Source organism: Aegilops tauschii, chromosome 4, assembly GCF_002575655.3.
Source record: "Aegilops tauschii subsp. strangulata cultivar AL8/78 chromosome 4, Aet v6.0, whole genome shotgun sequence".
Taxonomy (NCBI): domain Eukaryota; kingdom Viridiplantae; phylum Streptophyta; class Magnoliopsida; order Poales; family Poaceae; genus Aegilops; species Aegilops tauschii.
Genome location: NC_053038.3, coordinates 464386581 through 464458669, shown reverse-complemented (window position 1 = coordinate 464458669; position 72089 = coordinate 464386581). Strand labels below are relative to the sequence as shown.

The window sequence follows — 72089 nt, the reverse complement described above, 5'->3', positions numbered from 1 at the left end:
GTTAGGCTTGACTGCGAGGTCTGTTTGGTATTCGGCCCAAACTATCAACATCCCTACATCAATTGGATAGGAGTAGCGACAGATGTTGCCTAGACAGTGGCTTTAGTCTTACTGTTGTATGACTTTGTAAGGTCTTGTGTGAATAATTAATAAAGTGGCTGCATGCATTTTCCAGATGCAGACGCCGGGGGTCCTCCTCCTTTTCTAAAAAAAGCAGATGCTGTCAATATAAAGGAAACCAGATTGGTCGAGAACCAGATCGGTCACTGAGAACCGAGGACGAAACCGCAGCCCTTGCATTCAGGCCCAAGCAGAAGCTAGCCTTGGCAGCTGAGGAGCTATCCGAGCTATGATCGAGAGTCGATAAACACAACGTCCCAGCTAAAGCCTTGTGTGCCACTCCACGCACGACGGGAGCCTTATCTGCTCGTCAGCGTCCGAGCTAAAGCCTTATTTGCCTGTCAGCGTCCACCGGCCCCAGGAAGGTTGGGTTGCTCGCCCGAGACGGGCACGCTGCCTCGGTCGCGCCTGCCAGCCATGTGCTAACTTTGAGTCATGTGTTTTTTAGAAGTTACATTTATTTTTTTACACATTGTGCATAAAGAGATATTTGAAAGAAATCACTACAAATACGACAAAACAAGAAAATCTACATCACATACTTTAGCAAAATAATTTGTGATACTCTTATGAATAGAGTGTATATATCTCTGAACAAATGCTTAAAATATCTTGGTAGAGATCTCTAAGTGTATGCTCTCACAGATATCGTGATAGCGGTTTATATTTTATGATTAATTTTACATAAATATGACAAAATATTTTCAAGGTTCTTGTCACCAACCATTAGCATGCTCTCTTATTCATGAACACTGAACTGGGCTAGGAGAAAATCGAGCACGCCATGACAAACTCAAAACTAAAAAAGAGAGGAAAACACACATTGGGTACATATGGAATGAGAAGTTTCTTTCGGATCCCTTATCCTTGCTTGGTGGAAGGATTAGGCCGCCTTCAAATCTTCAGCTTGAACACAAGTTCCTGAGTTCAATCCAACAAGTTGGCACAATCTCGGAACCAGAACTTGCGATTCAGTCAAAGAGACAACACTTGAAATCAAAATCATCAGCTACGAGCAATCCAGATTGAGCAGATGCTGTCAATATAAAGGAAACCCAGATGGTCGAGAACCAGATCGGTCGCTGAGAACTGAGGACGAAACCGCAGCCCTTGCATTGAGGCCCGAGCAGAAGCTATCCTTGGCGGCTGAGGACCTATCCGAGATATGATCGAGAGTCGATAAAGACAACGTCCCAGCTAAAGCCTTGTGTGCCACTCCACGCGCGACCGGAGCCTTATCTGCCTGTCAGCGTCCAAGCTAAAGCCTTATCTGCCTGTTAGCGTCCACCGGCCCGGGCAGGTTGGGTTGCTCGCCCGAGATGTGCACGCGCTGCCTCAGTCGCGCCAGCCAGCCATGTGCTAGCTTTGAGTCATGTGTTTTTTAGAAGTTACATTTGTTTTTTTACACATTGTGCATAAAGAGATATTTGAAAGAAATCACTACAAATACGACAAAATAAGAAAAATCTACATCACATGCTTTAGCAAAATAATTTGTGATACTCTTATGAATAGAGTGTATATATCTCTGAACAAATGCTTAAAATATCTTGGTAGAGATCTCTAAAGTGTATGTTCTCACAGATATCGTGATATCGGTTTATATTTTATGATTAAGTTTACATAAATACAACAAAATATTTTCAAGGTTCTTGTCACCAACCATTAGCATGCTCCCTTATTTATTTTATAATTAATTAATGAAAAGTGGCTGACATGTTACAGCGAGTTTAGATTACTGTGGTATACAAGGGAGCCCCATGGTCATGAACAATATGCATTCATCGTCTCTTCTCCCAAAAAAACGAAGACGCAGGAACCCCAGAATCTTTCCATTCGAGAACGCCAAAATGACTCTGCTCTACCTTTTCAAAATAAGCTACAGGATACGAAAAAAAGTTAGTAACATCGACCGTTGCCAGTCATAAGTCTACTCGCGAATATACACGCTGGCGTAGGAGCCATATGTGTGCACGCTTATATCACTAGCCTTTGTGAGGTTCTAGTATTTAGACAGCAATGGAGGGTCTCCCTTATATATAGGTCATCATGTCCGTCGCTGAGCGGTATGGATAAGGCCGCAATCTTGAAGGCCGGTGTGAGCATGGTGGCCATCAAAATGCAGTCAAAGTACTTGTAGGTGGCGGGGAGGTGGGTGCGGTCGACAACTCATTCTTCCTTAAAGCTCGCGTCATCTTTGACACACTCCGAGAACTCCCAGGCCTTCTCCTAGAACTCTCTAACTCTCTCTCTCTCTCTCTCTCTCTCTCTCTGTGCGTGTGTGTGTGCGCGCGCGCGCTCAGACCTCTTTGGTCTCCGGGAAGGGCATGGCCGCAGCAACGTGGCAATGGGGGAAGAGAGGGTGGTGGCCGGCGAACGGGGCCGATGAGGTGGTGAATGTGATGGCGACGAGGATGAGGGAAGGGGGCTAATGTGGTGGCACCGGCGAAGGAGGGCGATGGGTTATATACGACAAATAGTTGAGATCAAGCGGGAAATGGGTGTGAGCCTTGTTGTGTTTGAGTGGGAAAGTTGTGCGAAACACACTGGCGGCAACCCCCAAACCTCCAAATATGAAGGCTCGCGGGCTGTATATGGAGCATGCTCCGTAAATTTTGCAGCCAAGGACTGGATGGTGGATGGTGACTCTAATAGAGTGGTCTTTTTGACAAAAAAATTGACATATTGGTGGTTATTACGTCGATCGGCCCCATGCAAATAAGCCCAATGCTACTGTGGCGTGCGTTCCGTTGAAGAGAAAACTACTCGGGCTTTACACACACGGCAAGGCCTAGCAAGTAAGCCCAATGCAAATCCGACCCAAATTCCCCCCGCACGCACGCCACCGTATCCAAACGCCGGCCACTACAAATCGCTCCGAATCTCCCGATCAGAGCCTGCCCTGCACCGACCACCATGGAAACGGAGGGATCCTTGCCCGCCGCCTCCTTCCAGCCCCCCGCCTTCGACGAAGCCCCCCGCCGCTACCCCGGCTGGGTTCTCCTCGACAGCAAGGCCTACTTCGCCCACCACGAGAACGCCACCACCGCTCAAGCCACGGCGATCACCGGCCGCACCGTGAAGGTCACCTTCTGCCTCGCCGATCCGCCGGCCCTCTCCCACTTCTGCGTCCACGGCCCCTGGTTCAACCGCGAGGACTACGCCGCTGAGCCCCGGGTTCTATCCTCGGAGAAAGACCTCGTCCTCCTAGGCTTCGTCTTCACCAGCAGCTTGCGAAGCACCGGCCAAGATACTCTGCACCCGGAGTACTTCGTCTACAGGGCTGGCCGCGGCAAGCTGTCGCTCACATCGATCCCCGCTACTCCTCTATGCACTGGGGACACACTGTCCGCTGGCATCGTGCCGCAGGACGACATCCACGACGAGGGGGGTTTCCTCCTCGCCGATCTCGTCGCCTCAACCACCCTTGGACACTACGAGCTCAGCGTCTTCTCGTCCAGGACTGCCACATGGACCACACAAACGCTGCAGCTGCACGCATCGGCTGGTCAGATCAGGCTAGTGACCATGTTTACCGTGCCTCACAAGGTGATCGCGCTCGGAAGAGGCATGCTAGGATGGGTCGACCTCTGGCGTGGCATCATGGCCTGCAACATTCTTGCCGAGGAGCCCTTCGTCTATTTCATCCCACTGCCCAAGCCTGATTTCAACCTGGCCCGGAAGGGCGACCCGAAGCCGGTCCGGGATGTCGCCTGCTTCAACGGTGTCATCAAGCTTGTCGAGATTGACCATTTCTTCAGGCGGGAGCTCGTCACTATTAACCACAGCAAGAGGTTCAAGGTGACAAGGGATCTTGATAGCGTCGATATGATACACCACTCGGAGATCCTCCTCTGTGCGCACGAGGACTTCCTCGGTACTTCGACTGACAAAATCATTTATATTCCTGATGGCTGGAAGATCCGGACATGTTACATGCATATTTTTTCGGACGTCTGGTGCAAGGGACAAGTTGTTCATGTTGATGACATCTTGCTTAATGACCCGAGGAATTACATGATGTTGCCTCAGTTGTGGGATGGTAGCGCTAGAAAATTCACATCGAGGATCCTGACAACAGCTTACCCGACCCTCACTATTCATGGTGGTGATGTTATCTACCTCACGTCTAAGGTGGACTACTTTGATAAGAATAGCTTGGTAGTTGGTGTTGACCTTGGAAAGAAGACCGTGGAAATACTGAAACCATATTCCGCGGAGAGAGCGTATCATTTCAAACCGGCATTTTTCCCATGCGCATTCTCCGAATATCTCAATACCACTCCAAGGCAAGCCTATTTATTACTTCTTTTGCTAATTTTGATTTCTTCGAACACGAATACTCCATATTGTCCTCCAGTTACTTTACATGATGACATCTAGCATCTTTGCCCTTTTCTTGATATATTATGCAGTGCCGAGAAAGCTACCAGTGCACCAAATGATGGGCCTCAGAATTATCTTCATACACCGGGACATGTTGATAGCGAACACCGGCCCAGACTACAACTAGCAGCATCCACCGCCGGGGCAGTCCAATTTTTCACATGGCACGCACCAAGGCAACGGCAATGCTACTTTGGTCTTCATCCGATGAACGCCGGCCAGTCACACTACCGGAATCGCACCCTATGCCGACGGCCAGGGCCGTCGGGTCAGGCCTATGCCGACGGCGGCCGTCGGCATAGGGCCGTCGGCAAAATATCCGTCGGCGTAGCCAGGATGACCGTCGGCATAGAAAAGCCGTCGGCATAGACCCTATCCCGACGGTGGCCGTACATCTATGCCGACGGCCCTGGCCGTCGGCAACGTCATCGCCTAACGGCGGCCGCCGTCAAGTGCTGCCCAATGGCTTCTCGCCACGTGGCGAGACGCCGTTCAGCATGGGCGTGCCTATGCCGACGGCCTAGCCGTCGGCTTAGTTTGAAATTATGCCGACGGCTAGGCCGTCGGCATAGACGCGCCACGTGTCAGAAACTGGGCGCTCCTGGGGCAGGTCTATGCTGACGGCCTAGCCGTCGGCATAGTTTCAAACTAAGCCGACGGCTAGGCCGTCGGCATAGACGTGCCACGTGTCGGCCACTGGGAGCTCACGCCAGGCCTATGCCGACGGCCAGGCCGTCGGCATAGATTCTGTCCAGTTTTTTTTTCTTTTTTCTTTTTTCTGTTTCTTTTCAGCTCAATTCATTTGAATATATAACAAACAACATATACACAGCATCACACAACAAATTGGCATTGCTAAGAAGCATCGCAAAGCATCACACATATAAGTATCATCACCACAAAGCATATAAGAATCTCACAAACAACAATAAGATAAGAAACATCACAAGCATACAAGTATCATAGCATCGAGAACAAGCATACAAGTATCATAGCATCGAGAAAGGCTTAAGCGCCAGGACGTCGAGCACAGCGGAGGTCGTCACCGCCAAGACCGCCGAAGCCCAGGTCGTCACTGCTAGCGGCAGCGCTACCGCCAAGACCGCCTCCACGTCCGCCTCCGCCTCCGTCTCCGTGGATCGGAGTGGTCGGGCTCCGTGTCTCGGGAGTGTTGCGAAGACCACCGCCAACGGTAGATGCACCTATTCCCTGGATGTTGAAAAGATATATTAACGGGATATAAGACTGTGTTGAAAGGCATGACATGCTTTGGGTGAATTGATTGGGGATGAACTAACCGGCGAGGGGCGAGCGTTTTGTGCCACAAACTCCCCAAAGGTCAGCAGCACTGGTTGTGCTGGAGGACCCTCTGCTGATGGCCATTGAGGACACCTGCCGGCCGCCATTTCCTGAAAAGCGTGCTGCATCTCGCGATCCCTCTGCTGATGGTATGCATGAAGGAGGTCGTGCCACGCCATGGTCTCCTGGCGTGTGTACTCCATGTAGGCCTACAGTATGACATGATGAGACTCATAAAACTACTAAATGTGGAAAATAAAGGGCACAATGAAGATAAAAGGGAAAAGGCTTACAGTTTGCTGCTCCTGAAAGAGGGACAGTGACGGTGCACTGCTCATGCGCGTGCTCGTGCGCTGGGTCAGGGTCGGGTCGATCCGACGGAGTTGTGTGTAGGAGATAGACGGAGTGATCACAGCATTGAGAACCGCCTCCCGACCGTGCTCCTTCGGCCCCATGCCCACCACCACCCTTTCGTCCAGATCCGCTGCAATGGGGTCAGGTGTGTCAGGATGTAACGCCAGATACCCATCGGAGTAGGCCTTCTTCCTATGCGCGGTCTTCTTGCCGTAGTACTTGGGCTCGCCAGGCTTGGGGTCCTTCCGCGTATGGGCGATCTCCCACGCCTGCATGTGTGAGAGCGGCCGCTTCAGTTTCTCCTCCTGCACCACCAAACAGAGGTTAGTCATACATAAGAAAGTAATGGTAAATAGAAGAAGAATGTTTAATGGGGTTAGTCATACATTAACTGCCTTGTGGAGATAGTGGTTTCGGTTTCCCTGAGCATGTACTCCCTCCTTCCCTCGGTTAGCCTTGTTTTTGACTCTCATAGCCGCCCAGGCTCCAGCCTCATCACACCAAAGATCCACCAATGCCGCCCAGGACTCGTCTTTTCCATAACACCAATTTGGACACACCTACATAATAAAAGCATAATGGCATGTCAGCACGAAACGGTGAAATGTACCACAAGGTAATGAAAGCATAATGAAAAATCTTTTATACTTACCGCCTAAGAACTCATCCCTCTCCAAGGTAATGCCCATCCTCCGCGCTTCTTCCTTGGTCATCTTCACACCAAGATAGTCGTGGTAGTATATCGAGATGGCCACATAGCGCACCTCGTACTGCATCTGGCGGGCCTTCTTCTTGCATTGGCGTAGCACGATCTGGTCCGCTCTGCCCCTGTGCTCCGGGAGAACTCGATAGAATTTCTACAATCATGCACGAAACAAGAATGGAAGAAGCCATGAGTTAAATCATTCATGAAACTAGAATGGACTTGTGCTTCTGAAGAGAACTGACCCAGAAAGTGGTGATCACGGCCTTGGCATGGGTCCCATGCTCCGCGTGGAGGGCCGCTTCCCAGTGCTCCCAGCTCATGGCCAAGACCCGATGGTCCGGGTGCCTGACTGGATCCGGACAGTACAACCCCGGCCAGTGTAACTTCAGCAAGACGGTGATGAGGCCGTTGGGAATACGGACCCCTTTAGAATATATCCAGTTGCTGCAAAAGAATGAACTATTAGCATGTGACAAGCAAAATAAATAACAACCGGAATGAGCATGTGACAAGCAAAATAATGAAATTATTATAAAGTGGCACTTACTCTTTCCCCGTGGGCTCAATGAGCCACTTCTGCTCCTCAGTAGCAGGAACCTGCTTTGGTAGCTTTGCGTTACCACGCAGCCACCCCTTGTTGTCAACCCCCTCCCCGCCAGCACCATCATCCCCGCCACCACCCTCCTCCTCGCTTGCCTTCCCCTCCCCAACCTCCTCCTCATCCTCCTCCTCCTCGTCCTCCTCCACCTCCTCCTCGGCCCCATCCTGAACCTCCTCCTCCTCGCCTGCCTCGTCCTCCTCCTCCTCACCAGAGGAGGGTACCTCACTAGAGGAGGGTACCTCACTAGAGGATGGCCTCGAAGACAACACCCCTAAGTCGGTGAGGGTGCGCTCTTTCTGGCCGCGACCCCCTGTAGTGGCTCTCCCCCCACCACCTCGCCCTCTATGGGCTCTCCCCCCGCCCCCTCCTCCTCTAGGGGCACCTCTCCCTCGACCTCCCTGTGAGGAGTCATCGTCAAGTAGCCGGGGGGGGGGGGAGGATTACGTGCTCGACCACTCCGACTAGGCAGGCCAACGACCTTGCGTAGGAAACCCACGCCGTCAGCCTTCCCCTTGCCCATGTTCCACGAACCTGCATTGAAAAGAGAATAAGCAATTAGTAAATTAATGAAATGAAGGAAAAGGCATGATAATAAACACATTAATAAAAAGGCATAAAAGGCATATTCCTAAACTATAGAAAAAAAGACTTCGTACATCTGCTAGAAACCATATGAATCATCACTGTTGTAACCTCTTTCTCGGTCCGTCTCATCATCACTATCAATCATATCATCTTCGTTGTCTGACGGAGGTGGAGGCTCTTCCTCGTCGTCAGCGTCTAAGTTTAACTTTTCTAGCATAAGTATGTCATTTTCATTGACAATGGTCTCACCATCATTCCGTGCTTCGTCGTCGTTTGGATCCACATCATCATCACCCAATGGTCTAGCGTCATCGTTTCTAACCACATCATCATCATCAGGTTGCTCTTGATAGAACACTCCCTCGTATGTCATGGGGTTAATGTTGTAGTAATCGTCTTCATTCGGGTTCGGTAGCTTACCATGCGGCGACACCTTGAACACAACTTCCCAACCCTTTAGGTACTCTTTCTGGCATGGGTAAGGCAGATAATATACTTGTGTAGCTTGGGTAGCCGCAATGAAGAGATCGGCTCCGGCATAGACGGTTGATGGTTTAACTTCGACCAAACCAATGGAAGGCGTATGTTTTACCCCCTCCCGCGGATCGAACCATCAACATTTGAACACAGGCAGACTTAGGGTCTCGCGCCCCTGGTGGAATTTAATCTCGTATATATTTTGTACCCTTCCGTAGTAGTCTACTGAATTTTGATCGGGGGTGTACACTCCGGTATTTATAGTTTTGGGATCAGGCCGGCTGTTCTGGTGATCCTCTGTATGGAAGCGATACCCATTCACATCATACTTTTTACATGTCATGACGGCAGGGTCAAAACCCATGGAAACCCATCTCAATTCATCATCCATAGATATGTTCAGATCTTTTCCCTACAAGTATAATTGAAATTGTTGCGTGCATTAGTTAACTAATAAATGTTGAACTAGGTATTTAATAGGGGAGTGTGGACAATTACTTTCTCCATGAACCAAGCAACAAAATTTTTACGTCCAGGGTTTCCATGACAGAGAAGAGTAAGTGCCTCCGCCTCAGTAGGAGGATTCATTCCCGTCCATTCCTCTTGAACGAAATCACTAAAAAAAAGAAAACGGGTGTTAAACCGGGACTAAGTGAACATAAAACATGATGATGTGGAAGACATAAAGGAATGGTGTAGTGGTATTACCTCATCCACACTTCCTCAACTTCCCTGATGTTGTGCAAGATATAGAACATGAGGTCCTCCCACTCTTGTCGTGGCATGTTATAAGGTTTCGAGGCCCCAGCCCTCCCACCTTGCGCGTTGAATAGATAGAGCTTGGGTTGATAATTCGGCTCTTCTATATTGTATCGAGGCACCTTGTTATGCAGATGGGGAATGTGGTCTGGATAGTATGATGTCCTGAGGTCTGACACCTCCTCTAGGATAACTGCCTCAGCTATGGAAGCTTCAATCTTAGCTTTGTTTCCACATTTCTGTCGGAGATGCTTGTTCTGTCTCTCAGGGCCGTACTGCCAGCGATTCTGCACAGGCCCCCCCAACAATACCTCGTTCGCGAGGTGCAGAATGAGATGTGTCATCGGTGTAAAGAAGCCTGGCGGAAAGATCTTCTCTAGCTTGACTATCAACTCGGGTGCCTTCTTATGCAAATTTTCAATCACGTCTTTACTTACTTCTTTAGCACAGAGCGTGCGGAAGAAATGGCTTAGCTCGGCAAGCACTCGCCAGACATGCTCGGGGACATAGCCTCGAACCATCACCGGCATTATCCGCTCAATCCATACATGGTAGTCATGACTCTTCAGGCCGGTCACTTTGCCCGTTGAAAGATTGACTCCCTTACTTATATTCGATGCATAACCATCGGTGAACTTCAAAATGTGTTTCAGCCAGATAAGTACTTCCTTTTTTTCTGGCGGTTTAAGGACAAAGTCAGCATCTGGCTTGAACCAGTTTTTTCGACCGCCTGTGGGAGGCTTCATGTTCAGACGTGGTCTATCACAAATTCTCTGTTGATCGGCTCTAGCTTTAACGTTATCCTTCGTCTTATCAGGAATATTGAGGATCGTGTGGAAAAGGGACTCTGCCACATTCTTTTCGGTGTGCATCACATCGATATTGTAAGGAAGTTTGAGGTCCTTGAAATAGGGAAGCTGTGAGAAGGGGGTAATGTGAGTCCAGTTGTGCGTCTCACCATATCCCTCGAAGCCTTTGGCTTTGGCTTTGCTTTTGCCTTTGACTTTAGGCTGGAGAGCTTTTAGCTGAGCAAGAACATCTGCCCCCAAAAATGTTGGAATCTCGGTTACTTCATGAACAACCCGGCCTTTCGTGAAGTTCTTCTTGTCTTCCCTGTCTGGATGGTCTGGAGGGAGGAACCGTCGATGCAGGTCAAAGGCTACATACTTGCCACCCTTACTCAGCCAAATCATTCGCAGAGCCTGCATGCACACTGGGCATGGCATCTTCCCACTTGTACACCATCCGCAGAATAGAGCATAGCCGGGAAAGTCATGCATGCAATAGTGCAACCAAACTTTCATCAAGAAATTTCTCTGCAGATCCCGGTCGTATGTCAACGACGGAAAGTACCAAGAATGGTGCAAAGCATCCACCAGCGGCTGCATAAACACACCCAATTGCTTCCTCGGATAATCAGGCCCCGGAATGATGAGCGACAAGAACATGGTCTTGCGTTGCATTAGGGCACCGGGAGGAAGATTGAGCGGAATTACAAACACGGGCCATCAGCTGTATGGATTGGACGACATACCATATGGATTCAACCCATCACCTGATATGGCTATTCTGACATTCCCAGCCTCGGCTGCTTCCTCGGGGTATTCTTCATCGAACGACTTCCATGCTTCCCCTTCCGATGGATGTACGATTTTTTCTGGATTGTACCTTATACCTTCCTTGTGCCACTTCATCATTTTGGCAGACTCCTTCGTGATGAAAAGGCGCTGCAATCTTTTTATAAAATCAAGATACCGAAGAACCTTAACGGGGATGGTTAGCTACTTTTTCTCACCATCCTCACCGACCACCTCAATGTACCGAGACGAACCGCACTGCCTACAGTACTTGTCATCCGCATACTCGTGCCTAAACAAAAGGCAATTCTTCGGGCAAACATCTATTTTCTCATAATCCATAGAGAGTGCCTTCATGATTTTCTTTGTATCGTACATGCTTTTCGGCAGTTCATGACCCTCAGGGAGGCTGTTAGCCCATACTCCCAAGAATGCTTCGAAGCATTTCTGGCTACAGCCGTACTCAGCCTTGACTGCAATCAGTTGCGAGATGGCATCCAGCTGAGATATTTTCGCCCCCGCATAAAGAGGTTTCTTCGACGAGGCCAAGACCTCCAAGAAGGCCTTTGCGGTTGCCTCCGGCTCCTCCGGTTCATTCTCTGAAGGTGTCACATTTCCCATTTCTGCAACAATGACATCATCTAGCATGTCCCTGACCCCGTCGTCCTCATATCCATCGATGCGTTGTCGCATCACCTCCTCTCTACCACGGTCCTGCTCGGCTATGTTTACCGGTGGCAAGTCAAAGTTTGGCATATATCCGTGCGTGCGAAGGTGCTCACTCATGTCCGTCTGATTTCTACGGCGACGTCTGGCACATCTCGCACAGGGGCATGGTGGGATAATTCTCATTGGACGACGGAATATCTCCTTCAAATAGACATCGGTTTTCGTGATCCACTCTGATGTTACTCGATTCCGGCGGATAAAACCACTGTACATCCACTGATTATCTGCCATCCTCTGCTTTTTTGCAAGCCACACAACATAATTAAGGATTCATTTAAATTGATCACATCAAATTTTCAGTTTCTACCGCGTTTAATCCACCTACATCTCTAATAGGTAAAGATGGGTCCTAATCCCACCCGAGGATGTGTAGATTGAGTACGTTCTCCATTCTACCCCGTTCCGAGACAAAATTTCGGCAGCACCTCCCCGCTGTTCTCCAGATACACGTCTCGGCAAATAGCCGAGAGAATGTGCTCCGGAGAACAATGGGGAGGCGCCGCCGAAATCCTGTCTCGGAACGGGGTAGAACATGGAGAACATACCCAATCTACACATCCTCGGGCTGTCCGTGGAAAACGCTGGACAATCCGAAAGAGCTGCGGTGATAAATATGCAATTGAATGCATATTTATCGATGCAACCCTTTCGGACGGGAGACGCCTAGGTTACGCCAGTTGACTTGAGAATGAAATCTAGTCACATGAAAAAGGAGGTGATGGATTTGTGCTCACCCTCCGCTGTAGAGGAAGTAGTCGAACAGCAGAGGGATGCTCAGGGACCAATGCGTCGGACAACGGCCACTCCGGTGAAATGTGACACCACAAAGCCTGCAAATTCCACCGAAAAAACAACTTAGATCATCACATCTCAGTCAAGTGTCAAACTTTTGTCTTCTATTCTTTTAGCAAGATCATCATGACTATCTTTTTTTAGCAAGATCATCACATCTTAGTAAGTTTCAAAATTTTGTCTTCAATTATTTTATCAAGATCATTATGAGTATAAAAAAAATAGCAACATCATCACATCTCAGTCAAGTGTCAAAATTTTGTCCAAAATCCATCCATCCATTCATATATCATTAACTTGACCAACATCCATTTATCAACATGACCTAACATTAAATTTATGACAAACAAAGTTTCTAAAAAAATTCACCGACATTCCATCCCATCCACCATCTATGATTCTAACAACATTCATGCATCCATCTAACAAAAAATAATCCATACATCCATCCACCTAAAAACAGTAGCAAGAAGAACAAAAAACATACAATTTTTTTATTTATCTAACTATCTATCCATCCATTCATCTAGTAGCAGGGGAGCAAGGCAGCAGCGGCAGGGGAGCAAGGCAGCAGCGGGGGGACTGGCACGGTGGCGGGGGAGCTCACCGAGAGGGGCGGTAGGGGAGCGGCGGGGGACGTGGTGGCGGAGGGGCCGGCGACGGGCGGTGGAGCGTGGGCGGCCGAGGCCTCCCCGGTGCTCACCAGCAGCAGAGGAGGGCCGGGAGGGCGCCGGAGTTCGCCGGAGCCACGGCCGCGGCCTGCTCACCAGCAGCAGCAGGAGGTGGGCGGGGCGGCGGGTGGGGGTCGGGGTCGGGCGGCGGGCGGGTGGAGGGGGCGGCCGGGGCGGCGGGTGGGGGTCGGGGTCGGGCGGCGGGCGGGTGGAGGGGGCGGCCGGGGCGGCGGGAGGGGGTCGGGTGGCGGGCGGCGGCGCGGCGCGGGTGGGGGTCGGGGTCGGGCGGCGGGCGGCGGGTGAGGGTCGGGGTCGGGCGGCGGCGCGGGTGGAGGGGGCGGCGGGAGGGGGTCGGGGTCGGGCGGTGGCGCGGCGCGGGTGGGGGTCGGGGTCGGGCGGCGGCGCGGGTGGGGGTCGGGGGCAGTTGAACGAGTGGCCACGGCGTGGCCTGGCCGAGTGGATAAGGGTGGATCTATGCCGACGGCCATGCCGTCAGCATAGGAGTGGTCCCCACCTGACAGCGAGAGGGCCATCGAGTGGATAAGGGTGGCTCTATGCCGACGGCCAGGCCGTCGGCATAGATAGGAGTCCTATGCCGACGGCTATGCCGTCGGCATAGATGGCAACTACTTTTTTTGAAAAAATAGTCCCACCTCGCCGAGGGAAAAGCAATTTGACCTGTTTAAATAGTTCACTAATCCATACGTTATAAGCTCCGGTATTCATTAGACTTATATGAAGAAAATGGACAATTGCTGTGAACTTTTCACTGCTCGGGCACCGGGCATGCCGGGGCAGCCTGCCCGGTGCCCGAGGACTAAAAGGTTCACAGCAATTGTACATTTTCAATGATGAATACCGGAGTTTTTAATCAATTCAATTATTACAACCGGGTCGATAGGTCCACTGGTCAAAGCCCGTCCGTGCAAAGTCAAAGGGCTAGATCCCGTGGTCAAACGCTACAGGGTTAGTCGGGACGGGGGCCCTGGGGGGTAGCAATGCCACCCGAGCGTCGCACCGGGCCCTCATACATGCGGGGTGGTGTGGTGGCATGTCCCAAGAGGCGGCACGCGTCTCCGGGGTGTGCCCCCCTCACGGACGGCGCCGCCGCCAGCACCTGGAGGGGGAAACGGACGCGTCGGGTCTACACGGAGGGGATCTTGCCGTGGGTCTGGCCCGGATGTTGCTCCAAAGTGTTCCTATGGGCTGACCTACCACAACCGGGTGGATAGGTCCATTGCTCAAAGCCCGTCCGTGCAAAGTCAAAGGGCTAGATCCCGTGGTCAAATGCTACAGGGTTAGGCGGGACGGGGGCCCTGGGGGGTAGCAATGCCACCCGAGCATCTTACCGGGCCCTCATACATGCGGGGTGGTGTCGTGGCATGTCCCAAGAGGCGGCACGCGTCTCCGGGGTGTGCCGCCCCTCACGGACGGTGGCGCCGCCGGCGCCTGGAGGGGGGAAACGGACGCGTCGGGTCTACACGGAGGGGATCTTGCTGTGGGTCTGGCCCGGATGTTGCTCCTAAGTGTTCCTATGGGCTTACCTAACACAACCGGGTGGATAGGTCCACTGCTCAAAGTCCGTCCGTGCAAAGTCAAAGGGCTAGATCCCGTGGTCAAACGCTACAGGGTTAGGCGGGACGGGGGCCCCTGGGGGGTAGCAATGCCACCCGAGCGTCGCACCGGGCCCTCATACATGCGGGGTGGTGTGGTGGCATGTCCCAAGAGGTGGCACGCGTCTCCGGGGTGTGCCCCCCCTCACGGACGGTGCCGCCGCCGGCACCTGGAGGGGGAAACGGATGCGTCGGGTCTACACGAAGGGGATCTTGCTGTGGGTCTGGCCCGGATGTTGCTCCTAAGTGTTCCTATGGGCTTACCTAAAACAACCGGGTGGATAGGTCCACTGCTCAAAGCCCGTCCGTGCAAAGTCAAAGGGCTAGATCCCGTGGTCAAACGCTACAGGGTTAGGCGGGACGGGGGCCCTGGGGGGTAGCAATGCCACCCGAGCGTCGCACCGGGCCCTCATACATGCGGGGTGGTGTGGTGGCATGTCCCAAGAGGCGGCACGCGTCTCCGGGGTGTGCCCCCCCTCACGGACGGCGGCGCCGCCGGCACCTGGAGGGGGGAAACGGACGCGTCGGGTCTACACGGAGGGGATCTTGCTGTGGGTCTGGCCCGGATGTTGCTCCTAAGTGTTCCTATGGGCTTACCTAACACAACCGGGTGGATAGGTCCACTGCTCAAAGTCCGTCCGTGCAAAGTCAAAGGGCTAGATCCCGTGGTCAAACGCTACAGGGTTAGGCGGGACGGGGGCCCCTGGGGGGTAGCAATGCCACCCGAGCGTCGCACCGGGCCCTCATACATGCGGGGTGGTGTGGTGGCATGTCCCAAGAGGTGGCACGCGTCTCCGGGGTGTGCCCCCCCTCACGGACGGTGCCGCCGCCGGCACCTGGAGGGGGAAACGGATGCGTCGGGTCTACACGAAGGGGATCTTGCTGTGGGTCTGGCCCGGATGTTGCTCCTAACTGTTATTATGGGCTTACCTAAAACAACCGGGTGGATAGGTCCACTGCTCAAAGCCCGTCCGTGCAAAGTCAAAGGGCTAGATCCCGTGGTCAAACGCTACAGGGTTAGGCGGGACGGGGGCCCTGGGGGTAGCAATGCCACCCGAGCGTCGCACCGGGCCCTCATACATGCGGGGTGGTGTGGTGGCATGTCCCAAGAGGCGGCACGCGTCTCCGGGGTGTGCCCCCCCTCACGGACGGCGGCGCCGCCGGCACCTGGAGGGGGGAAACGGACGCGTCGGGTCTACACGGAGGGGATCTTGCTGTGGGTCTGGCCCGGATGTTGCTCCTAAGTGTTCCTATGGGCTTACCTAACACAACCGGGTGGATAGGTCCACTGCTCAAAGCCCGTCCGTGCAAAGTCAAAGGGCTAGATCCCATGGTCAAACGCTACAGGGTTAGGCGGGACGGGGGCCCCTGGGGGGTAGCAATGCCACCCGAGCATCGCACCGGGCCCTCATACATGCGGGGTGCTGTGGTGGCATGTCCCAAGAGGCGGCACGCGTCTCCGGGGTGTGCCCCCCCTCACGGACGGCGCCGCCGCCGGCACCTGGAGGGGGAAACGGACGCGTCGGGTCTACACGAAGGGGATCTTGCTGTGGGTCTGGCCCGGATGTTGCTCCTAAGTGTTCCTATGGGCTTACCTAACACAACCGGGTGGATAGGTCCACTGGTCAAAGCCCGTCCGTGCAAAGTCAAACGGCTAGATCCTGTGGTCAAACGCTACAGGGTTAGGCGGGACGGGGGCCCTGGGGGGTAGCAATGCCACCCGAGGGTCGCACCGGGCCCTCATACATGCGGGGTGGTGTGGTGGCATGTCCCACGAGGCGGCACGCGTCTCCGGGGTGTGCCCCCCCTCACGGACGGCGCCGCCGCCGGCACCTGGAGGGGGAAACGGATGCGTCGGGTCTACACGGAGGGGATCTTGCCGTGGGTCTGGCCCGGATGTTGCTCCAAAGTGTTCCTATGGGCTGACCTACCACAACCGGGTGGATAGGTCCACTGCTCAAAGCCCGTCCGTGCAAAGTCAAAGGGCTAGATCCCGTGGTCAAACGCTACAGGGTTAGGCGGGACGGGGGCCCTGGGGGTAGCAATGCCACCCGAGCGTCGCACCGGGCCCTCATACATGCGGGGTGGTGTGGCGGCATGTCCCAAGAGGCGGCACGCGTCTCCGGGGTGTGCCCCCCCTCACGGACGGCGGCGCCGCCGGCACCTGGAGGGGGGAAATGGACGCGTCGGGTCTACACGAAGGGGATCTTGCTGTGGGTCTGGCCCGGATGTTGCTCCTAAGTGTTCCTATGGGCTTACCTAACACAACCGGGTGGATAGGTCCACTGCTCAAAGCCCGTCCGTGCAAAGTCAAAGGGCTAGATCCCGTGGTCAAACGCTACAGGGTTAGGCGGGACGGGGGCCCTGGGGGGTAGCAATGCCACCCGAGCGTCGCACCGGGCCCTCATACATGTGGGGTGGTGTGGTGGCATGTCCCAAGAGGCGGCACGCGTCTCCGGGGCGTGCCCCCCTCACGAACGGGGATGACACATTAGTAGACGTTCTGCGGTAACGATGCGGCGTGAATATTATTAAATACTCGGAGCGCGATAAAATCATGAGTTTTTTACACGACGCGGGCACATGTGCTATAGGACTGATGGTAATTTTTATAATTGTTCATGATGGAGTAGTATCTGAACAATTCCCTCTATGCGGATTGCTCTTCGCGTGTCTACGACTGTGGCCGGCGGCCTGCGGGGGCTAGCATGCCGCCAAATCTTGCGTAGGCGGCCTCTCACAAGTCTGGAAGTGTTGTGGCGGGTGCAAACGCCTGGCACGCGTCTCCGGGGTGTGCCCCCCTCACAGACGGCGGCGCCGCCGGCACCTGGAGGGGGAAACGGATGCGTCGGGTCTACACGGAGGGGATCTTGCTGTGGGTCTAGCCCGGATGTTGCTCCTAAGTGTTCCTATGGGCTTACCTAACACAAGCGGGTGGATAGGTCCACTGCTCAAAGCCTGTCCGTGCAAAGTCAAAGGGCTAGATCCCGTGGTCAAACGCTACAGGGTTAGGCGGGACGGGGGCCCCTGGGGGGGTAGCAATGCCACCCGAGCGTCGCACCGGGCCCTCATACATGCGGGGTGCTGTGGTGGCATGTCCCAAGAGGCGGCACGCGTCTCCGGGGTGTGCCCCCCCTCACGGACGGCGACGCCGCCGGCACTTGGAGGGGGGAAACGGGCGCGTCGGGTCTACACGGAGGGGATCTTGCCGTGGGTCTGGCCCGGATGTTGCTCCAAAGTGTTCCTATGGACTGACCTAACACAACCGGGTGGATAGGTCCACTGCTCAAAGCCCGTCCGTGCAAAGTCAAAGGGCTAGATCCCGTGGTCAAACGCTACAGGGTTAGGCGAGACGGGGGCCCTGGGGGGTAGCAATGCCACCCGAGCGTCGCACCGGGCCCTCATACATGCGGGGTGGTGTGGTGGCATGTCCGAAGAGGCGGCACGCGTCTCCGAGGTGTGCCCCCATCCAAGTGACGGCGGCACTGCCTTGCGTGCAGGGGGGCACACCGCGGAGCCCCAAGACGGGCGTCTACGCATGCCTGAACACTTTCACATATGCATCGGGACCCGTGCGATATTTCGGTGACATAGCTACACCCCGAATCCCCCCACCAACTAGAATTCCCTCTGTGTCGACCGTTTCCCCCCTCCGTGACACGGCGATAGCGACGTTCGTAACGGGGGGCAATCGATATACAATCAGGGTATGTTTTTTAGATAAGGCATAATTATCTTATACAAAAACAAAAACTAAAATAAAGTAAAAATGAGAAAATAAAGTAAAAATAAAAAAATAGTATGCCGACGGCGAGGCCGTCGGCATACCTGTGCACACACGGAGGTGCAGTCCCATGGATCGATGACGTGGCATGGCACACGGATCGATGACGTGGCAGAGGGGCCTATGCCGACGGCTATACCGTAGGCATATATTTGCCATAGGTAGTATAAAGCGAAATTTAAAATAAAACTAAATAAATGTATGCCGACGGCTAGGCCGTCGGCATATCTGTGCACACACGGAGGTGCAGTCCCATGGATCGATGACGTGGCATAGCACACAGATCGATGACGTGGCAGAGGGGTATGGGCCAGGTCTATGCCGACGGCATAGCCGTCGGCATAGGGCTGGCACGGGTATGCCGACGGCCGCCGTTACCACCCGTCGGCGTAGGCTCAACGTCGCCAAACGGTCAGCGCTGACGGCAAGGGCTATGCCGACAACCGCTCCTATGCCGACGGGCCCCGTAGGCGTACCTCGAGCGGTCCCGACGGCCTCGTATATGCCGATGGCCCCGTCGGTTTATATGGATTTATGCCGACGGCCTTTCTACGCCTACGGCCTGCCCTTGGCCGTCAGCATAGCTGCATTTATGCCGACGGGTGCCGTCAGCATAGATTTGGCCGTCGGCAAACCAAGTTTTTCTGGTAGTGTCAGGGTGCCCAGTGCCAATGGTTTACACCGACATTCAGGGTCAACCGTGGTTGTCAGTGCCACTAGGGTCGGGGACGTCGCGCTTCGCGCCTTTGGGGTCGGCACCCCCACCCTTCGCCCCGCCGTGCAGTAAGGGTTGTGAATCCCCGTCTTGAAGCGACACAAGCAGCGAGCAACACAAAAGGCAAGGCCGTTTGATTGCCATGGCAAAGAGAAATCAAGCACTTGATAGAGATAGTTAGCAAGAATATCTTGTACATACATACCAAAGTTGCAAACTAGCTTCACAGAGTTAACTATGTAGTAGGCAACATAGATCTTCCCCACCCGTACAAATCCTATATATCAATGGGATTCATTCCTATCTTTACATGTAACATATCCACATCATCAAGTAGGTCCATCATCAAGCGCTAAGAGTACACATCGCCGGTTAGGTTTTCCCGGATCGGTGATTTCCCCATGGCCGCCAGCACCAAGCTTCTCTGCGGGACTCCTTCATCGCTCCGCCTGCTTCTTTGGGCACCTTTCTCTACCCGACCTGACCCTGGCGTCGCTCCCCAGCGCGGCGTCAGGGGCCCAACCCTCATGTCATTGAAGACTTTCGATCTGGAGTCTCCCTAACCGCCGTTGCTGCCAGCCTCGGCCGCGGTGGCGGGCGTCCTGGCATAAAACGGGCCAGGGCGGGTGGTTGCGGCCTCTCCCTCTCGAGCAGCTGGGGCGGTGTCTTGCGGCGAAGCCGGATGCGGTGGCCAGGGCAGGGTTCCCTGGTCAAGCGGCGGCAGCTGCCGCTTCCAAGGCCGGTGGGAGAGTGGGGACCTGTTCTACGGCGAGCTCTCGGGCGATGGTTGGTGGTGGCGGTCATGAATCTCATCACCGTTCAGACCCGCCGCGGCCTGACTCTTGGTCGGCCTGTGCGTGGAGGCGTCGGTAAGGGGCGGCTGGAGTCCATTTGCCGGTGTTTCGGTGGCTGCATTCCTATTCATGGTGCGAATACGCACGAATTCAGTTGCGAGGTCGGGATGGCGCGACTGCCAGTGAAAACCGAACCGACTTCGGTCATGGCGGACGATGGCCGCGTCTTTGACGTTCTTTCCTTGTTGAGGCATCATTTTTGCAGTCTGCTCACCTCACTTGGGCTACTCCGGGGGAAACCCTAGATCCGGGTCTCCCGGATCGTACGATGACGACGCCTTCGGTGTCCCTCTCCCTCCTGGGGGCATCTTTTGTAGCAGGTGTAAGCTGGTGGGGCCCAAAGGTGGAGCGGTGTTGCATCTTCCGCATCGACGACGGGGGGTCTCGGTGGCATGGCGTAATGGAGTCTCGGCGTTGGACGCATGTGGATGGATGCACATAGGATGGTGCCGGTCCGGGATGTCACCTGCTTCAACGGTGTCATCAAGCTTGTGGAGGTGGACCATTTTTTCAGACGGGAGCTTGTTACGATTAACCACAGTAAGAGGTTCAAGGTGACAAGCGATCTTGATAGGGTCGATATGATACACCACTAAGAGGTTCAAGAGGACCTCCTAGTCGACTGATAAAATCATTTATATTCCTGATCGCTGGAAGATCCGGACATGTTACATGCATATTTCTTCGGACGTCTGGTGCAAGGGGCAAACTGTTCATGTCGATGACATCTTGGTTAATGACCCAAGGCATTATATGATATGGCCTCAGTTGTGGGATGGTAGCGCTAGAAAGTTCACATTGAGAAACCTGACAACAGTTTACCCGACGCTCACTATTCATGGTGATAATGTTATCTACCTCATGTCTAAGGTGGACTACAATGATAAGGATAGCTTGGTAGTTGATGTTGACCTTGGAAAGAAGACTGTGGAAATATTGAAACCAAACTCTGCAGACAGAGCCTATCATTTCAAACCGGCATTTTTCCTATGCGCATTCTCTGAATATCTAAATACCACTCCAAGGCAAGTCTATTTATTTCTTCTTTTTGCGTAATTTTGATTTCTTCGAACACGACTTCTCCATATTCTCCTCCAATTATTTTATGTGATGACACCTAGCATCTTTGCTTTCTTGATATTATACAGTGCCGAGAAAGCTACCAGTGCACCAAATGATGGGCCTCAGAATTATCTTCATACACCGGGACATGTTGATAGCACATACCCAGACTACATCTATATAAACTACCAACATCCACCGCCGGGGCAGTCCAAATTGTCACATGGCACACACCGAGGCAATGACAATTTACTTTCCCTGATGGTTGTCTTCATCCGATGAACGCGAACCAGTTGGGCTACCCAGTGCCAATGGTTTACACTAGCACTCATGGTCAACCATGGTTCTCAGTGCCACTAGGGCCGGGGACATCACCGTCCGCCTCTCTGATGCCTCTGGGGTCGGCACCCCCACCCTTCACCCCGCCGTGCAGTAAGGGTCGCGAATCACCATCTTGAAGCGAGCAAGCGGCAAGCAACACGAAAGGCAAGGTCGTTTGATTGACATGGCAAAGGGAAATCAAGCCATGATAGAGATTTTAACAAAAATAACTTGTACTCCCTCCGTTTCTAAATATTTATCTTTTTAGAGATTTCAACAAGTGACTATATACAGAGTCTAGATTCACTCATTTTCCTTTGTATATAGTCACTTGTTGAAATCTCTAGAAAAACAAATATTTAGGAACAGAGGGAGTACATACATACCAGGTCTTCAGAGAGTTAACAACATATGTAGTAGGCAACATAGATCACACATACAAATTCCATAAGAAGGTCACAATTCTAGCTTGTACCTCTCTCGAAATAGGCTTTCGTCTTGCTTTATACATAAAGCAAACATCCATACAACCAGATCCATAGTGGCAAAGCAGCCAATACGGCTGAGGCAACATCACAACCATGCGCAAAGAAAGCATAAAAGAAATAAGAAAAAGCCACCTAGTGGCAGTAGGCACAACAGCACTACGAAGAGGAGAGACGACGCGCAGTAGCCAGAAGCGCATCCAGCATGAGCCCAAGACAATCGCGGTCCCGCTGCCTAGATAGCCGATACCGCATCCAGCATGAGCCCCAGATGATCGCGACCCCGCTGCCTAGATAGCGGGTACCAGTGGCGCAAGAAAGCAAGCAATTTTAACAAAGAGTCAAAGGCCTGCCGCGGGAATTTGCATGCTTTCGTTACAGCTTTTTTGGCCGAACACCGTTTCTTTTATGGCCAGAGTTCTGTAACTCTGATCGGGCTGAAATTTAGAGGAGATTTTTTGAATCTCCGAAAATTAGCTTCTTTGCGGCTGAAGGAGAGCTCCAACCGACTTATGGTTGGGCCACAACCCTTATGGCACGGCCATGGGGGGTACCCGCGCCCCTCCCCTTGTGGGGCCCATGGGCATCGTCTTGCGTTGATTCTTGCACCAATATTCTGATAATTCCAATAAAATTCACACACACAAAATCATGGCATTCCGCCTCCGTGAATTGTTCACCTAAAAACCCCCCAAAACAATATAAAACAAGACCTAGCCTTTGGCACTGGGTTAATAGGTTATTCCAAATAAGAATGATATAAATTGTTGTAAAAAATATGTAAAAGTGGTATGATAATTAATAGCACGAAACAATCAAAAATTATTGATACGCTGGAGACTTCATGCTCGTCCTCGAGTAGGTAAATAATTAATTGTGATATGAATTTAAGACAAAAGTGATTCATGGCAATAGTCTATCAATTTGACATATATAATAATAAGTCTTACCTTTGAATTATCAGAGCATAGAAAAAGGCTAGCTGGCTAAGTAAGTTGGGTTAGTTGTAAAATTTAGTTGACAGTTAAGCAATTAATTAGTCATGTGGAATTTTGGAATCTGTAGACCCTATAAAGCAGTAATGTGGAAATATGCAAACCATTTTAAGCAAGCAAAGGTATGTTTATTGGATGACTAAACCTTTTGTAGAGGAGGAGGGTCAAGCATGCTTTGTTCCAAATGGCCCCGTCAAAGGCCCCGGGGGTAGACGGCTTCACGGCTGGTTTCTTTCAAAGACACTGGTCGATCATCGAGGACAATGTGGTGCGCTGTGTTAGATTTTCTCAATGGGGGAGAGCTTCCACCCGGGCTTAATGACACTTCTATTACCCTTATTCCCAAGGTGCGTAATCCCGAGAGAATCTCACAATATCGCCCTATATCTCTGTGCTGTACTTTCTAAAATAGCTTCCAAAGCGATTTCAAATCGCATGAGAGATGATATGGAGGCGATCATCATTGAAGAGCAAAGTGCCTCTGTGCCTGGACGTTTGATCACCGACAACGTCCTAGTGGCGTATGAATGTGTACACGCGATGAAGCGCGGGAAAAAAGGCAAAAATCTCGCAAGTGCTGTCAAACTAGATATGATGAAGGCGTAGGATCGCATTGAGTGGCATTTTTTGGAGGCAATTCTTCTGAAACTGGGGTTCCACCATCAGTTTGTCGGATTGGTCATGAAGTGTGTATCTTCGGTGAGATATTCTGTGAGGATGAATGGAGAATTATTGCCATTTTTCTCTCCTTCTCGAGGATTCCGGCAAGGTGAACCAGTGTCACCATATCTTTTTTTACTTTGTGCCGAAGGATTCTCATGTTTGCTCAAAAACTATGTTGGCCAAGGTATTGATCGTGGAATCAGGGTAAATTACAGAGCACCTTGGATCAGTCATTTACTGTTCGCTGACGATAGTTTGATTTTTATCAAGGCGAATACACAAAGTGTTGAGCGACTAAATGAGATTATTCTCATCTATGCGGAAGCATCTGGACAGCGAGTTAATAAGGAAAAGAGCGCCATTTATTTTACCCCAAACACTTCTCATAATACTCGGCTGCAGGTAAAACAGACTCTCGGTATTCATGTTGAAGCTTTCACTGAGAGGTATTTGGGTCTTCCCGCAACGGTGGGCAAAATTACAAGCGGCACTTTCGATCGTCTAGGGGAAAGAATCAGAAGCAAGATACAAGGATGGTCTGAAAGAAAGCTCGCTTGCGCAGGAAGAGACACTATTGAAATCAGTGGTACAAGCTATACCCACTTTTAGCATGAGTTGATTTCTTCTTACTAAGAAGGTCTACAAGGGATTTACTTCTTGCATGGCAAAATATTGGTGGAGTAGTTCATTGGATAGAAGAACGATGCATTGGCTCTCTTTTAGAGGAAAGGTATACGCCCGACTTTATAAATAAAGCCATAAGGCAGGTAGCAACAGCATCACCGAAAAGTAACAAACACACCCAAGCCCCAACGCTGGGCAAGACGACGAAGGATAAAGTCAGGTACATGGCTCCCACGCCAGTACACGGCACGCAGGCCGGAAGAGAAAGAACCAACTAAAGCTAAAGCATCTGGCCCAAACGAAGCAATCAAGCATCCTGCTCTTGTCTGCATAACTGAGACGCCGTCGTCCGGATTTTGTAGATCAGCATAGAGAGCGCCTCTTGGTCGTCGACCTTAGTCAATGATTTCCACTGCTGCAGGAAAGCACACGATTTAAATAAGCAGTCAGCCGGTTCAGCCGGAAACACGTGCTCGATAGTAAATTTGTTCCTAGTAGTCCACAGAGACCAGCATAAAGCCCCCAAGCCCACCCAAAAGATGCGTCTAGATACACCGGAGAGGTTGGAAGCCAAGCTGCGCAACTCGGCAAAGGAGGCAGGGGCCCAAGACACATGAAGCCAGTCCCGCACACAACTCCAAATAAGCTTAGCCAGGTGACAGTGAAAAAAGATATGATCCGAGTCTTCCACATCACCGCAAAGAGCACAGAACTGGGAGCCCGGCCCATTTCTCTTACGAATCTGATCAGCCAAGGGCAACCGGCCTCGAAAGGCTTGCCACAAGAAAATTTTAATCTTAGGGGGAATACGGGCCTTCCAAACTTGGGAAAAACGATTGGTAGGCGTGCCACCAACGAGCTTAGAATAAAGAGACTTAACAGAAAAACGCCCAGAGGCAGAAAGCGGCCAAAGCACCGAATCCCTGACCGTCGAGAGCGTAGGGAAGAGGGCAGTAAGAAGTTGCCAATCTTCAAACTCTACAGGCGACAGAGAACGGCGAAAGGCCAGGTTCCACCCCTGGGATGCAAGCTTCGCAATAGAAATATTAGGGTCAGAGCAGTAAGAGAAAAGGGTAGGGAAGGTCACCGAGAGAGGTGAATCTCCACACCACCAATCAAGCCAAAACCGAATCGAGGAACCGTCCCCAACAACAAACTTAACGAAAGATTGAAAAACAGGTCTAACTTTGACCAGAGACTTCCAAAACTGAGAGCCACCACGCGGCAGAGCAACAACAAACTTAACGAAAGATTGAAAAACAGGTCTAACTTTGACCAGAGACTTCCAAAACTGAGAGCCACCACGCGGCAGAGCAAACATCGGGCTCGAGGACGGGAAATATTTAGCCTTAAGGATCGACAGCCAAAGGGGTTGATCCTCAGCGCTCATAATCTTCCACCACCATTTAATCATCAAGCATTGATTCATGATGGAAGTATTAAGAATTCCTAACCCCCAAGGTTTTTGGGCCTGCACATCAATTTCCATTTGACGAAGCGATATTTGCGACGATTGTCCGCAGCATTCCAGTAAAACGCCCCACGGTGTTTGTCAAAACCAGCATGAATCCCAGCCGACAAGAGAAAGAAGCCCATAAGGAACATGGGGAGGGAGGAGAGGCAAGCATTAATTAGAGCCACTTTACCAGCATTAGTATTATATCTACCCCGCCAGGGAAGGACCCTGTTTCCCACCTTAGTGACTACCGGGGCAAAATCTTTGGCATGGACCACATCCGGGAAAATAGGCAAACCCAAGTACTTGAACGGATAGGAGCCCTGCTTACAGTTAAGGAGGTGGGCCACTCGCGCGGCTTCCGATTCATCCACACCAGTCACAAGTACTTCGCTCTTGGCAAAGTTAATCTTAAGCCCCGACATAGCCTCGAAGCATAGTAAAATAAATTTGAGGTGGGCAAGGCAGGCCTCATTCAACTCGACCAGAATAATAGTGTCGTCCGCATATTGGAGATGGGTGAGACCATGGGGAATGAGATTAGAACACACCGGAGTAATGTGCCCACTAGTGTCTGCCCTAGAGAGTAGGCGAGATAAAGCATCTGCAACAAAATTGAATAAAATGGGAGAGGCAGGATCGCCTTGCCTCAGGCCCCTACTGTTGGCAAAGAATTTGCTAACCTGACCATTAACATTGATGGCAGTGTGGCCTCCCGAGACCAACTGCAGAATCCTATGGACGAGGGGCCCCTCGAACCCTTTGGCCAATAAAACTCTACGAAGAAAATGCCAACTCACCGAGTCATAGGCCTCTCAAAGTCTAATTTTAGAATCACCGCTTTCGACTTGCGAATCTTAAGGTCATGAACGATTTCATGCAAATAGAGAACCCCGTCCAGAATGAAACGACCCTTAATGAAAGCCGACTGAAAAGGGCTAATGGTACGGTGGGCAATGGGGGAGAGACGAGTAGCTAACCCTTTAGCCGGAAACTTGGCGAAGTTATTAATAAGGACAATCTGCCTAAATTGCGAGATCAAATCCGCGCCCTTGACTTTAGTAATAAGGGTAATGACAGCGTAATTAAGGCGAGAGATGTCCACCGTACCCAACCAGAACCCTTGGATGATCGTACAAATGAGAGGCCGCAACTGCGGCCAGAATTTTTTGAAGAAGGGGATCGAAAAACCATCAGGGCCGGAAGCAGCATTCGGGTTAGCCGAGCTAATCACCTGCCAAATCTCTTCATCAGATAAGGGGACCATCAGGCCCGAATTTTCGCCTGGAGAGATCTTAGACCCCTCATCCCAGAAGTCAGGGCAAAGGCCAAGCCCAGGGTCCGGCTTAGAGCCGAGTAAATTGGAATAGAAGCTAACAATGTGATTCATAATGAGGGACTGGTCAGAAATTCTAACGCCGTCAATCAACAGAGTGTCAATGAAACATCTGCGGCGTCTGCCATTCGCGATCGCAAAAAAATAAGCCGTCATAGCATCCCCTTTCAAAGTCCAGTTAAGGGCACCTCGTTGGCGCCAGTAAATTTCTGACTGTTGGTGAAGCAACACCAAAGCGTCTTCCAGCGAGTAGCGAGTAGCCCACTGAGAGGCGGAGAGCCCAGATGTGTCAGCAGATTGGTCCAAATCCCGGTGGAATGGGCTTCCGTGATTTGCACCTATTTAATTTGGCACTGTTGGGAAAGCATGGCTGGAGACTCATGAACAATCCAAATTTCCTTTGTGCAAGAGTGTTAAAAGCAAGGTATTTTCCGGACACTGATTTTTTGCACACAACTGTACCAAAATCTTCCTCGGCCACATGGCGTGCAATAGTGGCTGGTCGTGATGCTCTTAACACTGGCTTGATTAAGAGAGTGGGAGATGGATCCACCATCTCCATATGGGATGACAAGTGGATTCCGGGCACTTTGTTGATGCGGCCCCTACTGAAACCGGAGGGCACGCAGCTACAGTTGATGAGTGAGCTAATTCACACATATAACTGGACTTGGCGTGCTGATCTCATTCGAGATGTTTTCATACCACCTGATGAGGATGCTATCCTTAATATCCCATTACATAATGGAGGTGGACATGATTTTTTTGGCCTGGGATTTCGAGAAGTCAGGGATGTATTCTGTGAAATCTTCGTACCGTGCTCTTGTGACTCAGAAAGAGCTTTCTGCTCCAGAGGAAGGGACGGCTACAAGCACTTCATTGACAGATAAACAGATATGGACAACCCGGTGGAAACTCAAAGTGGTGCCAAAGGTGCGTGTTTTTTGGTGGTGTGTTCTTAGGGGTATTTTACCCGATGAGGCAACCCTCAAATATCGACATATTCAAGAGAAAAGTATGTGTAAAATTTGCCATGCTGTGGAGGAGGATCTCATGCATGATCTAGCTCACTGCTCTCATGCAAGGAAATTTTGGGATGAGGCGCAATCACTTTTGGATTTTCGGCTGTCGAGGCTTCATCCTGCCACTTGGGCTCGTGACATTTTATGCGACCCTGCCATCCTGGATACAGATCGGCCGAAGATCATCACGGTGATGTGGTCGATTTGGCACTCGAGAAACCGGTGGATACATGACAACGAGGAAATCGATCGAGTTCTTTCTGCTAAGCGGACTAAGGAATCCCTTGCCCTACTTGAACTACCTCGTGATCATGCAAAAATTCTGCCTGGTTTTGGGTGGCGTCCGCCAGATGATGGAATTATCAAAATTAATACAGATGGTGTCATTTGTTCTGATCTGTGGAAGGGAGGAGTGGGTGGCGTTGCTCGTTCTGCTTCCTCGTTTATTGTTGCATGGAGCAAGCCTTACCAGGATGTTACTGACCCGCTAATCATGGAGACCTTATCCTTTCGTGATGGCGTTCGTCTAGCAAGCATCCGCGGTTGATCATGGAGTCCGATTGCCTGGAGCTCGTTAATCTCTGGCACACTAGGCGACTGTCACGCCCGGTGGTAGCGCCTCTTCTAGATGAAATAGGAGAGCTTCTACCTCAGTGTATTTCTTTTTCTTTTCAACATGTAATTCATAATGCTAACCTCCCGGCTCACCTTTGTGCGAAGTTTGCTTGCACTCTGGATGTGTCTGAGAGCTAGCTACATGCTCCTCCTAGTTTCCTGATCAGTAGCCTTATGGCTGACTGTCCCAGGGCTGCTTTTGTTGAATAAAGCTCTCGAAGTTTGCCCGCAGAAAAACTAGGCCTAACTAAAGCCCAGAAAAAGTTCACAGCAACATTCTAGAAAAAAGGCAAAAAAAAGCTAGGCCTAACTAAAGCCCAGAAAAAGTTCACAGCAACATTCTCAAAAAAACATGTATGAAGGACGGAAGTACATGACGGGACCTCCTATGTGACGCTCTCTGTGTCAGAGAGTTGAGGTTTCGCACAGGGCGCGGCTCACCTGGGTCGGCCCATATTAGAGTGGCACGCGGTGGCACTTCGCGTGGTTCCGTACATGACAGGACCTCCTATGTGACGCTCTCTACGTCAGAGAGTCGAGGTTTCACACAGGGCACGGCTCACCTGAGCCGGCCCATATTAGGGTGGCACGCGGTGGCACTTCGCGTGGTGGATAAAATGCCAAAAAAATGCGGGGCTAGTGCTGTGATTCGAACCCTAAAATTGGCGGCTAACAGCGAGCTACGCTAGTCGCCCTGTCCAACAAGCTTCTGTGCTTTAGATGCAACGCGGCCCTTAATGAAGTAAGCCACAGTGGCGAAATCTAAACATTCAGAATCGAGGCTTGCTGCCAGTGAACCAAAATCGATAGCCATTGTAACTAAAAATAGCAGCCCAGTGCTTATGAACTATAAGTCACAACAGAGTTAACTTTCTTAGAAATTTCGAAAGTTATTTTCTTTTAAAAATGTAAATATTTTTTTAAACACGGACCTTTTCAAATTTATGAACAAAATTTTCAAAACACAAACATTTCATGAAAAAACGTGAACATTTTTGGAGTTTCTCAACCATTTCTTGAAAAGGGAACAAAGTTGAAAACAAGAAGAATTATTGAAATTACGAACAATATTTCAAAAAACAGAAACATTTTCTTAAAAATAGGAACACCACTTGAAAATGCGAACATTTATCAAAATTATGAATAACTGTTTCAAAACGGAAACCTTTTCAGAAAATTCCCTATACATTTTCTGAATTTAGGATCAAAGTTTAAAAAAATAAGCCTTTTTTGAATGTGTGAACAAACTTGGAAAAGCTGGAACATTTTTTGAAACTCTTTGAACATTTTTTTAATTTGTGACTTTTTTTCAAAACACGAACATTTTTTGGAATTATGTACAATTTTTTCAAAATGCAAACATTTTTGGAAATTAGAACCCATCTTTGCAAACATGATTTTTTTCTAAAATTCAAGAACATTCTTTCAATCTGCGAACAAAATGAACACAAACATTTTCATAATATGTGAACAAATTTGGAAATGCTGGAACATTTTTGTAAATTCCAGAATAATTTTTGAATTTATGTCTACAACTAAAAATTACGACCATTTTTTAAATTTACGAACAAATTTATAAAAACATGAACAACTAATGAAATTTTTGAAAGTAGGAACATTTTTTTTTGAAATTCTGAACGTTTGAACAAAAAATGCAAACATTTATTAGATTTGTAGTTCTATTTCTTTTAATTTTAGAACTTTTTTGTAAAAGAACCTAAAAATATTTGAATTGCTAAACTTTTTTGTAAAAGAACCTAACAATATTTGAAATGCTAAGCTTTTGGGTCAAAAAACATTTCGCGAAAAAACGTGTTTTCATTTTTTTTTCTCTCACGAGAGTCACGGTTTTGCTTCGCGAGAGTCACGGCCGCCCCTTTCGAAAACGAAAAAAAACTTGTTTTCTGATTTTTTTTCCTTCCGCGAGATGCACGGTTTTGCTTCCGCGAGAGGCACGGTTGTGCCTTCGCGAGAGTCAGGGCCATGCCTTTCAGAAAAGGAAAAAAAATACGTTTTTTGTTTTTTTTTTCTTCTGCGATAGGCACGGTTTTGCTTCAGCGAGAGGCACGGTTGTGTTTTCGCGAGAGTCACGGACGTGCCTCTCGGAAACGGAAAAAACACATTTTCTATTTTTTTTCCTTTCGTGAGAGGCACGGTTTTGCTTTCGCGAGAGGTAGGGTTGTGCTTTCGCGAGAGTCACGGCTGTGCCTCTCGAAAACGGAAAAAGAAACGCGTTTTTTTCCTGTGACAGGCATGGTTGTTCTTTCGCGAGAGGCACGGGTGTGTCTCTTTCGAAAAGAAAAAAACCCGTGCTCCCGGTTCGGTTTTTTCGTGAAAAAAAGTTCATCAAAACCTATCAACATGGGATCTAGTTTTGAAGATCTCGACACGAGGAATCCAACGGGGAAAACAGTTCGAGATTTGAACGCACGGTTCAAGGGATAAAATATTTTGAATAAACGGATCTACGAAAAAAGGAAAAACTCCCATGTTGTGACAAGTGGCGCACATGCAGCGCGCCACTTGTCGCAACCTGGGGAGGTGGGAGTGATCTTTGTAACGAATACTCCTTCACTACTTTTTTTTAGGGAAAAGCATCTAGGCTTTATTGCATGTTGTAATGTTTACAGAAATAGAGTTCACGTTATGTGGAGCTCCCAACCATAAGTGTCTACCAGGGGAAGGGAAATACTAAATGTAGCTTGTCTATGCGCTTCGAAATTCAAAGCTCTTGATTCAAAATTAAATACACACTCACTAAAGCTATTACTATAATCTCTGATCTCTCTAATGATGCTGTCATAGTTGCCTCCTGCTCCCAGATTGATGTGATTAACCACATGCTTATAGTCAGACCCAATGGATAGGAACTGCATGCCCAGGTCTTGCCCTAGTGATAAAGCCTCCCTGCAGGCTATTGCTTCTAGTGACGGTGCATCCAGAAGGCCTCCAATGACCAGTACTGACGAGCCCAAATAACCTCCGTCTCTGTCCCGGCAAATTGCTGCTGCAGTACCCAAGTTACGTGCTACAGACACGCCCGCGTCGACGTTAATTTTGACAGATCCCAGCGCAGGGGGAAGCCATTGTCTCTGAGTGCTACTACTTGCTGCTCTTGTTGTTTCATGTGGCTCCTCTGGATATATTTGTTCCAGTTCAGCGATGAAAGTAGTCACAAATAAGTGCGTCGACAAGGGGCTTTGGTTTATACCTTCATGGATCAGCTTTCGTCTCGCCGTCCATATTGCCCACAAGGTCACAGTAAGCCGTGTGAACTGATCATGTGATAATTCATCCATTAGAGTAAAAAGGCAGTTTCTAGCTGAAGGTTCCATTGTAGCCATCATCCTGTCCATAAGTTCTGGGTCAACCAAAGCCCACACACACCGTGCCATGCAACACTCGATGAGGCTATATCTCCAGGAATCCCGCAGATTGAGCACACATCTCTGTCCATCATGTTTCTATGTTTTCGCACATCGTCTGTGGGCAAAGAATGTTGCGCCAATCTCCATAGAAAGACTTCCGGTTTCGCTGGCACAAGAATCTTCCAAAGCGAGGTCCATGATTTTTCATTTGCTGAGTTGTTTGAGGAGCCCGGCCTCTCCTCAAGCCAATCTTCACGCCGTTTCTTTGCTGCCACAATCATCCTGTAAGCTGACCGTACAGTGAATATTCCAGGTTTTTTGAAATTCCAGGACCAATAATCCTCCATATTACGAGTACACACCGGTATCTGCATAATTGCTGCTGCATCATGTGGCAAGAAAACCTGTCCCAGAACCTCACGGTTCCACCTGGCGTTCGGGACATCTAGAAGTTCTGAAACGAGCACAGGTAGTTGAGCCACACGTGATAGAAGTGTTCGCATATTTTCTTCTCTCGGTATCCAGTTTGAGTGCCAAATCTCAGTAGTAGCACCATTGCCAATTCGCCTGATAAGCCCCTGTTTAAGAGTGTCTCGTCCTTCAACAATTGCTCTCCAAATCTGTGAGGGGGTGGGTTCCTAGTGTTGCATCAAGGAAATCAACTGCAGGGAAGTACACCGCCTTAAGGATTCGTGCACTTAAAGAATCGGGGTTTTCTAGGATTCTCCAAGCCCGTCTTGCTAGAAGCGCAAGATTAAAGATCTCAAGATCTCTAAATCCTAGTCCCCCCATGTACTTTGGCATGCTCATCGTGTCCCACGACACCCAATACGGTTTGCGCTGTCCTCTTTTACTCCCCCACCGAAATGCCTTGATCATGGAAGTAAGATGTTCACAAGGACCTCTCGGTAGCTTAAAACATGACATTGAGAAAACCGGTATAGCTTGGGCAATTGATTTAATTAGGACCTCTTTTCCTGCTGCCGACATCACTTTTTCCATCCAACCTTGGATTTTATTCCACAACCTGTCTTTCAAGTACTTAAAAGCCCCATTCCTTGAGGCACCCACATCAGAGGGCATCCCAAGATATTTCTCATTTAACTGCTCATTTGGGACATTCAATATATTTTTCACCATACTTCTCATCTCATTGGGACATCCCTTGCTAAAGTGGATTGATGACTTATCTTTATTGACCCGCTGTCCAGAAGCCTTTGCATAAGTTTCCAAAAGGAGAGACACTTCCTCAGCCCCATCTTGAGTTGCTTTAAAAAACAGCAGGCTGTCATCTGCAAACAGCAAGTGGTTCACCGGCGGTGCCGTTGTAGCCACTTGAATGCCACCAAGACTAGATGACTGAACTCTGGATTTTAGGAGGCACGAAAGGCCCTCTGCTGCCAGCAAAAAGAGATAAGGTGAAATAGGATCACCCTGACGGATACCACGAGTTGGTTTAAATTCTTCCAACTTTTGCCCATTGAAGAGAACTGAAAAGGAGACCGAGCTGACCATCCCCATAATTATATTTACCCATCTTTCCCTGAAGCCAAGTTTTAACACTATAGCTCTAAGATAGGGCCATTCCACGCGATCATACGCCTTCATCATGTCTAACTTCAGGGTGCAATGCCTATGTTTTTGAGCTTTGTTCCTCTTCATAAAATGCAGACACTCATATGCAGCAATTATATTGTCAGTGATCATACATCTAGGAACAAACGTCGATTGCTCCTCAGATATAATTTCCGGTAAAATAAGTTTCAGACGATTTGAAATAACTTTGGAAGCCGGTTTATATAGGACATTGCATAAGCTAATAGGCCAAAACTGGGTCAAGAGCGTGGGGTTTTAACCTTGGAAATAAGAACACGGCAAAGAACCTTGGTAATAAGAACATTGCATAAGCTAATAGGCCGAAACCGGTATAGCTTGGGTTTTTACCTTGCATAAGCTAATAGATCTCCCTCTTCTTCTTGATCATCAGAGACACGGCGTTTTTCAGAGGTTTTGTGACATCCACTTTGACTCGGACGCGAAAGAAATTACCCTCGAAATCTTGGGATTTTGGCTCAGCATGCACAAATTCACCCACCGTGGAAGCAAGGGATTTTATAAGATAGAAAAAGAGCTCCGGCAGGTCATGTATCTGAATATGGGGATGCCCGTCTCGCATACACAAACTCCTTCACCAGTGATTTCGCGTACCAGAATGTTCCCAAAACTGGGATATGGGGGGATGCCCGTCTCGCTACTAAATGGGCCGGCCCGTGTCGGATCGATCGTTCGATCCCTTTTTTTTGCATCGAACTCTGACTTTATTTAACGAATAATTATGCGGTTACAGTCTGCCCGTAGGCTGTTGACAAGGAAATCTGGACTCGCATCGAGCCAGCAGTCCGTACCCTCCGTTGCACTAGCGCGCTGTGCACATAAGTGGGCCGGGAAGTTAAGATCCCTACTGATATGCTGAACCGAGAAAGAAACAAAATTAAGGACTAAAGCTTCAAGTTCACAAAAGATAGGCGCAGCAATAGATCGTGAGTTGCCACGCGAACTCCATTGGGTGACCAGCTCCATGCAGTCGACCTGCATTATCACATGTGACATTCCACGTAGATGAGCAAAGATCACACCTTCCCGAAACGCTAGGAGCTCAGCAATAAAAGGATCAGAGACCCCCTCTAGCGGCTTGCACCAAGCTCCCACAAAAGAAATGTGAGACTGAGCAACGCCACCTGCTCCTCCTGACAACGCGTTTGGGAGTACCGAGCCATCAGTATTGATGGTAATCCACCCCACATCGGGGGGTTCCAACTCCGTCCCACCAGCACCACTGGGCGACGGTTAGGTAGTCGAGTATGGCCAGGGTTTCATGGATCCACTTGAGCGCTTGCACCGGGGAGAAGCCCTCCTGATCGTGGGTCCATTTGTTCCTGGAGGTCCATATTGTATGCATGATTGTGATAATCTGACACCGAGCCTCGTCAGAAACATCTCATCGAGCACAATATCCCGTGCCCATGTTAGCGGATGCAGCCTCGGTAGATGGAGATCAAACCGATCCTTCGCCGCAACCCAAAACTGCTTGGCGTGTGAGCATGAGATGAGTGCATGCATTAAGTCTTCATTCATGGCCTTGCATAGATCGCAGCGGCCAAGTGGCTTGATGTGACGGTGCTGTAGAGTCATGTAGTCTGGCAGGATGCCACGCAAAACCCTCCACCAGAAAACCCTAACCTTCGGCACCACCCGTAGTTTCCAAAGTGCGGTCCATAACTGTTTATTTGCTGATGAAGTGTCCGTCATCGTCCCTTCCTCTAGAGAACTAAGCTCGTTCCGAGTCATGAGAGAGCGATACACTGATTTTACAGTGTAGTTACCCGACTTTTCCAACGACCACGCCAAACTATCTTTCCCACCTGATCTTTTCAAGGGTATATTAAGAATCGCCTCAGCATCGGGGTGCAGAAAATTTTGGCGGACCAAACTGGCCTTCCAACTCCCAGTGTAGTCATCTATCAGCTCTGAGACAGTGTGCAGGGGCGCCGCCCCTAATCTACCAGTCGGTTTCATAGTGACTATGTTTGGGATCCAAGGATCATTCCAAATAGATATAGATGAGCCATCTCCTATTCGGTGGATCAGTCCCCTCTCCAAAGCCTTCCTGCCTGCGATGATAGCCTTCCAGGTAGAGGAAGCTCCCTTGGGTATCGAGGCTTGCAGAAAAGTTGAGTGTGGGAAATACTTTCCCTTCCAACACTCTAGAGCACAAAGAATCTGGTTTGGTCAGAATGCGCCAGCCTTGCTTTCCAAGCATTGCTAGATTGAACATTTGGGGATCCCGAAAGCCCAGACCTCCTTTGATTTTTGGCTCTGTCAATTTATCTCACGCCAACCAATGTAGGGATCTTTTGTCAATTTATCCCCTCCGGACGCAGATCGTTCGATCCCTGTGCGACGCGCCGGCAATAGGTTTTTCCGTACATGACTACCCGTATCGTAGTATTGTAAGACTGAGACTCGAGTCCTGGATGAGCCCATTTACTAGAGGACGCGCAGGTGTCGAGCCGCCGCCGCAAGATCTTGCCGGCGCCAAAGTCGGCGATCTTGAACTCGACAGCTGCGCCGGCGAGCAGGCTCGCCGGCTTGTGTTCGGGGTGCACGACGCGAAGAGCGTGCAGGGCAGCAGGGCCTCGAGCCCCAGAAGCTCCAGCACCCCACGGCGGCCATGGGGCACTCTCCCATGGAGCGGTAGAGCCTGCGGAGGAGCCCAGCGAGGCAGCCCACGCACAGGAGCTAGATCGTCAGCACCGCAGGCGACGGCATGGCCGTGTGGAGGCGCACGAGCCACGCGGCACGTCCACGGCGAGCATGAGTATCTCCGTCGCGTGGGCCAGCATTGCCGCCGCCGCCGCCGCACGCGTGCTACGCGACCACGGCCGCGTCAACAACGCCGGGATCGACTGCACGAGGCTGCGTCGAGGCCATGCGCCGGGCCGTGGAAGTCCTTCCTCGGCCAGCTGCGGCTCGTCCGCGCGTCACGCCTTACATATGGATTTTCGGCGGTCCGGGCGCTCTGTCAACTTGGAAGCGCCGTCGGCGGTGCAGGCCTCCACGGACGCGCTGTGGCTGGAGCTCACGCCGCTCGGGGTACACGTCCGGTCTGGGGCACACCACGACGCGCTCTGGGGCACGCCAACGACCCGCAGCTCGCCCGAGCGAAGCAGGGGAGGCAGGTGTGAGAAATGTACCGGAAGGACGCGGCGGCAATCGAGAAGACGGCGCGGACCTCGCAGTGGGCGGGGGCGTCGGCGTTCTCGAGGCACGTGGCAGCGAGGGTGGTGCGGGCGAGACCGTCGAGGCAGATCGCGTACGGGAATGGCAAGCGAACGAGATTTCGTAGCATTTGCCGTGGAACAGGGAGATCTCCCAAAAAGGCCAAGGTAAGAACTGAAGTGGAGCGTTTAACGCGTTTCCCGGTTCAGTGCGCATTGTGTCGTACTAGTACCTCCGTTTATCAGTGCCTCTTATTTTAGGTCATAGTTTGATCATAATTTTGACTAGTAAAATATAAGTACACAGTAAAGATAATATAATCAAAAACTACGTTCAAATATAAATCTAACGATACATCTTTGGTGATAGGTATTAATATTTTGTTAGTCAAATATGTGGTCAAATTTTGACCCAAAATATGATAAGAACAAATAAACTCACATGGATGTAGTACTACTCCTTGGAGTACAAAGCTTCTCCCATTCAAAAAAAGTACAGAGTTTCTGGTCAAAATGCCTTGAATAGTTGTATTACATATATTTTACGACTTTAAATATCATCAAGCGACTATTCAACATAGCTATCTGTTACTATAAACATTAGTCCATCGTCAGTCACCGTCCTCCTCTTCTTCTGAATCTAGGTCGTCGAGGTAGGCATAAGGGTTGGAGCGACGAGCAACGACAACATGCTGCTAGTGCTCTTCTTGTCGTTGTCTGTGGGTCCGAAGTGTCCGTATTTGCGGTGACGCGCCTTCTCTTCAAGCTCGAGGAGCCGCAACACGAGCCCTAGTGGGTCCTCGGGCTTCATCCTCGATGTCGAGTGGGACGACATCGATGGGACGTCATCGTTGACGGGGATGATGATGTCCAAGGCGCCAGACCCACCCCGCCCTCGCGCTCGTCGCCGCGGGTAGGAGGATGCGCCACCTCCCGTGGCTAGTGCGCCGCGGGGAGAGTTTGCCTCACGGTTGCGCGGCATCTAGGACGAAAGGTTCTCCAACGCCAGCCCGTTAAACCAATGGGATGCCTTCTGACGCAGTGGCATTGTCAAGGAGAGGGGAGGAGCTGGCTAGAGGAGGAGAGGGTGGGGAGGGGAAGGCAACAACTAAGGTTTCGGTGATGGGTATGCCTCGCCGTTGGGCATTATAGCCGGAGGACGACGAGAAGATCAGTTCGGACGTCTGAAATCCTCCGGTAGGACCATAAATCCACGGGGCGGTCTAGGGGAGTCCACTAGTAGAAAAAGGGCCTAATGTGAAGCACATTAGTCTCGGTTCCAACGGCAGCGGGCGGCCCTCATTAGTACCGGTTCGTGAAGAACCTTTAGTACCGGTTGGTGGAGAACCTTTAGTACTGGTTCGTGGAGAACCTTTAGTACCGGTTCGTGCCATGAACCGGTACTAATGAGGTGGTGGCAGGCTTGTGTCAGGCTGGGGCCCGGCCAGAACCTTTAGTACCGGTTCATGCCACGAACCGGGACTAGAGATGGACCTTTAGTCCCGGTTCATATAACCAACCGGTACTAAAGGTCACACTATATATAGTGCTTCGTCCAGCCCAAGCCGAAGCGCTCTGTTTTTCCCCTCTCCTATGTTTTCTTCCTCTTCCTCTCGAGCTCACACTCCATTTTTGCCAAAATTTGTGAAGATTTGAAGGCACCCCATCCATCCAAGTGATCCCAAAGGTTAGCAACTCTGTCCTTTCATCTCTCATTGCTAGATTAGCTCTTGCAATGGTCTATAAGTATAGTGATTTGTGGGTTTTATTTTGGGAGGAATTTGTTGGAAATATGCCCTAGAGGCAATAATAAAAGGTTATTATTATATTTCTTTGTTCATGATAATAGTCTATTGTTCATGCTATAATTGTATTGTCCGGAAATCGTAATACATGTGTGAATACATAGACCACAATATGTCCCTAGTAAGCCTCTAGTTGACTAGCTCGTTGATCAACAGATAGTCATGGTTTCCTGACTATGGACATTGGATGTCATTGATAACGGGATCACATCATTAGGAGAATGATGTGATGGACAAGACCCAATCCTAAGCATAGCATAAAAGATCGTGTAGTTTCGTTTGCTAGAGCTTTTCCAATGTCAAGTATCTTTTCCTTAGACCATGAGATCGTGCAACTCCCGGATACCGTAGGAGTGCTTTGGGTGTGCCAAACGTCACAACGTAACTGGGTGACTATAAAGGTGCACTACGGGTATCTCCAAAAGTGTCTGTTGGGTTGGCACGGATCGAGACTGGGATTTGTCACTCCGTGTGACGGAGAGGTATCTCTGGGCCCACTCGGTAATGCATCATCATAATGAGCTCAATGTGACTAAGGCATTAGTCATGGGATCATGCATTGCGGTACGAGTAAAGAGACTTGCCGGTAACGAGATTGAACAATGTATTGGGATACCGACGATCGAATCTCGGGCAAGTAACATACCGATTGACAAAGGGAATTGCATACGGATTGATTGAATCCTCGACACCGTGGTTCATCCGATGAGATCATCGTGGAACATGTGGGATCCAACATGGGTATCCAGATCCTGCTGTTGGTTATTGACCGGAGAGGCGTCTCGGTCATGTCTGCATGTCTCCCGAACCCGTAGGGTCTACACACTTAAGGTTCGGTGACGCTAGGGTTGTAGAGATATATGTATGCGGAAACCCGAAAGTTGTTCGGAGTCCCGGATGAGATCCCGGACGTCACGAGAGGTTCCGGAATGGTCCGGAGGTGAATAATTATATATAGGAAGTCAAGTTTCGGCCACCGGGAAAGTTTCGGCAGTTACCGGTATTGTACCGGGACCATCGGAAGGGTCCCGGGGGTCCACCGGGTGGGGCCACCTATCCCGGAGGGCCCCGTGGGCTGAAAGTGGAAGGGAACCAGCCCTTAGTGGGCTGGGGCGCCCCCCTTGGGCCTCCCCCCCTGCGCCTAGGGTTGGGAACCCTAGGGGGGGGGGGAGCTTCCCCCTTGCCTTGGGGGGCAAGGCACCCCTTCCCCCCCACTTGGCCGCCGCCCCCCCTTTGGATCTGATCTCCAGGGCCGGCGCCCCCCCAGGGGGCCTATATAAAGGGAAGGGGGGAGGGAGGGCAGCACACAACAGCCTTGGGCGCCTCCCTCCTCCCCTGCAACACCTCTCTCTCTCCCGCAGAAGCTCAGCGAAGCCCTGCCGGAGACCCGCTACATCCACCACCATGCCGTCGTGCTGCTGGATCTCCATCAACCTCTCCTTCCCCCTTGCTGGATCAAGAAGGAGGAGACGTCGCTGCACCGTACGTGTGTTGAACGCGGAGGTGCCGTCCGTTCGGCACTCGGTCATCGGTGATTTGGATCACGGCGAGTACGACTCCGTCATCCACGTTCATTGGAACGCTTCCGCTCGCGATCTACAAGGGTATGTAGATGCACTCCCTTCCCCTCGTTGCTAGTACACTCCATAGATGCATCTTGGTGAGCGTAGGAAAATTTTAAAATTATGCTACGATTCCCAACAGTGGCATCATGAGCCAGGCCTATGCGTAGTTACTATGCACGAGTAGAACACAAAGCAGTTGTGGGCGTTGAGTTTGCCAATTCTTCTTGCCGCTACTAGTCGTTTCTTGTTTCGGCGGCATTGTAGGATGAAGCGGCCCGGACCGACCTTACACATACGCTTACGTGAGACAGGTTCCACCGACTGACATGCACTAGTTGCATAAGGTGGCTAGCGGGTGTCTGTCTCTCCTACTTTAGTCGGAATGGATTCGATGAAAAGGGTCCTTATGAAGGGTAAATAGAAATTGGCAAATCACGTTGTGGTCATACGTAGGTAAGAAAACGTTCTTGCTAGAAACCTACAAACCACGTAAAAACTTGCAACAACAATTAGAGGACGTCTAACTTGTTTTTGCAGCAAGTGCCATGTGATGTGATATGGCCAGAAGATGTGATGAATGATATATGTGATGTATGAGATTGATCATATTCTTGTAATAGGAATCACGACTTGCATGTCGATGAGTATGACAACCGGCAGGAGCCATAGGAGTTGTCTTTATTATTTTGCATGACCTGCGTGTCATTGAATAACGCCATGTAAATTACTTTACTTTGTTGCTAAACGTGTTAGCCATAGAAGTAGAAGTAATCGTTGGCGTGACGACTTCATGAAGACACAATGATGGAGATCATGATGATGGAGATCATGGTGTCATGCCGGTGACGAAGATGATCATGGTGCCCCGAAGCTGGAGATCAAAGGAGCATAATGATATTGGCCATATCATGTCACTATTTGATTGCATGTGATGTTTATCATGTTTTTGCATCTTATTTGCTTAGAACGACGGTAGCAAGTAGGATGATCCCTTATAATAATTTCAAGAAAGTGTTCACCCTAACTGTGCACCGTTGCGAAGGTTCGTTGTTTCGAAGCACCACGTGATGATCGGGTGTGATAGATCCTAACGTTCGAATACAACGGGTGTTGACGAGCCTAGCATGTACAGACATGGCCTCGGAACACATGCAATACACTTAGGTTGACTTGACGAGCCTAGCATGTACAGACATGGCCTCGGAACACGGAGGACCGAAAGGTCGAGCATGAGTCGTATAGAAGATACGATCAACATGGAGATGTTCACCGATCTTGACTAGTCCGTCTCACGTGATGATCGGACACGGCCTAGTTGAACTCGGATCATGTTTCACTTAGATGACTAGAGGGATGTCATCTGAGTGGGAGTTCATTAAATAATTTGATTATATGAACTTAATTATCATGAACTTAGTCTAAAATCTTTACACTATGTATTGTAGATCAAATGGCCAACGTTGTCCTCAATTTCAATGCGTTCCTAGAGAAAACCAAGCTGAAAGATGATGGCAGCAACTATACGGACTGGGTCCGGAACCTGAGGCTCATCCTCATAGTAGCCAAGAAAGATTATGTCTTAGAAGCACCGCTAGGTGAAGCACCAATCCCAGAGAACCAAGACGTTATGAACGCTTGGCAGCAGCGTGCTGATGATTACTCCCTCGTTCAGTGCGGCATGCTTTACAGCTTAGAACCGGGTCTCCAAAAGCGTTTTGAGAAACATGGAGCATATGAGATGTTCGAGGAGCTGAAACTGGTTTTTCAAGCTCATGCCCGGGTCGAGAGATATGATGTCTCCGACAAGTTCTTCAGCTGTAAAATGGAGGAGAACAGTTCTGTTAGTGAGCACATACTCAGAATGTCTGGGTTGCATAACCGCTTGTCTCAGCTGGGAGTTAATCTTCCGGATGACGCGGTCATTGACAGAATCCTCCAGTCGCTTCCACCAAGCTACAAGAGCTTTGTGATGAACTACAATATGCAGGGGATGGAAAAGACCATTCCTGAGGTATATTCAATGCTGAAATCAGCTGAGGTAGAGATCAGAAAAGAACATCAAGTGTTGATGGTGAATAAAACCACTAAGTTCAAGAAGGGCAAGGGTAAGAAGAACTTCAAGAGGGACGGCAAGGGAGTTGCCGCGCCCGGTAAACCAGTTACCGGGAAGAAGTCAAAGAATGGACCCAAGCCCGAGACTGAGTGCTTTTATTGCAAGGGAAGTGGTCACTGGAAGCGGAACCGCCCCAAATATTTAGCGGACAAGAAGAAGGCCGGCAACACCCAAGGTATATGTGATATACAAGTAATTGATGTGTACCTTACCAGTACTCGTAGTAGCTCCTGGGTATTTGATACCGGTGCGGTTGCTCATATTTGTAACTCAAAACAGGAACTACGGAATAAACGGAGACTGGCGAAGGACGAGGTGACGATGCGCGTCGGGAATGGTTCCAAGGTCGATGTGATCGCCGTTGGCACGCTACCTCTGCATCTACCCACGGGATTAGTTTTAAACCTCAATAATTGTTATTTAGTGCCAGCTTTGAGCATGAACATTGTATCTGGATCTCGTTTAATTCGAGATGGCTACTCATTTAAATCCGAGAATAATGGTTGTTCTATTTATTTGAGAGATATGTTTTATGGTCATGCCCCGCTGGTCAATGGTTTATTTTTGATGAATCTCGAACGTGATGTTACACATGTTCATAGTGTGAATACCAAAAGATGTAAAGTTGATAACGTTAGTCCCACATACTTGTGGCACTGCCGCCTTGGTCACATTGGTGTCAAGCGCATGAAGAAGCTCCATGCAGATGGACTTTTGGAGTCTCTTGATTACGAATCATTTGACACGTGCGAACCATGCCTCATGGGTAAGATGACCAAGACTCCGTTCTCCGGAACAATGGAGCGAGCAACCAACTTATTGGAAATCATACATACCGATGTGTGTGGTCCAATGAGTGTTGAGGCTCGCGGAGGATATCGTTATGTTCTCACTCTCACTGATGATTTAAGTAGACATGGGTATGTCTACCTAATGAAACACAAGTCTGAAACCTTTGAAAAGTTCAAGGAATTTCAGAGTGAAGTTGAGAATCAATGTGACAGAAAAATAAAATTCTTACGATCAGATCATGGTGGAGAATATTTAAGTCACGAGTTTGGTGCACACTTAAGGAAATGTGGAATAGTTTCACAACTCACGCCGCCTGGAACACCTCAGAGAAATGGTGTGTCCGAACGTCGTAATCGCACTCTATTGGATATGGTGCGATCTATGATGTCTCTTACCGATTTACCGCTCTCATTTTGGGGTTATGCTTTAGAGACTGCCGCATTCACTTTAAATAGGGCACCGTCTAAATCCATTGAGACGACACCGTATGAATTATGGTTTGGGAAGAAACCTAAGCTATCGTTTCTAAAAGTTTGGGGATGCGATGCTTATGTCAAGAAACTTCAACCTGAAAAGCTCGAACCCAAGTCGGAAAAATGCGTCTTCATAGGATACCCTAAGGAAACTATTGGGTATACCTTCTACCTCAGATCCGAGGGCAAGATCTTCGTTGCCAAGAACGGGTCCTTTCTAGAGAAGGAGTTTCTCTCGAAAGAATTGAGTGGGAGGAAAGTGGAACTTGATGAGGTGATAGTCATCCCTTCCAAACCGGAAAGTAGCGCAGCGCGGGAAAATGTTCCTGTGGTGCCTACACCGGCTGGGGAGGAAGTTAATGATGATGATCATGAAGCTTCAGATCAAGTTACTGAACTTCGTAGGTCCACAAGGACACGTTCCGCACCAGAGTGGTACGGCAACCCTGTCCTGGAAATCATGTTGTTAGACAACGGTGAACCTTCGAACTATGAAGAAGCGATGGCGGGCCCGGATTCCGACAAATGGCTAGAAGCCATGAAATCCGAGATAGAATCCATGTATGAAAACAAAGTATGGACTTTGACTGACTTGCCCGATGAGCGGCGAGCCATAGAAAACAAGTGGATCTTTAAGAAGAAGACGGACGCGGATGGTAATGTGACCATCTACAAAGCTCGACTTGTCGCTAAGGGTTATCGACAAGTTCAAGGGGTTGACTACGATGAGACTTTCTCACCCGTAGCGAAGCTGAAGTCCGTCCGAATCATGTTAGCAATTGCCGCATACTATGATTATGAGATATGGCAGATGGACGTCAAAACGGCATTCCTTAACGGCTTCCTTAAGGAAGAGTTGTATATGATGCAGCCGGAAGGTTTTGTCGATCCTAAGAATGCTAACAAAGTATGCAAGCTCCAGCGCTCAATTTATGGGCTGGTGCAAGCATCTCGGAGTTGGAACATTCGCTTTGATGAGATGATCAAAGCGTTTGGGTTTACACAGACTTATGGAGAAGCCTGTGTTTACAAGAAAGTGAGTGGGAGCTCTGTAGCATTTCTCATATTATATGTGGATGACATACTATTGATGGGAAATGATATAGAATTCTTGGAGAGTATAAAGGCCTATTTGAATAAGTGTTTTTCAATGAAGGACCTTGGAGAAGCTGCTTATATATTAGGCATCAAGATCTATAGAGATAGATCAAGACGCCTCATTGGTCTTTCACAGAGTACATACCTTGACAAGATATTGAAGAAGTTCAATATGGATCAGTCCAAGAAGGGGTTCTTGCCTGTATTGCAAGGTGTGCAATTGAGCACGGCTCAATGCCCGACCACAGCAGAAGATATAGAAGAGATGAGTGTCATCCCCTATGCCTCGGCCATAGGGTCTATTATGTATGCCATGCTGTGTACCAGACCTGATGTAAACCTCGCCGTAAGTTTGGTAGGAAGGTACCAAAGTAATCCCGGCAAGGAACACTGGACAACGGTCAAGAATATACTGAAGTACCTGAAGAGGACTAAGGATATGTTTCTCGTTTATGGAGGTGACGAAGAGCTCGTCGTAAAGGGTTACGTCGACGCTAGCTTCGACACAGATCTGGATGACTCGAAGTCACAAACCGGATACGTGTATATTTTGAATGGAGGAGCAGTAAGCTGGTGCAGTTGCAAGCAAAGCGTCGTGGCGGGATCTACATGTGAAGCGGAGTACATGGCAGCCTCGGAGGCAGCACAGGAAGCAGTCTGGATGAAGGAGTTCATTACCGACCTAGGGGTGATTCCCAATGCGTCGGGCCCAATGACTCTCTTCTGTGACAACACTGGAGCTATTGCCCTTGCGAAGGAGCCCAGGTTTCACAGGAAGACCAGGCATATCAAGCGTCGCTTCAACTCCATTCGTGAAAGTGTTCAAAATGGAGACATAGATATTTGTAAAGTACACACGGACCTGAATGTAGCAGATCCGTTGACTAAACCTCTCCCTAGGGCAAAACATGATCAACACCAGGACGCAATGGGTGTTCGATTCATCACAATGTAACTAGATTATTGACTCTAGTGCAAGTGGGAGACTGTTGGAAATATGCCCTAGAGGCAATAATAAAAGGTTATTATTATATTTCTTTGTTCATGATAATAGTCTATTGTTCATGCTATAATTGTATTGTCCGGAAATCGTAATACATGTGTGAATACATAGACCACAATATGTCCCTAGTAAGCCTCTAGTTGACTAGCTCGTTGATCAACAGATAGTCATGGTTTCCTGACTATGGACATTGGATGTCATTGATAACGGGATCACATCATTAGGAGAATGATGTGATGGACAAGACCCAATCCTAAGCATAGCATAAAAGATCGTGTAGTTTCGTTTGCTAGAGCTTTTCCAATGTCAAGTATCTTTTCCTTAGACCATGAGATCGTGCAACTCCCGGATACCGTAGGAGTGCTTTGGGTGTGCCAAACGTCACAACGTAACTGGGTGACTATAAAGGTGCACTACGGGTATCTCCGAAAGTGTCTGTTGGGTTGGCACGGATCGAGACTGGGATTTGTCACTCCGTGTGACGGAGAGGTATCTCTGGGCCCACTCGGTAATGCATCATCATAATGAGCTCAATGTGACTAAGGCATTAGTCATGGGATCATGCATTGCGGTACGAGTAAAGAGACTTGCCGGTAACGAGATTGAACAATGTATTGGGATACCGACGATCGAATCTCGGGCAAGTAACATACCGATTGACAAAGGGAATTGCATACGGATTGATTGAATCCTCGACACCGTGGTTCATCCGATGAGATCATCGTGGAACATGTGGGAGCCAACATGGGTATCCAGATCCCGCTGTTGGTTATTGACCGGAGAGGCGTCTCGGTCATGTCTGCATGTCTCCCGAACCCGTAGGGTCTACACACTTAAGGTTCGGTGACGCTAGGGTTGTAGAGATATATGTATGCGGAAACCCGAAAGTTGTTCGGAGTCCCGGATGAGATCCCGGACGTCACGAGAGGTTCCGGAATGGTCCGGAGGTGAAGAATTATATATAGGAAGTCAAGTTTCGGCCACCGGGAAAGTTTCGGGGGTTACCGGTATTGTACCGGGACCACCGGAAGGGTCCCGGGGGTCCACCGGGTGGGGCCACCTATCCCGGAGGGCCCCGTGGGCTGAAAGTGGAAGGGAACCAGCCCTTAGTGGGCTGGGGCGCCCCCCTTGGGCCTCCCCCCCTGCGCCTAGGGTTGGGAACCCTAGGGGGGAGCTTCCCCCTTGCCTTGGGGGGCAAGGCACCCCTTCCCCCCCACTTGGCCACCGCCCCCCCTTTGGATCTGAGCTCCAGGGCCGGCGCCCCCCAGGGGGCCTATATAAAGGGAGGGGGATAGGGAGGGCAGCACACAACAGCCTTGGGCGCCTCCCTCCTCCCCTGCAACACCTCTCTCTCTCCCGCAGAAGCTCAGCGAAGCCCTGCCGGAGACCCGCTACATCCACCACCACGCCGTCGTGCTGCTGGATCTCCATCAACCTCTCCTTCCCCCTTGCTGGATCAAGAAGGAGGAGACGTCGCTGCACCGTATGTGTGTTGAACGCGGAGGTGCCGTCCGTTCGGCACTCGGTCATCGGTGATTTGGATCACGGCGAGTACGACTCCGTCATCCACGTTCATTGGAACGCTTCCGCTCGCGATCTACAAGGGTATGTAGATGCACTCCCTTCCCCTCGTTTCTAGTACACTCCATAGATGCATCTTGGTGAGCGTAAGAAAATTTTAAAATTATGCTACGATTCCCAACAGAATTATGTGTGGTAGTATTTGATTTATATGCAATTTGAGGTCAAAATGACACTTAGTTTGCATATGTAGGTGTGGTTTACTTAGTGCCTTCCCGTTTTCGTCCTAACCACCGTCGATCGCCCGCACCATCCCGTCGCCGGCACCACCTTGTGGTGAGCCTCTTGTTCTTATCTTTTTTATATAAAAAATTCATGTTTGTGTGATTTAGATATATAGTTACTCGTATAATTATCTTACCCGTACGTTGTTTGCTATACATAGTGCCATGGTTTTGATATCCGTCCCCATCGGCCCTCGTCGGGGTTATGATTCGGATGTGGTATATTCTCTTTTATAACTATTTGTTGCATTTCGTGTTTATGACAAATTAAGCCCATCAAGTTGACATAGATATTTTTATCTAGAAGGTATGTGAACCAGAAATTCCAACCGACCCTATTATCGAGATGTTAAATTTAGTTGAAAGAGAAAACGAGTATTTGAAAGAAAAATTAAAAAGAATTGAGGGGGAGAAGATGGAATTGGAGTTGCATGTTGCCGATGTCGTCGATGATCACAAGATCAAGATGGAGAAAATGCGCTTAAAGATTAGAAAGATTAGAAAATATGCCATTGATAGTGAGGCTTGGTATCATTATGCTGTTGGATCAATTGTTACCTTAGTTGCGATCTTGATCGCATTTGTTGTTGCATTTAAATGCTTTAGTTAGAGAGTTATTTGTATGTTTGTTTTATGAGAATAAGTGTTGTATGCACTTTATGTATGAACTTGTATTAATTTGGTCTATTCGGTGTTGTGTAATGAAGTAGAGCCGGCAATGGATGTACGATGACCGATTCTCTCCCCAGTTCGTTAATGGCGTGAAAACTTTTCTGCTTTTGGCTGAGGCGAACAAGCGTGCGGATGGTTTTATGTCTTGTCCATGTGTTGGCTGTAAGAATGATCGGAATTACTCTAAGTCAAAAACCATTCACTGGCACCTGTTTAAGTCCGGTTTCATGCCCCACTATAATGTTTGGACCAAGCATGGAGAAAGAGGGGTTATGCTGAATGACAATGAAGAAGAAGAGGACGACGACAGCTATCCTGGCCATGGGTTCCCTGAATATGATGGTACAACAATGGGGGAAGAACCTGAGCCTGCAATGCGGGAAGAAGCTGAAGAAGAGGCATCAGATGAGCCCGCTGATGATCTAGGTCGGGCCATTGCCGATGCAAAGAGAAAACTCATCAGTTACAAAGGCATTTCATTTTTTATACCTATTACAACTCCAGACTTTTTATGCATTCAGTATGCACCATTCAAAGCCACGTCATCAACTTTCAACCTTTCTGACATCATTTGCTATTTTTCATGTATTTACTGATTTTTTTGAGCTAAATGACCCTGAAATTGAAAAGCAGTACAAATGAACTCTGAAAAGGTTGAAAGTTGGCATGGTATTATCATTTCACCCACATAGTATGTGCAAAAAAGTTGAGAGGGTTATGGCAAAAACTGGATGCACTTCATGTACAAAATGGACTATCTCTTTCGAAGTATCAGGGTTTCGGACGAAAACTCATCTGTTACAAAGGCATTCCATTTTTTAAATAACCTAAGTATTACCAAATTGAATATAATGATAAAACACAGTAATATTAAACATAAGAAAACAGAATCACTGGAAAATCTACTTTTAAAGTGAAGTTATTCACAAACTAGTGATTCACACAAATTTCAAATAATTCAAATTTAAACTATTCAAATTTGAAAACTACTCGCACTAACAGATAGTTTCTAATTTTTTGTACCTAAAGCAAAAATATTCACAAAGAAACTCTAAATACAGCAAAAAACAACTTAGAAATAAAGAAAAGAAAATAAATAAAGCAAAAAAGAAAATAAATAAAAAAGCCCGCCTACTGGGCCACAGCGGCCTGCATACGACTAGAAACCCAACCTGTAGTTGGGCCAGGATGCAGGCCCACAAGGCCCAGTGGGCCCATAGGGCAGCGCGGCAGAGGTAGGCCGAGAAGGACTGCAATAGAGAGGAGCTCGAGACAGCAGCCGCGCCGGGGCTTATAAGCAGGTGCGGGCGCCCCTCAAATAGCGAGGTGGGACTAAACTTGCCCGCACCGCACCTGCGCCAGCGCACCCCTTTAGTACCGGGTGGTGGATCCAACCGGTACTAAAGGAGGGGTCTTTAGTACCGGTTGGAGCCACCACCCGGTATTAAAGGGGTGCGCTTCCCGCCGCTTGGCCTGGCCAAAACAGACCTTTAGTACCGGTTGGTGGCTACAACCGGTACTAAAGGTCAATCCTATATATACAAACACTTCGAAAAATTTCAGTTTCCCTCTGTTCTTCCTCTGTTTCTCTCTCTGCACCCGACGCGCCGTCTGCCCCGATCGACGTCGCCGCACCCGACGCGCCGCCCACGGCGTCCCCCGTCGCGCCGCCCGCCGCCCCCATCGCGCGCCGCCCCTCCCTCGAGCTCGCACGCCATCGCCGTTGCCGTCGCCGCCCCCTACGCCCCGTTGTGAGCCCCTGCCGCCATGGCTGCCCTCCCATAGCTAGATCAAGCCCGCACACACACACACACATTTTAGTTTTTTTTATAGTTTTAGTTATAGAAATGTTAGATGAATTTTAGATACAGAAATCTTAGTTACTTATAGAAATGTTAGATGAATTTTTTGTTTTTTATAGTTTTAGTTATAGAAATGTTAGATGAATTGTAGATATAGAAATATGTTAGATGAATTTTCTGTTTTTTAGTTTTTTATAGTTTTAGTTATAGAAATTTTAGATGAATTTTAGATATAGAAATGTTAGTTAGATGAATTTTGACATTTTCTTTCACTAGATGATTAGATGTATATAGAAAAAAGTTAAGGAATTTGATATATAAATGTTAGATGCATGTTTTTTTAGTTTTTTTTATACTTTTAATTATAGAAATGTTAGATGAATTTTAGATATATAAATGTTAATTAGATACATAAATGTTAATTAAAAATGTTATATTTTGAGTTTTTTATACGTGAACGATGCCCAGCCCGCATCCTCGCCATCGATCCGTTCGCGACGACGTCCTGCTTCAGAGGAGCCATGTCCGGGACTGGGCTCCGCCGGGCTGGCACTGGGATGTGCTACCTTCAGGGACGCCGCTTGGTGAGGAACCCGGCCCCGGGTCCCGTCGTCGACCTGGAGCTCCTTTGGTGGCGTTCGCGTGGGCCACTATCGGTGCGGAGGGAGTCGGCCCCGCCGGAGGTGGTACGTCGCCGTGTCAGGGAGGAGGACGAGCACGTCCGTCGCTACATGGCTGCTAGGGACGTCAGGTTCTCCAATACCTGGCAGGTTCTTCGGGGATCTCACCCGAGCTATGATCCTGTGATGATTCCTTCTCTTTGGGTGTCCACCGCCCGCGCCTCAGGAACCACGAGTGAACAAGATTATTCGATAGTATTCGATCTATATTAGCTAGCTAGCTAGTGATGTGTTCGATATATAATATTGAAGACGATGTATTCGAGATTATATATATTATTCGATAATATTCGAGACGATGTATTCGAGATTATATATATTATTTGATAATATTCGAGACGATGTATTCGAGATTATATTCGATGATGCATATTATGTACTATGATTCAGTTTTTCCTTATTGATTGCATGCATGCATTGTAATTTGAATACTAAATTGTTTTTATATTTCTTCTGGATTAGTTAAATAAAAGCTATGGCGGAGAATACCGGTAGAGAAGGAGAAGAGGCCCTGTTCGAGGTCATACGCTCCCCTCGCCGGCCAGATGATCAGAATTAAGAAGATGACGGCTCCCAATATCTAAACAATACCGGGGAGGGAGATATGATATTCGATCAAGATGACCTAATTGATGAAGTCCACAACTATGATTATGATGACGAAGAAAATGTTGATCTTGAAATAATAGAGTCCGACGAGGTATATTTATATAAGCAGTCATCTGGTGATCATCAGATGTTTTAAATGATTTGGAGATATATTAACGAATCGATCTTTCTTCTTTCATCCCTCTGGATCGAGCAAATCTTCTACAGGCGGCAGGACAGTGCGAGGCCCAGCCAAAAAGTTGAAGGAGGGCGTAAAGTACAACATCGATGCCATCAAAACTGATGGCGAACCAATCACGCCTAAGAAGAATGCGAACAAGTTTGTTCGTCGGTGCAGAGTTCTTGTGAAGGACCAAATCCCGATCTCCATGCAAGAATGGAAAAAGCCAGCAAAGGAACGTCCAAATCTTACTTTTGTCGACCAAAGAGCAAAAGTTCGGCTTTGGGAATCTCTCATGGAACATTTCACCCTACCAGATCATTTCACAGATGCAGATGTGCAGAAAGTCAAGGACGCTGCTCTTAGGAAGATGGCAATTGCATTCAACAACCACAAGAAAACTATATGGGGCAAGTACGTCGAAGGAGGAAAGAAGACTCCAGAATTGACGGGAACACTGGAGAAGCAAAGAGATCACTGGCCCGCTTTCGTGAAATTCAAGCAATCGGAATTAGCTAAGGAACGATCAAGAGTAAACAAGCTCAATGCCGCGAAAAAGGAGCATTTCCATACGCTGGGGCCAGGTGGCTACGCGGTGGCCCAGCCTAAGTGGGATAAGTCTGAGCAACAGATGGTGGATGCAGGGGTCACTCCAGTTACATTGAGCTGGTCGGAAAGGTGCAAGACTTGGTTCTATGCGCATGGGGGCGTTGGACCCGAAGACAGGCAAGGTTTTGGAGAAGGCAAGTCTTAAAGGAGCCGACGACATGTTACTTGTTGCAATAGAAGAGGCTCGAACGGGGGTGTTCATGCCCAACAGAGAGAACGACGAGCTTACGCGCGCCCTGGGAAATCTGGAACACCCGGGAAGAACACGAGGCAAAGGCGTTGTTCCGTGGTATGAGGGGTTTGGGGACTGGAACGCCGATTACAGAAGCCCTGCGAGAAGGAAGATGGAGGAGGAGAAGAAGAGGAAGCTGGAGGAGGAGCAGAGGAAGCAGGAAGCAGAACGCCTTAAAGGCCTAGAATCAGCGCACGCGGAGTTGGCACTCCAATTGGAGAGGCAGCAGCAGCAGATCAACTCACTTAGCCAAGAAAGGGGGTCTCAGCAGCGGCAGTAGCTAGCGGATGATCCAACATTGGATAACACCATCCCATCCATGCCGAGAAGCAGCGTGGGTTCCGCCCCGGGCGAGGCACTGCTGGATAAATACCCTGTGGATGACATCATGGATAACACTAATTGTGAGCTACACTTCAAAATGAAGAACATATCCATGAAGGTGGCGGAAGCCGTTGCTTATACAAATCCCCCTGAAGCAACCTTCCATTGCAACCCGATTCCAGCTGGCTATCCTCGTGTCATGGTTGATGAAGTGGTGGACCAATATTCGGGGCTAGAGCTTGACATTCCTAGAGGTGACGAGGAGCACACACTGGGAGAAGCCATACATCGTATCATCCTATGGAGAAAGGATTGCATCATCTTTCAAAGGCCACCGACACCGCGTCAGCCGACTCCTCCTCGAAGTCCGCCACCGCGTCAGCAGACTCCCGCTCCTCCAAGTCATCAGCCACCGCCTCAGCAAAGTCTTGCTCCTTCAAGTCCGGAAATGCGTCAGGCCACTCCTCCTCCTCCAAGTCCGGCACCGCGTCAGCCCACTCCTCCTCCTCCAAGTCAGCCACGTCAGTCGTCTCCCTCGCCTCAGCAACAACGGAAGATAGCTGTCACAGCTATGGTGCATAGCGGTACAAGTCGAGGTACGGGAGGCAAGCGATTTCAATATGGTCCAAGCCTCGCGCCTCTTCCGATGAGGCCTTACAACATGACCGAGGAGGAAAACGAAGCTGAAGTGAGGGCCCATTGGACGCCCATTTTGGACCGAAACCGCCACCGCCGCCAAAGGAGAAAGTGCTTGAGCATATATTTGACCACTTTATTCGTATGGCTAAAGAACCAGCTCCCAAGCCTGTTGACTCAGACTATGAGCGCCAAATCATAAAGGCACATCGAGCACAACAAAAGAAGGAGTCGAGCTCGAGCTCGAGCCAAGCAGCTGCCAAAAAAGCCGGAAAACCATTCCCCAGGTAGGAGAACAGGTGGTGCAATCGATCCCCCCGCTCATTGTACCAACACATGCGAGTACCGGCGCCGATCAGCTGGTAATAACCGACGAGCATAGAAGGCAGGCTGCAGAGCTTGGTATCACTGTTTATCAACTCCTAGAGATCGAGCCCTGATACGTCTCCAACGTATCTATAATTTTTTGTTCCATGCTATTATATTATCTGTTTTGGATGTTTAATGGGCTTTATTATACACTTTTATATTATTTTTGGGACTAACCTAGTATCCCAAGGCCCAGTGCAAATTGTTGTTTTTTTTGCCTATTTCAGCGTTTCGCAGAAAAGGAATATCAAACGGAGTCCAAACGGAATGAAACCTTAGGGAGCATGATTTTTGGAACAAACGTGCTCCAGAGGACATGGAGTGGACGTCAAGAAAGAAGCGAGGAGGCCACGAGGAAGGGAGGCGCGCCTGCACCCCCTGGGCACGCCCCCCACCCTCGTGGGCCCCTCGCAGCTCCACCAACCTACTTCTTCCTCCTATATATACCCATGTACCCCGAAAACTTTCAAGAGCACCACGAAACCCTATTTCCACCGCCACAACCTTCTGTACCCCTGAGATCCCATCTTGGGGCCTTTTCCGGCGCTCCGCCGGAGGGGGAATCGATCACGGAGGGCTTCTACATCAACACCATAGCCTCTCCGATGATGTGTGAGTAGTTTACCTCAGACCATCGGGTCCATAGTTATTAGCTAGATGGCTTCTTCTCTCTCTTTGGATCTTAATACAAAGTTCTCCTCGATCTTCTTGGCGATCTATTCGATGTGACTCCTTTTGCGGTGTGTTTGTCGAGATCCGATGAATTGTGGGTTTATGATCAAGATTATCTATGAACAATATTTGAATCTCCTCTGAATTCTTTTATGTATGATTGGTTATCTTTGCAAGTCTCTTCGAACTATCAGTTTGGTTTGGCCTACTAGATTGATCTTTCTTGCAATGGGAGAAGTGCTTAGCTTTGGGTTCAATCATGCGGTGCTCGATCCCAGTGACAGACGGTGAAACGACACGTATTGTATTGTTGCCATCGAGGATAAAAAGATGGGGTTTATATCATATTGCTTGAGTTTATCCCTCTACATCATGTCATCTTGCCTAATGTGTTACTCTGTTCTTATGAACTTAATACTCTAGATGCATGCTGGATAGCGGTCGATGTGTGGAGTAATAGTAGTAGATGCAGAATCGTTTCGGTCTACTTGTCGCGGACGTGATGCCTATATACATGATCATGCCTAGATATTCTCATAACTATGCACTATTCTATCAATTGCTCGACAGTAATTTGTTCATCCACCGTAATACTTATGCTATCTTGAGAGAAGCCACTAGTGAAACCTATGGCCCCCGAGTCTATTCTCCATCATATTAATCTCCCGCAAACTAGTTATTTTTGTCGCCGTTTATTTCACAATCTTTACTTTCAATCTTTATCATAAAAATACCAAAAATATTATCTTATCATCTCTATCAGATCTCACTTTTGCAAGTGGTCGTGAAGGGATTGACAACCCCTTTATCGCGTTGGTTGCAAGGTTCTTATTTGTTTGTGTAGGTACGAGGGACTTGCGTGTGGCCTCCTACTATATTGATACCTTGGTTCTCAAAAAACTGAGGGAAATACTTACGCTACTTTGCTGCATCACCCTTTCCTCTTCAAGGGAAAACCAACGCATGCTCAAGAGGTAGGAAGCCCATGGATACACTTAGAGAGGAGGACATAAAACGGAAATATGTCTGCGGCGAACCTTTGGTCAAGCCTGAGGAGGTCAAGAAGCTCTCAACGAGAATGTATGAATTGCATCAATGGTACATGGAAATTGCCAAGACTACCAATCGAGAGTCCCTCATGGTGAAAGTCAAGGAAGAGCATTACTTCCATGAGACAACTCTATCTGTTGAGTATACATAACTGTTTCAGTCATTCAATCAAGACGCACTCGACAAATCTATCATTAGTTGCTATTGTCTGTAAGTGATTTCTTTCTGTAATTTAAGTCTCAAGCTAGCTGTAGTGCTCTCGTTGATCATTACCTATAATTATCCTCACTATATTCTTTTCTGTGATATTATGCAGGATGAAGATGTATGAAAAGAAAAAAGATGGACGCTATGGCATTGGGTTCATTGACCCAAATACCATTAATGAAGTGACATGGACATATGAATGGTATTGCCAAGAAGTAGAGAAAAACATGCTAGAGTTCTTGAAGCGCCTCAATAGCAATCGAGATATACTACTTCCTTACAACTACCGGTGAGTCACACTGTCTAGTACTACAAATTTTGTTTTTTCTTACTAGCTAGATGTTAATAAGTGTATAGGGTTTAGGGTAGTTGATGAGTGTTATGCACATGCCCGCTTAATTTATACATGCAAATGAATGCGCATGCAGTTATCACTGGATCTTGTTAGTCATTCAAGTTGAATAAGGAACAGTTGAAGTACTGGACTCACTACTTCAAGAACCTAGTGACTACTCAATCTTGAAGGGGATAGTCAACCGGTAATTTCAATCATTATTGAACTATATGTCAGCCTCTTTAGTTCGTCATTTCCTGATATCAACTAATTAATAACTCCTTTATTCATTTTCTTTGCTGGCGGGCAGGGCTTGGCAAAAGTTCATCAAAGCGGTTCCAGGCGAATGGAAACAAAAGTTGTATTGGTTTCGACCCAAGGTAAGTAATTAAGTAGTACTAGCTAGCTACCATCTCTTTAATTCTAGTTTCAATACCATTAATTATCATGCTTGATTAATTATTATCTGATTGAATTCTATTCTCGTAAAGGCCATGAAGCAGGCGTCGGGGACTGATTTATGTGCATACTATGTTTGCGAGAACATTGGCATGATGGCGTCCGAAAGGACCAAATCTGCTAAACAGCTATGGGTACGTTTGCCAGAACACTATTCACAATTTTTACATCATTATCGATATCTAATCACACAACTAATACATGCATATTGATCTCCTTCTTAAAAGTTCAATTAGGTGCGGATTAAGCTCCTACCAACGGATCGCGTACGAGCAATTCAAGAGGAAATAGCGGGATTTTTTTGTTGGGTAATGTAGTAATTTAAAAAAAAATCCTACGCACACGCAAGGTCATGGTGATGCATAGCAACGAGAGGGGAGAGTGTTGTCTACGTACCCTCGTAGACCGTAAGCGGAAGCGTTTATCAACGCAGTTGATGTAGTCGTACACCTTCACGATCCGTCCCGATCAAGTACCGAACGTACGGCACCTCCGCGTTTAGCACACGTTCAGCTCGATGACGTCCTCGCCTTCTCAATCCAGCAAGAGGGGCGAAGTAGTAGATGAGTTTCGGCAGCACGACGTCGTGGTGACGGTGTTGGTGAAGAACAATCTCCGCAAGGCTCCGCCGAAGCACTACAAAAACTATGACGGAGGATAAACTAGAGGGGACGGGGTTGCCGGGACATGGCTTGGTGTTTCTTGATGTGTCTTGGGTGCTAGCCCTGCCCCTCTATTTATATGTTGAGCCTTGGGGTCGAAACTTGGAGTAAAAGCCTCCACAAAGTCGGTTTCACCCGAAAGGCAAGAGTCCTTCTCGGACTCCAGGGCCAGACGCCAGGGTTCCCGGCGTCTGGACCCAGACGCCAGGGACCCTGGCGTCTGGCCCCTGGACTCCGCAAAGCTTCCTTTTGCGCTTTCCAAAAACCTCGTGGGCTTTCCCCTTTGGCCCAGATAAAGTGTTCTCGTGCCCAAACATTTCGGGAAACATCCGGAACCCCTTCCAATGGATTTCGGAACCCTTCCGGAGATCAAAGACTACTATCCACATATCAATCTTTGCTTCCGGACCATTCCGGAGTTCCTCGTCATATCCGTGATCTCATCCGAAACTCCGAACAACATTCGGTCACCAACATACATAACTCATAGTACTATATCGTCAACGAACGTTAAGCATGCGGACCCTACGGGTTCGAGAACTATGTAGACATGACCGAGACACCTCTCTGGTCAATAACCAATAGTGTTGAGGATATAACCATTAGAGTCACCCGCCGGAGGGGCCGAATTACGTCATAATGATCATCACACGAAGCCCAGTACCGAACTTGAAGACGGCGGGTCAATAATGGGCTTAAGACCCGGAGATCGCTTAAGGCCCGTAGTGATAACCGCTGTTATGGTGAAACTTGTAGTGTAAGGCAAGAATAGTTAAGAGTCCGAGCCGGACACTGTTATGAGCTGGCCGGGACTCTGAGAGCCGCTGGGCGTCAACCTCTCTATATAAACGGACGACCCGGCGGCGGTTTAGGGACAAGTAAGACCAAATCGATAACCAGGCAGGACGGTTTAGCTCCTGGTCATCGAAACCTTAATCAATACCACCTCAACTGGACGTAGGATTTTACCTTCACCGTAAGGGGCCGAACCAGTATAACCCTCGTGTTCCTTGTCCCGTTTAACCCCTTTAAGCTTCCTAGTTGCGATGGCTCCACGACTAAGTCCTTGCACGAGGACATCTGCCGTGACAATTCCACGACAGTTGGCGCCCACCGGGGGGCTGGCGCACGGTGGATTTGTGTTCTTGAAGGGCAGCTTCGAAGGGCTCAAGGGATACGCTGTGGGCCGGATGACCAAGAGTCGTCCCGGCAAGCTCTACATCGACGATGCAAACTGGGGCCCCGACGCCGGCTCAATCGAGTACGGGTACCGGGTCCCCTTCGGCGAGATCCATGTCTTCATTGGCAAGATTGGTGAGCCGGGCCCTGAGCCGGACCTCTGCGCCGATCTCATCGAGACGGCTCAGCGTGCGCGACCCGCCCGGGCTCTACCTACTTTGAAGCATGCTTTCGTGGGATGTGTCCATGGAGGACTCTCTGAAGGATCGGGATCTGGTGATGAGACGGCCGCCGGCTCTGACGGCGAGTCGGCTAAGGATGAGTCAAACTCGTTGTATCAACTTCAAGATGGCAGGCTCAGGGGTTGTTCCGATGGCGACAGCATTCCGGACCCCTTTGAGCGGCCGAGCCGGGTTGGAATCTTCATGGCCGGCGCACAACCTGTTCAAAACCCCGCCGCCGGGTCAGGAAGCCCTGTGCCCTCGCCGGCTCAGGTACTGATGGATCTCACGACAAGATGACGGCCCTGCTGACCGCTACGGTTGCCCCGGCGGATCAAGCTCAGCATGACGCGGAGGTGGCACAGTTAAAATTGGATCTAGTAAAAGCCAAGGAGGATCTGGCGGCGGAAGGGATCAGGATGGCTGCAGAGAGGGCGGCTCTCGATGCCCAGACTCAGCTGATTCAGGCACAGTCGTTCCGGCTCACGATGGATCAAAGCGCGTCCAATGAGGTCATGAGAAGGAGGCATCAAAAGGCCCAATCTCGACTCCCTCCGGTTTACGATCCTCGAAACCTCTTCAACATGCCTGGTGCAGGGCCTAGTAACCCGCCAGAGATCATAGCGCCCGGGGTTGGAATGCCAATTCAACCCCAAGTGATGGGGCCTCCCCGGATGCACCCTGCCCCGCCTCAGTACGTGCCAATACCACCGGGTCATTATGCCAACCCATTGGAAAACATGGTCGCCGCGGCGGCGCGGCTGGCGGCTCTCCCAATCGACGGTGACTCTCCAACGGCGGTTGAAACCCGCCGGGTCAGAGAACTCCTTCAGACGGTTCTGGTGCAGCAAGAGGCATATTCTTATAGCCGGGACAGGATTCATTCAACCCCTCGTCCAGGCCGAAGCCCGAGTTATAGCAGACACATGGTCTCAGCGACCGGCTCAAGCAATGTCCGACGCCATGACTTGCCTGCTGGCCACGGTCCGACTCATAACGGAGCCTTTCATGCGGTAGACCAAGACAGAGCACGGCAAGAGGCGGAGCAGGTGCCTCAGTGGACGGCTTACCAGCCGCCCCCGGCTTATCCGACGGCTTCTGTCGATGTGGGTATACCTACGAGGACTGGAGGTGTCCCTTGTCTGGTGCCGGCTCTCCGTAATGAACGTCTGCCCAAGGATTTCAAAGGGCCTAGGAAGGTGCCTAACTACACGGCTGGTTTGCAACCCGGAGCATGGATCGAGAGTTACGAGATGGCCATGGAGTTGCTGGAGGTCAGTGAAGCGGCGATGGCCAAGTACTTCACCATGATGTTAGATGGGACTGCCCGCACTTAGTTGAAGGGGCTGCCGCCTAATTCTATCGGGTCTTGGGCTGAGCTAAAGGCCCGGTTCATCCAGAATTTCAAAGATACATGTAGGCAATCTATGTCCATTGTGGATTTGACTAACTGTAAACAGCAAGAGGGCGAGTCTACAACTCATTGGGTCCGCCGGGTCAAAGAGATAATACATTCATCTGGTAAGATGGATGCCGGCTCTGCAGTCTTAATGTTGGAGCAGAATTGTCGTTTCATGCCCCTGAAGATGAAACTCGGGTGGCTCAAGCGCGATTGCAATGATATGGGTACGCTGATGGCGGCTCTCGTCAAGTATGCCGACTCTGATAGTACCAAGGACCCCGCGTCGGATGATGAAGGGACAGGGAAGGGAAAGAAGAACGGCAATGGCAAGGGTCCTCAGCACAACCCGGCGAACCAAGGAGGTAGCAAGCGTAAGGCCGATGGCAGCATAGAATTTGTGGCCAACGCTAGCTCACAGGGTAACAATCAGCGACGCAAGGGGAGGCCACCTCCCCGAGCCGGCGGTTCAGGCCCGACGCTTGAGCAGTTGTTGAATGAGCCTTGTCCAAGGCATGGCTCTAGGGAGAAGCCAGCTACTCATCTATGGAAAGATTGCGCAATCATGAAGGCCTTTAAGAATTCCAATGCTTTTAAGGGCAACAATGGCCCGGGCGGCGGCTCAAATTCCAATCCTCAGAATGTTCAAGGGGGCTTTAATCAGCAGTCCGGCCAGGGTCATCAGCAGCAGCAGGGGGGATACCAGACCAATCCGAAGCAGCTCAATGGTGGACAGTATCATGTGTTTACCACCAGTCTGTGCAAGCGAGATCAGAAGCTTCATAAGAGGGCTGTAAATGCTGTTGAGCTGGCGGTTCCATGCTATTTAAGATGGTCTGAGCAGCCTATTGTGTGGACCAGGGAAGATCACCCTCCCTGGGTTGATAATCCGGGTGACCTGGCCCTGGTGGTGGCTCCTCAGGTGGGGGGATATAAATTCACTAAAGTGCTCATGGACGGAGGCAGCAGCATCAACATCCTCTATTATGAGACTTTCCGTCGTATGGGATTGATTGATAAGAATCTCAGCCGGTCTAATACTGTTTTCCATGGCGTGGTGCCTGGTAAGTCGGCGTACCCAGTCGGTAAGATGGAGCTGGAAGTGGCTTTTGGAGATGAGCACAACTACAGGGCGGAAAAATTAACCTTTGAGGTGGTTAAGATAAGAAGCCCGCATCACGCTTTATTTGGGTGGCCGGCTTACGTCAAGTTCATGGCACGGCCGTGTTATGTATATTTGCAGCTCAAGATGCCGGGTCACAATGGGACCATTACGGTTCATGGCAGCCGAAAGATAGCCTTGGAGTGTGAGGAAGGTGACACGGCTTACGCTGAATCTGTTTGTGCAACAGAGGAGTTGAAGTTTTACAAGGACAATGTTGACCCGGCAGATATGACGTCTTTGAAGAAGCCAACCATGGAGCATGAGCCGGCAATGAAATTTAAGTCCGCTGATGAGACTAAACTTGTTGACTTTGTTCCAGGTGACTCATCTCAACAATTCAGCATCAGTGCCAATCTGGATCCGAAATAGGAAGGCGTGCTCATCGAGTTCATCCATGAGAACAGGGACATCTTTGCGTGGAAACCTTCTAACATGCCGGGTGTACCTAGAGAACTCGCTGAGCACACTCTCAATATTGATCCGAAGTTTAAGCCGGTCAGGCAATTCCTCCGACGGTTTAATGAGGAGAGGCGGAAAGCCATTGGTGAAGAGGTAGCCCGGCTCTTGGCGGCCGGGTTTATCGTTGAAGTTTTTCACCCAGAGTGGTTAGCTAACCCGGTGCTTGTGCTTAAGAAGAACGGCACCTGGCGGATGTGTGTGGATTACACAGATTTAAACAAGGATTGTCCAGCTGATCCTTTTGCTCTCCCCCGTATTGATCAGATTATTGATGCTACGGCGGGTTGTGAGCGCTTAAGTTTTTTGGATGCTTATTCTGGATACCATCAGATTAAAATGGCAGTTAAGGACCAGGAGAAGACAGTGTTCATTACTCCTTTTGGAGCCTTCTGTTATGTATCTATGCCTTTTGGGCTCAAGAGTGCACAGGCGACTTACCAGCGATGCGTACAGAATTGTCTTCATAACCAGATTGGGCGCAATGTTCATGCTTATGTGGATGATATCGTGGTTAAATCCAGGGAGAAGGAGACCTTGATAGATGATCTGAGAGAAACCTTTGATAATCTCTGGGTATACAAGATGATGCTTAACCCGACCAAATGTGTTTTTGGTGTTCCCGCAGGCAAGCTCTTGGGTTTTCTGGTTTCTCACAGAGGCATTGAAGCTAACCCGGAAAAGATCAAGGCAATCACCTCTCTGGCTAAGCCGGCGTGTATAAACGACGTTCAGCGCCTGGCGGGTCGCATTGCTGCTTTAAGCCGGTTTATAAGCCGTTTGTGTGAAAAGGCCATGCCACTGTACCAACTGATGAAGAAAACAGATGACTTTGTCTGGAATGATGCTGCTAATGCTGCTTTTGAGGATTTGAAGAGACAGTTGGCTGAGCCCCCAGTTCTTGCTGCTCCTGTTGACAAGGAGCCCTTATTGCTGTATGTAGCCGCTAACACACGAGCCGTCAGTGAGGCTGTGGTGGTGGAGCGCAAGGAAGAGGGTAAGGAGTACCCGGTTCAGCGGCCGGTTTACTACGTCAGTGAAGTGCTCATTGAGTCCAAGCAACGGTATCCACACTGGCAGAAGCTTGTTTATGGGGTATTCATGGCAAGCCGGAAGCTTAAGCATTACTTCCAGGGTCACCCTATCACTGTGGTTAGTTCTGCTCCCCTAGGAGATATCATCCAAAACAGAGAAGCCACAGGGAGAGTGGCTAAGTGGGCTATAGAACTTGGGCCTCATGGTCTGAAATACGTGCCACGCACTGCTATCAAATCTCAAGCATTGGTGGATTTCATCAATGATTGGACAGAGCTGCAGGCGCCTGAAGAGAAACCCGACAATACATATTGGACTATACACTTCGACGGGTCTAGGCAATTGGAGGGCTCGGGGGCTGGAGTTGTATTAGCTTCCCCTCGAGGTGACAAGTTTTGCTATGTGCTGCGGTTGATGTTTCCCTATACTAACAATGCAGCTGAGTACGAGGCCTTGCTCCATGGTCTTCGAATGGCTAAGGAGATGAGCTTAAGCCGGGTAAGGTGCTTTGGCGACTCAGATTTAGTGGCCCAACAAGTGTCGGGCAAGTGGGATTCCAAGGACCCTCTCATGGCGGCTTATCGCCGCGAAGTTGATGCCATTGCTGGACACTTTCAGGGTTACCAAGTAGAGCACATCGATCGCAGGAAGAACGAGGCGGCAGATGCATTAAGCCGGCTGGGCTCTCAGCGAAAGACGGTGCCGCCTAATACTTTCTTGGACATCTTACATAACCCTTCTGTTAAGTTGCCTACAGAGGAAGACTTGGCTGTTCCTGACCCGGAGGCACGGTTGGTGGCGGCTCTCCACATCACCCCAGACTGGACAGTACCATACTTGGCTTACATGACCCGGGGAGATTTGCCTGAGGATGAAACTTTGGCCAGACAAATAACCCGGCGGTCTAAGTCAATGGTCATTATCAATGGTGAGCTGCATCATCGCAGTGTTACTGGAACTTTCCAGCGTTGTGTTTCCCCTGAGGAGGGTCAAGAAATCTTACGTTAGATTCATGAAGGGGATTGTGGCCATCATGCCGGCTCAAAATCCCTTGTGGCCAAGGCTTTTCGTCATGGTTTTTACTGGCTGACGGCTCATGCTGATGCGGAGGACTTGGTCAGTAAATGTGACGGTTGTCAGAGGTTCTCGCGACGGGCTCATGTGCTGGCTCAGGAGCTGAGGATGATTCCAATTACTTGGCCATTTGCGGTCTGGGGGCTTGATATGGTTGGGCCTTTTAAAAGGTCCAAGGATAAGAAGACCCACCTCTTGGTGGCGGTTGACAAGTTCACAAAGTGGGTTGAGGCAGAGCCAGTTAGCAAGTGTGACGCAGCCACAGCGGTTCAGTTCATGAAAAGGGTGATATTTCGCTTTGGTTTTCCACACAGCATTATAACTGACAATGGTACCAACATGTCTAAGGGTGCCATGGAGGAGTTTTGTCAACGAGAGCATATTCGACTTGATGTTTCATCAATGGCTCACCCTCAATCCAATGGTCAAGCTGAGAGAGCTAATCAGGAGATTTTGAAGGTCATCAAGCCCCGGCTTTTGGTCCCTTTGCAACGGACGCCAGGTTGTTGGGTGGAGGAGGTGCCCTCTTTATTATGGAGCATCAATACTACTCCTAACAGATCTACGGGTTACACGCCTTTCTTCATGGTTTATGGAGCGGAAGTAGTCCTCCCTAGCGACATTCGTCATGACTCGCCTCGAGTGGCGGCTTATGTGGAGGCGGACAATGAGCGGGCGCGCCAAGATGCTCTTGACTTGTTGGACGAACAGCGTGATGTGGCAGCAGCTCGCTCGGCGATTTACCAACAAGACTTGCGCCGTTATCACAGCCGCCGGGTTAAGTCCCGGGTCTTCCAGGAAGGTGATCTGGTGCTCCGGCTCATCCAAGATCAAACAGATGCACACAAGTTATCCCCGCCTTCAGAAGGGCCCTTTGTGGTCAGCAAGAACTTGCACAACGGGTCATACTACCTTATTGATGTTCGGGAGCACAAAGATTCACGCAAGTCGGAGGAAGAGACCCGTCGGCCGTGGAACATAGCTCAGCTTCGGCCTTATTACACTTGAGCCACCGGCTCTCATAATGTACATATTTCTATAGCCATGTATATATTATGATAAATAATAAAGCAGGACCTCTGTCCTTTGTTCTCCTCCAAAGGTATACATGTTATTTCCGTTACAACTTCACATGGTCACTTGGAGGTGGATCCGGCTTACGATCGTATTCGAATCTAGCCGTTAGCAATGTAATCACTTGGGGGCTTCCTGTTCAAACATAGGTCATATTCGAACCAAAGAGAACATAACTGTCGATACCCACTTGATTGGCACATCGCCGAGCTCATTGGGGAGTTTTTCTTGATCATATTTGAATCATAGCTCAACCCCCTTTGGGAACCGACGTGGATCGTATTCGAATCAGCATCGTTAAACAACTCTTAAGGTCATTTGGGAGTTTCCTGTTCAAACATGGGTCGTATTCGAACCTAAGAGAACATAGCTGTCGGTACCCTCTTTATCGGCAACGCCGAACCCACTGGGGGCTATATGATCGCATTCGAATCATAGCTTAACCCCTTTGGGACGGGTCTCTGGTCGTATTCGAACCGGAAGCCCCTAAGTTTTGATCTTCTGATTTGCAACAAGTTCTTTTGGTCATATCAACAGTGTGCAAGGGCGGTTCTTACTCCGCCAACTTAACTTTGATTCACAATGTTAGTAACACACAATAAGCATTATCAATGCTGGTAAACCGGAGTTGAGATATCAACCTTGTTTTCCGGGTTAGATAAACCGGAAGTATACTTGAAGGCTTGTAAGTATGCTATTATGGTTACTTCGAGGATATAATTGCGGGCCAGTGTTTTATAATTTTGGTTCATATTCCGGGTTATATATAAAGAATATGACTCTCAGTGCGATAAGCCGCCTAGAGATTTGTGATTTGTTTTCTTATGCAGGACAATTAAAAACAGTTCTTCAAGCTTAAGGAAAATAAATGATCAATTGTAACCCGGAGGAATATAAAGAAGCAGCTTCATTGGAGTTAAGCATTCAACACGTGCACGATGGCATGACAAAATTAAGTGTTTGTCCTACTCTATTACAAGACTCCCCGAGTCCAAAGGTGAGGCATTGTTTTAAAACGTAACCAAGAGCCGCCTAAAAATTCAAGGTGCTTGTTGGGTCGAAGCATCCGGCTCATCCCTCTCCGCTCCTCCGGCTGTTCCGATGACCTGGAAGGTTGATGATTTCCAGTCAATGCCGCTCAAAGCTTCAAATTGAGCCTCATCATCAATTAACCCGGCCGGGTCAACTTCTGGGGCGAAGGTGTGCTTACGAGTCGGCGGGATCAGGCTGACTGCTTCATAGCGTGGAGTTGGGATCCTCTGATTCTCCACGTCATAGCCCGGCTGATACTTGGTAAGATTTGTGTCGTTCCCGATCATGGTAGCCACCGGGCGCATGCTTTTCACACAGGCAGCGAAGTCTTTCTGGTCGAAGGGGGTCCCGTCTTCCTTCAGGCTGGGGTATCCAAGAGTGATGTCGGCCGGGTCTAGCTCTGGGAGAAAAGCCTTGGCCCGGCTCAACGCAGCTATAGCTCCGGCTCTGGCAAAGGCCCGTCTTAGCTCTTGGAAGCGCTGAGGAAGAACGGCAAGCCGCCTGAGTACATCCGCCAGGTGAGTGGGAACCTCGTTGGACAGAGCCACAACGGCTAACGCACGTTGTGACTCAGTGTAGAGTTGCTCCACCAAGGTGTACACGGCCTTCAGCTTGGTCAGAACATTCTGATTCAGGTTGGAGCTTCTGGGACCTGTTTAACAAAGTCAGGTAAGCCAATGGCAATAGTGGGACTTATAAGACATAAAGAATGTAAACTTGTTAAAAGCTTGCAGAATGACTTACCGAAGATTGCGGAGACCATCTGGGACACATGGCGTTTTAAGCCGGCAAGTTCGGCGGTTCTCTCAGTCAGAGCAGCCTCCGCCTGTTCGGCCCTGCTGAGCAAGGCCGTCTTCTCCTCGGCCCAAGTCTTTCTTTCTGCTTCAAATTTCTTCTTCAGTTTTACTTGTGCAGCAACACTGAACTCAAACTTGGCATTGGCCTTCCGGGTCTCAGTTTCCTGAGTCTTCAGGTGGTTCTTTAGCTCGGAGATTTCAGACTCAAATTTCTTGCAGGCAGCCTGTACAAATTTCGGGTTACAATTTGAGTAGTTATCATACAATATTAAAGTCCCAAGCACTTTGCAAGCAAAGACACTTGGCACTTGGGGGCGAATGTATGTTGAAAGATTCTATTTACAATTGCCGGTTCATGCAGGTAAGCCGGAAGTTAAGTCTACAACATATTCTATCATCAGTAGTAGACTTGGGGGCTAGCATGGTAAGGATGACTATGGAGTAAGCAAGAGAGTTGTACCTTAGATTTTTGCTGTATCTGCTTTACCATGTCAATCTCTAGGTCCCGGCTGTTGTGCACTTGACCAATGTAACCAGAAACAATGTCTCCAATGCTCAAGTTAGCATAGTCAGTGATCTCCAGTCTGGCCCTGTCGGGGATATACCCCGCGGTATGACCCGGCCGGAATTGGCGGCTCACTAGTAACCCGCCTGGAGCTTGGCGATTCACAGATAACCTGGCCGATCTTGGCGACTCATTAGTAACCCGGCGGGCGGGTCAGATGGACAACAAGGCCTAAAGCCCAGAAGGCCGGCTCACGTTATGATGGGCCGGATTAAAAGGAAAGGGATGACAAATATTTCCTTTACGAGGAAGCAAGACCCGGACTTGTAATTAACTTGTAAGAGAAGATAGACTAGTCCTAGTCCTACTAGGACTCCACATGTAACCCGCCCCTCTAACTTATATAAGGAGGGGCAGGGCACCCCAAAGAGGGACGAGCAACAAGAAACAATCTCTAGGGCTAGACTCAAAGAGCCGGCTTACCGGCGACTCTCTCATAAGCAAAATGAGACCTAGCCACAAACAGCATGTAGGGTTGTTACCGGATGATGTTTCCCGGGGCCCGAAGCTGTCTAAACCCTTGTCTCGTGCGTTGGACCGCCCTGCGTCTCTCATCCCAATCAACCCCTCTCAAGCTACTACATAGATGCGCTGGCCTCACGACTAAGTCCTTACACCTAGGACATCTGACGTGTTAATTCCACGACAGTTGGCGCCCACCGTGGGGCTGTGGCGCACGGTGGTGATCTCTCCTAGGGTTCGAGAAGTTCGCGATCATCCGGATCATGAAGAGCCGGAACTGAAAGCTCCACATCAAGCAAACAGATTCCATGTGGTTTCTGTGAAATTTTCTGCCGCTGGCATGGAAGGATCCATGTTGTTGACGAATAGTCGGGACGTCATATACGAGATTGGATCGAGATGAGAGTTAGGATTGCATCTGTGTGCACTGCCATGCGCGACGAGGCGATCCATCTAAACTGATTAATTTCCGCTGCAACACTATCGACCATCAAGTCGCTGAGACGGTTTCTACTATACATCTATTTTGCTGATCGGACATGCCACAGGTCCCGAGGCATCGATTCGTGGATGTTTGTGATATTCCCATCGTGTGAAAACCAAAGGCATGTTCATCTACTAGTACTACTCACGTGGAGGCAGTACCTACTAGAGTACTATATTTCATATTTATAAATCCTTCAATGGCTGTTGAGCACTACATCTACTGATCCATCAAGCCATCACGTCAAGGCGTGTGCCGATCCCAACACAGAGATCAAGGACTACTACAGATACAGGATCAGATCAACATGGGTCTCCAGACCAGCGACGACCCGGACACGGATTAATTAAACCAACCACGATGTGGAGGAAGACTCGGATTGGACTCGGATTCTGACATCTCCGCGGTTTCCGTCCCTACTGCAGCTGTGCCTCGACCCGCTAGGTCACGGCCTTGCTCCCTCCTCTGAGTTGCCGTCGCCGTCTGAACGAGTCCGCCTCTGCTGTGGCCGGATTGTGAGCCGTTGCAACCCTTGCGGCCTCCAAGTCGCCCTCGCCGGTGTGCCGAGTCGCTGCTACGGTCGGCCCGCTTCAAGTCTTGTGAGCCGCCCGGCCTTGAGGCGCCTCTGTTTCCACCCCGTGGGTTTCGCTGCTGTTGCCGGATTACCCATGATTCAACGACCTTGGCCTCGACACCAAGTCCGCTTCGACCTTCAAGTCGCCAAGCCCCTCGCTGGCTCCGGCTCTTGTACGCCGTCGTATGTTACCTGGCAGACGATCCAGAAAAGAAATCAATTTTGGGCCCGCGTCAGTGCATGTGGCCTTGGTGCATGAGGTCAGTAGTCACCGGCGAATCGGCCAGAAGCCAGTAGCACCAGGATTGCGTGTGCGTGTATTCAAGGCCCACATCTCATCTCCTGAGGAAAAGAAAAAGAAAAGGTGCGGCTAGTGTTACATTAGAAGCATCAATGCAAATATTCCAGTATGGACAATCCGGCCAGAAAGGGCTTAAATCACCATTGAAATTACTGGAGGATATATATATAGACGTTATATACGGATCATCTATCGTCCAGGCGAATCAGGTGAAATCTGTACAATCAATTTTTTATTGATACGTTTTTTATTCTTTAAAAGAACAAATTACGCTGGCCTGTAATATTTTTATGCAGGACGGCTATTAAAAGAAAAAGGGGTGGTATTACACCACGGAGGCATGTTCGGTTGTGCTGCGCAGCTTCACGGACACGCGTATCGCGTTCCGGTTTACATCAAACACGCCGGCCGACTCGCCCGTCCGCTCCATCTTACAATGCCACGGACGACTCACCCGTCCGCCCTCGCGGCCGGTTCACGTGTCCGCGCCGGCTTACAAATGTCACGGACGACTCGCCCGTCCGCCCTCGTGGCCGGTTCACGTGTCTGTGCCAGCTTACAACGCCGTGGCCGACTCGCCGTCCGCGCCGGCTTACAAAGGTCATGGCCGACTCACCCATCCACACCGGTTTACCACGCCGTGGCCGGTTCACCCGTGAGCGACTTCAACTTCACCTAGCGATCATCAACTTCATGGCGGATTATTTCCGGCCTGGCACATCAGGTGATATCCATCTAAAATATATTTTATTGGTACATATTATTTTGTCAAAGAGCAGTTTATCTTTGTCTTGGTCTGCAATATTGTTGATGCAGGACAATTGTTCACTACATCAAAACGACGTGGTTAACTCGCCCGACCGCGCCGTTTTATAACACCGCGGCCGGTTCATCTGTCTGAGCCGCCTCTGATGCTGAGGTCGTCTTTTCCGTCCGCCTCTCGCGGCCTGGTCTACATCAACACACCGAGCCGCACCTATCTGCATGAGCTGCGTATTGAGTATGAGCAGGTCACTACTTGGGAAGCCCGGTTTTCTTCCAAAAAATTAGAGGCAAATTATCATATGTTATCAGCCGCCGTCTGCACCTGGATGGCTCAATGGACATGCGCACAAGTCACCATCGCTACAGTTTGGTTAAACTTCAAACAACCAGTTGGAAGGAACCATTGGTCGAGTTGCTGACACGGCTCATACGGGATCATTTATAACCCGCCGCAGTCACCTCAACCTTCTGTGGATACACATCGTGTTATCAACACCAGTGATATACAAGTTATGCCGGTTTATATCACGGTTAAATATGGAGAATCTCAAGCCAACTCCTTGAGTCATCTTGAGACTCGGGGGCTACGGTGACATGACTCGGGAATCCCGGGTCGTTGGAGGGAATGATAACCCGGTTCCGTTGGCTGCTACCATATTGATGAAACTTCAAAGGCCGTCAGAAAATTGCCGGTTCAAATAAAGATTCCGGTTTAAAATCCAGTTCAAGAGATATCTTTCTCCCGCAAGGTTTTGAAGCTCTCAAATCCAGTTCAAACGTCCGACTCAAGGTAAATTTGTATCTTATAAAGCTTTGAAGCTCTTAATATCCGGTTTACAAATTTCTGGTTTAAAAAGAGGTTGTCTCTCGCAAAGTTCGAGTTCTTAGGAAAAATTAAAAGGACCAAAGAGAGTCTGTTACAAAGCACAACTCAAATATAGGTACCCTGCTTTAATGACCATCGGGAGCTGATCGTATTCGAATTTAGCTTAACCCTTTTGGTGTGACCCTGATCGTATTCGAATCGGAGTCGTTAAATATTCTCATGATCACTAGGGGGCTTCCTGTTCAAACATAGGTCATATTCGAACCAAAGAGAACATAACTGTCGATACCCTTTTGATCGGCACACTGCCGAGCTCATTGGGGAGTTTCTTGGTCATATTTGAACCATAGCTCAACCCCCTTTGGGAACCGACGTGGATCGTATTCGAATCAGCGCCGTTAAACAACTCTCAAGGTCATTTGGGGGCTTCCTATTCAAACATAGGTCGTATTCGAACCAAAGAGAACATAGCTGTCGGTACCCTCTTGATCGGCAGCGCCAAAGCCACTGGGGGCTATATGATCGTATTCGAATCTTAGCTTAACCCCTTTGGGACGGTTTTCTGATCGTATTCGAATCAGAAGCCTCAAAAATTTTGAAGTCTCTTTTTGCAAATAATTTTTGGGATTTTATTTGAAAGTTCTTTTGAACACATCTAAAGTGTATATGAGTGGTTTCTATTTAAACCCGGCTTGATTTTCGATGATAAGTCGCCGGCTTATGAGAATCATCATCTATGTGGAAGCATTGGCTTCTAAGGATTGGGTTATCACACTTACTGCATAGGTATCATAGGCCGGCAGTACAATTCAATATCACAGGTATGATATTGTTTATACATGATTATGTTTAAACTGGCCCTGGCTATGGACTTTAAGCCGCCGGCATGTTTTGAATTGCGCCATTGGAATCATGTGCGTCTCAAAGATTGGGTTGTCACCCTTACTGCACAGGTCACATAAACCGGCAGTGAAAATTCAATATCCCAGATTGAAATTGGTGTCTCAAAAGGGTTATCAATTCTTGATTTTCTCAAAGGCTATAAGCATCCGGGTTGTACAAATTCCGGCTTACAATGGAGGCGTATTAAATCGCCATCGGCCAAGAGCCGCCGAGTATTTAAGCTCCGGATTGACTTATCAGCTAATGAGATATTCAAAGTCGCTTTGGCGCAATGGCTAGTATTTTTATCAATGGATATGATTTATTCTACAATGGAAAGAATAGTCCCGAGTCGCTGCAGGCTTACGACCCGGCACTTGGGGGCTACATTATTCAAATGGAGATTACATCAAATATGCAAGTCCCATGTCACTGCCATAATGACCCGACACTTGGGGGCTAATGTATATTGCTCTCTGCTGAAGACAATTCTAGGATGACCCGGCTACACTACTATGACTATAGCCGACTCATGGGGGCTACACAACTGGATTTTATTTAAAGCCATGGTGATAAGTCCCGGCTTATTCATGCTGATTAAACCGGCCCTTGGGGGCTACATGTAATATGGATATAAGGGAGAAATATCTTCAAATTCTCAGTTTTGAGTAAATCAGATTGACCTGGTGTCTGCAAAAAATCATAAACCGGCGTCGGCGACAATTATGACTTGGCATCATCTATTTATAACCCGGCAATTTTGGTACTCATAAACCGGCAAGTTTTATATCTTTAAGACGGATGAATATAAGTTGAATATTTGAAGACCAATATTTTTGTCAAGTCAGAGCATTGAAAGCCTACTCAAGTGGATTATCTCTTACAATATTTCTCAACAAGAGAACAATGTCAGCAAATTG

At 49.2% G+C, this 72089-nt stretch overlaps 1 pseudogene; it reads left to right on the top strand.

Annotated features, from left to right (window-relative positions):
* The first annotated feature begins 36343 nt into the window (after nt 1-36343).
* Nucleotides 36344-37020, top strand: LOC141021962 (uncharacterized; annotated as a pseudogene).
* The last annotated feature ends 35069 nt before the right edge of the window (nt 37021-72089 follow it).